Raw genomic sequence first — 72,089 nt, 5'->3', positions numbered from 1 at the left:
TGCATTGCTAGATGGTTGCTTCTTCTTCTAGAATTTGATATCCCTGTGGTGGTACACAAGGGCAACCAACATGGGCAGGGCATAACTAACGATCTGTATGATCACCTTTTCAGCTTGCCTAGTGAGGAGAAAGATTTGTTGAAAGCTGATCTAACGTCGTACGAGGTGGAGCATATATTCCGAGTACTAGAGCACAGTCTGCCCAATAGACCTATCAAGAAGGCCATGCTTCAATGACTTATTTTGAGAATCCAACCCTACCAGTTGATGGCCGGTCAACTCTATAGGTAGGGCAAGAAGGATTGCTATGACAATGTGTATGCAAGCACAAATGCATGATGTGTTGAGAAAAGCGTATGGAGGGATTGCTAGAGGGCACTTCAGTGGGAATATGATAGCTCACAAGGTGCTGCAATTCAATTATGGTGGCCCACCCTATTCCATGAGGGTGCTAAGTTCATAAAACATTGTGACAAGTGCCAAAGGACTAAAGTTTCTACCCGGAAGAATAAGATGGAGTTGACTCCTATCATTGCACAACAACCCTTTGAGAAATGGGGAGTCAACATCATTGGAGCCGTCAATCCCACATCACAATACTCACAGGCTAGATACATCATAGTAGCAAATGACTATCTTACGAAATGGGCTGAGGCACCAACCACCAGGAAGAATGAGGGTAGGACCATAGAAAAGTTCTTGTGGGAGCAAGTCATCTCATGGTTTGGTTGCTCCTATTGAACTAGTAAGCGACCAAGGCACGCACTTCATCAATGAGGTGATTGCCCACCTACTCTCAACCTTCTTAGTCATCCACAGAAAATCCTCACCCTACTTCCCTCTGGCTAATGGCCAAGAAGAATCCACGAACAAGATCTTAGTCAATGTCCTTATGAAGGTAGTTTCTACCTCACGAAGTGAGTGGAACAACAAACTTATGCTAGCATTATGGGCTTATCGGATGGCCTATAAAATGGCTATGGGACAGATGCCCTTGAGGATGACTTATGAGACTAAGGCAATTTCACCACTAGAATTCTTTGTCCCTAGTCTAAGGATCGCAGTGCAAGAGAGGTGGGAAGGGAAGGAAGCTTGGATCAACCGCCTTCTAGAATTGGAACAAGTCACTGAGACTCGACTCCTAGCCACCCATTCCCTAATTTGTGAGAAAGAAGAATGAAAGATGTGGTTTGACAAACATCAAACAATGCGACTTTGAGCAAGAAGACCTTGTATTGCTCTACTCGATAAAAGGCCACAAGAAGAAAATGAAAATTTGAGCGTTGGGACTATTCCGAGTGCACACCGGCAATGTAGAACTTGAAACCCTTGAAGGTGAGGGCAAAGGTTTCTTTAACGATAGTCGAATAAAGAAGTACTACCCTCCACACACCCACTACATGAGCCCCCTATGTTGGAAGCCCTATCAATGTCCGCATAGCCACAATCACCAAACTAAAGGGGACCTGTAATAAAGCATAAATGCCTTAGTCTAGGGTAAGCATAAAAGGTGGAGTGTAACATGTGTAGCCTCTTTTTGCCATTTTACAAACATTACTTGTTTGAGGTCTCAACCTCCCACCATCTAAGAGGGTGAATACTCTTGGCAACCATAGCTTGGGATGCATACCTTGCTGTAGCCTCTCATCATTTGATTCTCAACCAATATTAGTATACCATTTCTTGCCAAGCCACCTTGGCTATGGCTTCTTGGCATTTTATGTCTATTTCTTGTATTTTTAGTTTAAAAGCTTGCTGTGGAATTTAGCTTTATTACATTGGTATCAGAGCATGGATTTTGATCCATGGGAAGAGCCATTTTCATGGTAAATCTGGTTACAATTTAGGCACAGAGTAACTGGAGGACAAGAATTAGTTACAGGATTTGATTCTGTTAAAACCAAGACTAGTTAAGGTCATTGCTATAAACCGTGACTAAATTTGATGGTCTTGAAGAATGTCTGAAGAAACGATGGCGCATTCATGGTCGTTTTGGTGGTACGTGGTCAATTTTGGGCCATTTTGAAGGATCATGGACTTAAGTGAAGCCTAAACAGGGTTTGGAGAGGTTAAACTGTGGTTACTTTTTGGAACAAGCTTCTCTTTCCTCTTTTCAAGCTTCTTGCTAAAAACTGCCATGGAGATCTTTGTTCATTTCTCTTTGCCATGATCATCTCTCTTCAAGCCACCTACTAGAGTTTATTCTTGAGGCCCTGAGCAACAAATGGACTACCTATTTGAGGGATCTTCAGCAAGATAATGATCACGTGGAGAAGAAGAGGCTCTTGGACAGTTTGGGCCATTTTTTTTGTGCTTCTTTCTGGCTAGTTATTCAACAATCTCCTTCATCACTGAGTTTCTCCTTCATTTGATGGATCATTGGCATCACTAACATGAAGTACCTACACTCTATTGCTTGATCTTTCACTCTCCTTCAGCCTTGAAGCTTTCTTCACAACCCTAGCTATGGCAGATTTCAGGATAGCAGTGATTTTCTTGGAATTTCTTCAAAGAATCAAAGGGATTTTACTCTAACAAGTATCCTGGAGCTTCCTCAACACTCAAGAGACTGACATTGAAGCCTTCTTGGACATGAAGCTTCAAAATATGGTGGCTATGGAGTCAAAACAGGGTAGCAAGCTTCAAGAATCCAATTCTTGGATTATCTTCTTCAATTTCATGGGGCTTTTGTTGTCTACAGCCCCGAGAAGGCTCAATTGAAGGTATTCTTCAACGATTTGGTTTACATTGAAGGAATTCTTAAAGTTTGAAAGCATTCTCAGCCCTTGTACATGGCAATGCTTGAAAATTAATGGAATCCATGAATTTAATGAGAAGTTACACATATCAAAGCTCAAAGGATCTTCTCCAACAAGCTATTGTGGATTTCTATCAAGTCATTGACTTATTTTGATTGCATTGGAGCAATCTTATTGATTGGGAGTTTAAGATTACTTGGGAGCAATCATATTGGAAAAATTCTTCTTGAAGATTGGTCTTATTGATTTAAATATTGTTCTATTGATGGGGTCTTATGTTGAAGGCTGATTGATTGGATTCATCCACTACTTCCCATCATCATTAAAGAGGTGATTCTAGTACTTTCAGCTTCATATCTCTTTTATCCAGTTTTTGAACCAGTCTTATTGTTCATAAGAGAGATTAAGTGTAGTAGAAACTCTTAATTCCTATTGAAGGCATGTAGAATTCAGCCCAGGACTGATTATGATTGTTTGATGAGTTCTTTTCTGCCCATTCAAATGTTGAAGCTCAATTGATTGTAAAAACGCTACTCATTGCCTACTTGACTTGGATTTTGTTGGATGGTTGAGCATTGATGCTATAGGACTGAAATAATGATGAAAATGGTAAGTGGGAACATTATAAAAGCAGTGAGTCATTGGGTAATGCCCTATCTATAACCTTTTCAATTTAGTCATTTTCCAATACCCACTTGCATTTCATCAAAAGTTCAAAGGATTTTTCAATAATTTCAAAGCATCCTTTTTTTATTAGCCATTAGAATGTACTTTCCATGTTGGTTCCCGCGAGGAAAAGCGGATGCTAGGCAAGTCTGGAAGACAAAAGAGAGGTGGCCCTCCCTTCCCAATTAAGACCCTGAAGGGGTGCACAACCCAGCTTGAGATGGAACTTTGCACACCCCTCTTGTCTCGGAGCCCATGCTATTTTTAAATTTAGGTGCAGGTACATTTCCATTATCAAATTTTGGCCCAAGTACAGCATTGATCAGCAATAATCAAGGTTCCATAAGAGGTTGGTGAACCATTGGAAGAGGGGCAGAGCATCTTCTATTTTCAGGACACCTACATGTGTTCGACAGATAAAACAGCATGTATATACCCATCTACAAGTTTTTCTTAACCCCTATAGGTGCCCCATAGCCCTCTCTTGGTTTCTATAGTGGTTTACAAGGTTTTCCCTCACTCAGGGTATTCCTACAGGGTCAAACAAGGTTTCCATGGGGTGTTAATAGGTTGCAGAAATTCTTTGAACAAGTACACAATTTCTATTACAAAAAATTCTGTCGTGATCTGATTTGGGATTTTAATAGCTTGATTAAAATAGGGGATCCTAAGCTCCAATTCGAATCAAAAAATTTGTAATTTTGACATCAAGAGCAAAAGTTATGGCCAATTTACTAACAAGGGATCTTGTGGACTGCACCTAAACAGGTTGTCTAGAATACACTGTTTGAGTTCAATCAACCTATACACCCTATTGCAAGTTGAGATATTATTAAATCTAGTATATCACAATATGCTTTCCATAGAGCTATTAAGAATTGGGATTGGTGCCATATTTAGAAAGAAACAAGGGGTTTAGTGATAAACTGTCTACTATTACAACACTGTTTCCTAATGGCCAGGAATAAGAAGAAAGACCCTATTGCTGAGGCATTGAATGATGGTGTCAGAGACTTCCAAGAGGATAAAAATTACACAACTGAAGCCCATAATGTTAATCAAGGAAATGAAGAATTAAGTATTGGGATTGCTCATAGCACACATCAAGGACAACAGGACATACATGAAGAGCGTGCAAGGAATGATTATCTCCCACTATCAAAAGAGTTGGGACATGCCAATGAAGGCCTTTCTTAGGATTTGAAGGTTTTGAATGAAGATTTAACCCATATGAATCAAGGTTTGTTGCAAGGGATGGCACATGTACACTAAGGAATCTCTAAATTGTAGCAAAGCAATAAATTCTTATTCCAAGAGCTCATCTCAGCCATAAAGGAAATTGGAAGCAAACCACAAAGTGAACCTCAAAATATTGAAGACTCCCATGTGATTCCCTTTGTTGGTAATCCTTCCCATCTAAACAAAGAAAAGTCTCAGCCAATAATGCACACCTTTGAAAAGGGAGAGCTATCTAGAGTCAAGGGCAACCATCATCCTTCACAAATTCATGGTATTCATAACCCAAGGCCTCAATTTAGTAGTCCAAAGGATAATCATAGACATGAAGGGGAACATGAAAAAAACTTGATGGGACAGTGATTATCATGGATGCGATCCCTTCTACAATAATTTTTATCATCATCCCTCAAATGCACAAAAAGGAAATGCAGTCAATAATCAAGTTCAATTAAGGTGGAAGGCACGATCAATGAAGATCAGCCCATGACATCCCAAACCAAGAGCGTGTTTCAAATGGACAACCCTCATCTCATAGTTTTGGGAAACCTAATTTTAGAAAAAATTCATGGAATAAAGTTTCATGGAGACAACAATCTCATGGGCAGCCATTTTACAATGAAAAAGAATATAAAGAGAATATCAGTATCACTAATTTCAAAGGAGATAATGCATCACCTTTAGAATGGGAGGAGTGGATCAATAATCTTGAATTGTACTTCACCCTTTACCCTAGAAGTGAAGAGGCCAAACTTTATTTTGCGGCCCTTCATCTTGAAGGTTATGCCCATACTTGGTGGCATTACATGCAAAATATTGGGCAAAGTTTTAACTCTTGGGAGGATTTCAAGCAAGCGATGATTGATGTCTTTGTGTCTCCTTTAGAAAAATAAATACTTCAAAGAAGGTATGCGTGCGCTCAAAAGGGAATGTCCATTAGAGACTATTCCAATGCCTACTTGAATATTTCCATGTATGTTGAAGGTATTTCAGATTTTGCTAAGCTGAATTAATACATTTTTGGTCTTAACCCTGCCCTATCATCGGAGGTAGGAGATCAACAACCAGAAACATTACATGAGGCCATACAATTGGTTGAAAGATACTCTTTGAAGTACAAAAGGGATGTAGGAAATTTTCAGCAAAGAAGTATGGGCAATAATGTTCCCAATCAACCTACAAAGTATGGGAAATTTTTCAGCGAATCAAGAGATTCTTTTAGACAAGAAAATAGAGGTTATAATAGTCCAAACAATTATAACATCAAATTGCCAACATTTTCCACTATTTATGCCTCTAATCAGAGTGGAGATTTTGTACCAAAACAAGGGCAAACTTTTAGAAATATGGCTGAGCCAAGAAGTACTTTTTCAAGAGTTGAAAATCCTCCTAAACTGCCCCAAAACAATTCTAACAACAACTTCCTTCCTCATGACAAACTTCGAGAAATGCATGCAAAAGGATTATGCTTCAAGTGTGGGGAGAAGTAGTCACAAGATCATAAGTTGAAGTGTAAAGCTAAGAACTCAAAAATCAACATGGTGATCACTCAGGAAGTGGAAGTTGAAGAAGAAAAAGATCAAGAGGAAAATTTACTGCATGTTGATGCATCTCCAATGGTTGAAGAGATTCATGAAGAAGAGCATGCCACCGACAAAGAATTCTATGATCCCATGTATGGATTTCCTTTTCATCCAAGTAGTAATGATGATTCTCATGTCTCCTTGTATACCATCTCACATGATGCATGGACGGGTTGCAAAGGGAAAAATACACTTAGACTCAAAGGTTTCATTAATGGCAAGGTTGCACATATTCTAGTGGATACGGGTAGCACTCATAGCTTCGTCAACACCAAATCTTTGAATGGGCTGAAGTTGCTACCCATTGATATGGATTCCTCCTTGCGGATACAAGTTGCCAACGGTGCATATGAGTCTAGTAAAGAAGTGTGTCCATGTACCTCAATTGAGTTATCGCCCTCTTGCACAATAAAAGTGGATTTGATCACTTTGGAAATGGGGCCTATCGACATTGTCATTGGTTGTAATTGGTTGAAAAAACTTGGCAAATTTACCTTAGACTTAGAGCAGATGCTAATGAAATTTAATTGGCAAGGACAGTACATAGAGTGGAAAGGCATAGACCACAAACAAATAGAACTCATCTCCATGAAGAAATTGCGAAAAGAAATCAATGCAAAGTCATGCATCTTCACTCTTTTGCTTGCAAAAGTAGATGAAGGACAATCAACAAATCAGCTATATTTTTCTTCAAAGGAAAGGGATCCAAGATTAGAAGAGCTATTGGAGGAGTACAAGGATTTATTTCAGCCACCATCATCTTTACCTCCAAAAGAGGTTGGCCATCCTATTGACTTGTTTCCCAATACAAAACCCATCAGCAAACCTCCCTATCACTTGTCCAAGTTTGAAAGAGAAGAAGTCGAGCGTCAAGTCAAGGAATTGCTACAAATGGGTTTAATTCAACAAAGTCAATCACAGTTTGCCTCTCCCATGCTCTTAGTAAAAAAGAAGGATGGATCATTTTGTATGAGTATTGATTATCGGGATTTGAACAAGTCAACGGTCAAGAATAGGTATCATATTCCCCAAATTGATGATCTTTTGGATAAGCTTAAAGATGCAAAGATCTTCACCAAAATAGATATTTGATCAAGTTATCATCAAATCCGAATGAAGGAAGGAGATGAGTTCAAAACAACCTTTAGAATTGAAAGAGGGTTATATCACTTCTTGGTTATGCCATTTGGACTTTCCAATGCACCTGCTACTTTTCAAACCCTCATGAATAAAATATTGCAGCCCTTCTTGTTCAAAATAGTTCTTGTTTTCTTTGATGATATCCTAATCTATAGTAAATCCAAGGATGAGAATTTGAAGCATATGAGAGAGGTCTTTGATACTTTACGAAGACACACACTCTTTGCCAAGATGACGAAGTGTTCTTTCATGAAAGATGAAGTTGAATACTTAGGTCATGTTGTGGGAGAACAAGGGATTACAATGTACCCCAATAAGGTAAAATATTTCAAAGAATGGCCTACTCCTATGAATCCAACCTCTTTGAGAGGATTAATCCATGGGTTATCATCCTTCTATAGAAGGTTCATCAAGAATTATGTCCACGTGGCAGCTCCATTGACAGATAGTCTCAAAAAGGAAGCTTTCTTCTAGGACTCCATCACCAATCAAAGTTTTAATGAGTTGAAATATCTTCTAATTTCAGCACCCATCCTTGTATGTCCGGATTTCTATAAGGAGTTTATCATATGTGTGGATGCTAGTGGAACAGAAATTGGGGCTGTTTTATGTCAAGATCATGGATTCATAGCTTATGAGAGCCGGAAGCTTGATGACAAGGAGCATCAATTACATGTTTATGAGCAAGAGATGTTAGCAATATTACATGCTATCAAAAAGTGGCATCATTACATTTATGGCAGCCATTTCAAGGTCAAAAGTAATCATCGTGTGCTGAAATATTTTCTTTCACAACCAAATTTATCTCCCAAGCAACGAATATGGTTAGCTACTCTTCAAGGATATGACTTCGAAATATCTTATATGGTTGGAAAAGACAATGTGGTGGCGGATGCCTTATCAAGAATGTGGGCATGTTCCATTTCTACCATTTCAACTGTGCATAAGGATTGGATCCATGATATCCAAGAGGAGTATTTTCTTGATGAGCAAGCATCAAAGATGATGAAGGAATTTCAGCAAGGCAAAGGAGAAGAGTATCCAAATTTCAAATGGCACAATGATATTTTATGGTATCGTGGTAGAGTATTCTTGACACCACAATCTTCTTTCAGAGACTGTATCTTGCATAGACTGTATCTTGCATGAGATGCACTCTTCACCCTTAGCAGGACACCATTGGTTGTTCAAAACATTTGACAATATCCATAAGAGTTTCTATTGGAAGGGCATTTGAAGGGATATTAAAGATTATGTTATGCAATGCCTTACGTGTCAACAAAATAAAGATTCCTCTCTTCTACATGGTGCTTTACTTCAGCCACTTCCTATTCCTCAAGGTAAGTGAACTAATATTACAATAGATTTTATTATGGGCTTACCTACAACAAAGCATGGGTGGAATAGCATTTATGTGGTGGTGAACCGGTTGACTAAATTAGCTCATTTTATCCCTACCAAGGCTCAATTTATAGAAAAGCAAGTGGCTGAACAGTTCATGGAATGTGTTTTTAAACTTCATGGTATGCCATTGAAGATAGTATCTAATCGTGATACTAAGTTCATGGGAAGCTTTTGGAGGAGTTTATTCACTTCTATGGGAACAATTTTGACTCCTAGCATGGAATATCATCCCCAAATCGATGGCCAAATGGAGCATGTCAATAAATGGTTGGAAGTCTGTCTTCGTCATTTTTGCCATGATACTCAAGCTTTGTGGGATCATTGGTTACATCTTGTTGAATTCTATTATAATAATACTCATCATATGAGCATTGACATGTCACCATTTGAAGCACTTTATGGATACAAAGTGCGAATACCTTCAACCCCTTTTCATGAAGACGTGAATCCACAAGCAAGGCTGAAGTTGAGAAAATGGAAGCTCTTTTGTATCAATGCAAGGAAAACATTCAGAAGGCACAAGATTTTATGAAGTTTAATGAAAAGCAGAGAACTTTGGAGTTTGTAAAAAGGGACTGGGTATTCCTCAAAGTGCCTAATCTAGGTATGCTTCTCTCAAAGGAGGTCATAATAAGTTTGCTCATTGTTACTATGGGCCTTATCAAATCCTCAAACAAGTTGGTGAGCTTGCATACAAGCTTGATTTGTCTTCTTCAATAAGGATTCATTCTACCTTCCATGTTTCCCAAGTTAAGAGATATGTGGGTCCATCCATAAAGGTTTTAGAAGAGTTACCTCCCATGGATGAAGATGGTCTTATCATTTATAAGCCTGAAAAGGTTATTGGCAAAAGAGAAAAGGTTTTAAGGAATCGTTCACTGTTGGAGTACCTTATTAAATGGAGAGGCTTGCCCATGGAGGAGTCTACTTGGAAACCATCATCATACCTTGATTCTTTTCCATGGTTGTTGCAGGAAATAGAATAATATCTCAACAAGACACCTTGCTGTATTAAATTTCTGTCATACAAATATTTGGTCTACGGTCATCAAAATTCGATTTTTATGGCATGATTGGATACTAGGGTTTGTCCTCTACATTTCTATAGCTCATCCATGATTATTGGACATTTCTTCTTCAAGTTATGGCCATTTTTGTGCAGCAACTAGAGCCCCAAGAGGAACACCAAGGAAAAGGGAATTCTCTTACAAGAAAATCTATATTGTAACATGAACAAGCTTTTATTTCATTCTTTTGATCATCAAAACAGAGAAAACAACAATTCTTCACGCAGCACCATAGTAGATTTCTCCCACGGATTTGATATAATCAACCATAATCTTCAACATCTTCACAAAATCCATCAATAGAACAAAGAGCACAAAGGAATACACTATCTTTGAATGGAAATCAATCACATATTATCCTTCTTCAATGTCTTCATAGTTCTCTCTCTCAATCTCTTATATACAATTACATTGTTTTGATAGATTTGACTATCTCTTACTCTCTCTCTCTTTCTCTCCATCAATAGTACATCATATCCTCACTACAATGCTCTCATAATAACCCTCAATAATCCTTCTTAGGTCGTGGATGTACCTCCCAAGAGGTATGTCTAATATGAAGAGTCACGAGAGCCACTACAGTGTCTTTTCACAACTTACTACTATCACTGTCACTTAGTCTTCTCTTCAATCTTCAACAGTTGTTTCTTCCACTTGTTTTAGCTCTTTTGAACTTAGATTCATTCTTTCCAAATGTTAGAACACTTTTCCAAAGTCACACATACATTCTACAGAACACTTACAGAAGGTCTATAGAACAGTCACAGTACAACACCAGAACAGCTATAGTACAGTTACAGTATAGAGTCAGAGCAGAGACAGAGGCTCTATAGAGGGTCTATAGAAGGTAATCAAAACCTCATAACTCATACTCAAACCATTCCAAACTCTCAAATACTATTCAATAAGCTTTCAAAAGATCTCAATCTTCATCAATCATCAATTCATGCTTCATACAGAAGACAATCTGAACAAAACAGAAGCAATACAGAAGGTATATAGAACCAATCAAAACCTATCAGAACATCACAAAACCTCATATCTTCACTGAGAATAATCATGAATTTCTAAACATAATCAATATCATCCAAAACACTCTCAAATACTCCCATTAACAATCATACATCACTCTAAATCCATCAAAAATCAATCATTCAGTCCTCAAAAACAACAAAAATCGATAAAAAATTCAGTATTTTTCCACTCTCAACATATCTCCCCACTTATAAAGGAAGCGTTAATCTATCTTGTAACATCAACAACCTTTTATTTCATTCTTTTGATCATCAAAACAAAGAAAGCAGCAATTCTTCACGCAGCACCATGATAGATTTCTCCCACGGATTTGATAGAATCAACCATAATCTTCAACATCTTCACAAAATCCATCAATAGAACAAAGAACACAAAGGAATAAACCATCTTTGAATGAAAATCAATCTCATATTATCCTTCTTCATTGTCTTCATAGTTCTCTCTCTCAATCTCTCATACACAATTACACTGTTTTGATAGATTTGACTCTCTTACTCTCTCTTTCTCTCTCTCTCTCTCTCTCTCTCTCTCTCTCTATCGATAGTACATCATATCCTCACTAAAATGCTCTCATAATAACCCTCAATAATCCTTCTTAGGTCGTGGATGTACCTCCCAAGAGGTATGTCTGATATGAAGAGTCACCAGAGCCACTACAGTGTCTTTTCACAACTCACTACTGTCATTGTCACTTAGTCTTCTCTTCAGTCTTCAGCAGCTGTTTCTTCCACTTGTTTTAGCTCTTTTGAACTTAGATTCATCCTTTCCAAGGGTTAGAACACTTTCCCAAAGTCAAACATACATTCTACAGAATACTTACAGAAGGTCTACAGAACAGTCACAGTACAGCACTAGAATAGCTACAATACAGTTATAGTACAGAGACAAAGTAGAGATAGAGACTCTACAGAGGGTCTAAAGAAGGTCATCAAAACCTCATAACTCATACTCAAACCATTCCAAACTCTCAAAAACTATTCAATAAGCTTTCAAAATATCTCAATCTTCATCAATCATCAATCCATGCTTCATACAAAAGACAATCAAAACAAAACAGAAGCTATATAGAAGGTATACAGAACCTATCAGAACATCACAGAACCTCATATCTTCGCTGAGAATCATCATGAACTTCTAAACATAATCAATATCATCCACAACACTCTCAAATACTCCCATTAACAATCATACATCACTCTAAATCCATAAAAAATCAATCATTCAGTCCTCAAAAACAACAAAAATAGTCAAGCATTCAGTCTTTTTCCACTCTCAACATATCCCCACACTTAGAAAGGAAGCGTCCTCACAACCTAAGGAAAAGAAGAATATAAGTTCACCAAAAAGATTAATTTTTTCTTCTGTTAGATCTTCAATAATCTTGCTAAAATACGACCCCAACTTATCACCTATATCTGATAGAAAAAACTACTAAAGGAAAACTTCATTATTCATTAACTCCTCTGATTAATCATTTAAAAGCCATAACAAATTTTTAAAGGATATAAGAGGTTCTCTTCAGCTTTCCACCATAGGCTTTCCATCCACCAGCAATCTTTTGAAAAGAGCTCTCGAACAAGTATTCGCAATCAACACAAACTCATCACATACAATTAAGACAACACATACACAAACACTAACACAACCATCTGAATAACACCTCCAAAAAGAGATATATAATTAAAAATATTCCAAGATACATTGCAAAGGCATCAATGAAGATGATCCCTTTTAAAGGCTTGATGGTTTTGGAAGCAATCCATGGAGAAGGATTCATCTACAAATGTCTTTGGAGGATTTTGAAAAAATTGCAAGCAACACGTCCTTTCTAGCAAGACAATGTATCTACTAGGGAGACATAGGGCATGAAAATACAAGGCATCCAACTGGTGGGAGTCAATGATCACATTGACATTCATACAAATTTTTGGAATGGCCTTTTGATCATTATGGGAATGCCTATGCATGTATGCTAGATACAAGCAAAATGAGCTGTTAATCTCTTCGAAGGATCCAGAGATTGTGAATATTGGTGAGAAAAATGAATATAGTTCTAGTATGCTTGACTAGAAGTTTTCCATGGAAGTTTTCCAATCTCCTGGAATTATTGGCCAGTTGATTTGAGGTCCTGTAAGAGAATCATTTGAGCTCCATCCTCTTCTTCTTGGAATCTGCTGATCAAACCCTTTATATTCACTAACCAACTGAGGGGGTTGAGAGATAGAAGTGACAGTAGATGGAAGTAGAATAAGTAAAAGTGGATGAAGAGATGGGTAGGCAAAATCATAAAAGGAGGAATAGGTTAAAGAAGGAGTGGCTGAAAATTTTAGGGAATCACTTAGGAATGGTGTTAATTGATAAATAGGAAAGGTGGAAGGTACATGAATGGATGGAGAAGGACATAGCGGAGAAGGGGAAAATACTCTATCTTCAATAAAAGAGCAATATGTAAAGATGGGAATTTGGGGAAAAGATTGAGGTTGGAAAAGAAGGGGTAAGATGGCTATCGAATTGGTTTGATAGAGGGAAAGATATATATCATAACGGTGAGCTGTTTGTTGGTAATACAGTAGGGTAGGAACAGAATGACCTAAGATAGATCTTCTTTGATAGGCATAAAAAAAAGTGGAATCAAATGGATTATTTTTGGAAAGGTAAGCTAAGAGATCCACCATGATTTGGTTAGTACTCCGTACATAGGTAGAAGCTGTGTTCTGTCGTTGATTCAAGACCACAGAATCAATCATGGAGTGCCAGGAATTATTAGGGCAAGTAGCCACTTTTGAGGAGTAACTATGGAACATGTCATCTATTCACAACTCCAAATGGTTGACATATAAGACAGCTTGTAAAACCACGTCTCCCACATACCAGGCCATATCCACTTCATCTGGAATCAACAAGTCCCCCTGTAAATACATATATGACATCAACATGGTATCTAACAGAATCTTCAAACACCATGCGGACCACTTCCATCAGCAACTCAGGAGACCAAGCCCCACTCCAACCATCCTCGAGAAGAGGAAGATCCATCGTTGAAAGCTTCATGTAGAAGGCCAACTTCTGTAGTTGATAGCGGACAAAGAAAGAATGGTCCGGAGGAACATATTCTTGGAAATGCTCAAATGTAGACCATAGCAGATCCATCCTGGACTGCAATCTTTCCACTTTATCTTGGAATAAAGGACACAAGGTAGCCTGTCTCTGAAGAACTGCCAAGTCCTGCTGTGAGAGAGAAGAAATCAGAGGAACATTAGGGCTTGGAGGAACAGACCGTGACTTTGCCAGTTGGTCTTGCAACTACTTGATTTGGGAAGCTCGTGATTCCACTGTGTTAGAAGCAGTTTGTAAGGCTAAAAGTTTGACACCTAAGAGAGTTTGAAACTCTTGCACTTCTTTGAATATTCTCTCCTTCTCCTCTAAGATTCTAGTAACCTCTGATTGAGTCTCTGTTAACTGAAACTTTAAAGAAGATATCTCATCTCTTTGGGTTTCAATCAGTTGGGTTTGTTGCTTCATCTGCTTAAACAGATCTGCCACAGGGTATCCTTAGCAGAGGCTAACTCGGATGTTACCTTATGCAACTGGTCTTTAGACTGCATCAGTTCCTCATAAAAGGAAGCATATAGCTGTTGAACACAGGCTGCACTGACAGTTCAATGGAACTCTGAATGTCTTTACATAGGAAAGGAATGGTAATCTCCCGAGACTAAATTGTTCAATGAGGGGACTGACATGTCCAATGAGCCTTCTCTATGTACTCTGAACAGATTGTTACAGGTGAGATAAGTAGGTAGATCACTGCCAGATGTAGCAGGAATGGTCACTGAAGGAAGAACTGAAGGAGCTTTATCTGCTACCCACTTCAAGCATTTGCACTATATGACTAGGGGAGGAGGAGAATCCAGATCCTCTATATCAATTGGTTCTAACTCATTTGAAAGTGGAGGAGATACTGGATCAGATGGAGGAGGTGGAGGCACACTCTTCTGTAAACTTGAGTAGATCAAGAAGGAAGACAAGTAGGATCCATAGGTGACATTGGTAACATTGCCCCTAGTTACTTTTACGAAATGTTGATCCATCTTAGTGAGTAGGTAAGTGCTCCAATCAATAGCTACTCCTTTAAACATCATCCTTGAAGCTATAAAAAGCTCTTTGGACAAGTAATGGGATGGCGTTTTTGGAGGCATAAACCTGTCTTGGAGGAACTGACAGACCAACTTCCACACAGGATTAGTGATCATGGAAAAGGAAACTCCAGAAGTATTGATCACCTTCTTGACATCCAAAATTTCCTTGGTCTGTTTTTGTAACAGCTTCAAAATCTCATCGTTAGAGAAAAGCTGGCGAGCTGTAACAAAGGGTTCACCTTTGTAGGGAAGAGATAGAGCCTTCTCTAAGCCTCGAGGTGTCAAAGTCATGGAAGTACCCTAGACGAGGCCCGACTTCTTGCTGTAGGAGGCCAAGAACTCATTACACATGGATGGATCCTCTGGAAGAAATGGAAAGGAGGCAGCCACGAAAGTCACGAGTCTCGCCTTCGTGAGAGGCTCAAAAGTGAGTAGGGAAGAGTAATCCCTACTGACTAGTGGGACATACTAGATAGGGGGAGGAGCGTGAGGCGCCATTCAGATGGTAAACACACACACCACAACACAGACAGTCACAAAGAATGCCTGTAAAAGAACCAAAGGGCTATAAAAAAGGAATCAATCCAAAAGAAGGACATTCATACAGACACATACATAACTAACCTAAGTACCATCCCAGACAATACACATCCTGGAAAAATTTTGGCATGACCTCGACACATATGCGACCAAAAGCTTTATGCGATGCAACATTCAAGCACCCAAATCCCTGTATCAGGCAATAAAAGAAAAAAAACTACACACCGTACCCGTAATCGTAACACATAGACAAACCAGACTACCATAAAAATGGACATTAAGACTGGACCATAACTTGACCATCAGTGTCAACTAATAGACTTTTACACGTCCATCCCACGAAGCAAGTTTATTAAAAAGGGGAAAAAAGTGCAGTGAGGGGGAATTACTTTAATGAAGGGTTCATTTTAATAGATTATTAACAATGGGTGACATTTTATTAGGTTATAAATCTTAATAAGAAAACGGTGGTTCGTTCTTAAAATTTTAATTACAAATTATTAAGTTGAAACGGTGCTTTAGCGCAACCCGGACTTCGATGCCCAAACTAGGTCTCTAAATGCAAATTCCTTAATTAAAAATTAAGAGCGATGTGGAGCGTCTTTTTGCTAGTGCGTGCTCTTGTGGTGGCGGCTGGTTCATATTTATTACAAATTAAAGTGCCTCTTAAGCGCACATAGCACATGCAAAGTGAACGGCTGGTTAATTTTTATTATTATGAAATTGTGTGTTTAGTGTGAATGCGCATGGAAAATGTGGGTGAATCAATAATTCATTTTAACAATTAATTTGTGTTTAAGGGGAAAATAAAAATAAATAAAGCACATAAAATAAATACCTGGATGGGATGTGTATGCAATGGCCTGAAGGTGCATAGAAGAGTCCCCCAAAAGGAATGAATCCAGTAAAACAAAAGTAAAGACAACTGACTAAACAACAAAGACAACACCTTAGTGGATGTGTTGATTTTTTTTTAAAAAAATTATTATTGTATGATGAGTTATTATTATGCTTTTTTTGTTTTATTTATTTATTTATTTTGTTTGATATTTTAGGGGTATTATGTGTGGTGGTTGGAATTATGTGTGGTTTGCTAGATTTGTTTTGTAATAAATTGTATGTGGTTGTGTATTTCTTTTTTTTTTTCAAAATGAAGAATAATTAAAGATGGATATGGGATGAAGGAAAAAGAAAATTACAGCCAGTTAGGAAATATCCATAATTTATGGTATGAAAATAAGATGGAGATTTTTATGGTGAAGTTTTGTTTGTTGGTTTTTTTGGTTTTTTTTATTATTTTAAATAGGGGTGCCATGTATGAAAATATTTTAAAGTGAAAAATGAATGGAAAAAGATTGTGGGGAGGGGGGGGGGGATGGGTGGAATGTTTTGGAAATTTTTAGAATTTTTTCTGTATTTTTTACTAATTTTAAATGAAAGTTTTTCTTTTGTTTTAGGTAATTTTGGAATAAATTCGCAAATATGGAATTGTCTGTAATTTTGGGGATGGATATTTCTTCCTGAAAATTTTCCAAAAATCTAAGGGAATTTTTAGAATTTTTTTTGAAATTTTTTTGAGTGGAAATGAATTTATAAATTAATGGAATCATGTAAATCAAGAAAATCAGCTTAATTTGGTATGTAGGGTCAAATTAAGTCAGCTAAGTCCTCTTAGTATGGGTAAGTCAGACTAAGTCAAGTCAGGTTAGTCAAAGGGAACAAGGTTAGTCTAGGTTAATCAAAGTCAGGTAAGTAAGCTAAGTCAAGGAAAGTCAGGTTAGTCTAGGTTAGGCTAAGTTAGGTAAGTAGGCTAAGTCAAGTCTGTGGGGACTAACCTAAGGGGTTTAGTGTAACTAGGCTAAAGTTAGTTTAACTAGGGTAGGGTTAGTGTAACTAACTTAGGGTTAGATTAACCTAACTAGGGTGAGGTCAACTAAGCTAGGGTTAGTTGACTAGACTCGGGTTAGATGACCTAGCGTAGAGTTAAGTAACCTAGGCTAGTTTAACCTAGGTAGGGTTAAGTAACCTAGGGTTAGTTTAACCTAGGGAAGGTTAATGGAACTAACCTAAGGTAGGGTTAGGTGAACTAGGGGGGGGGAGGGGGGGTTAACGTAACTTAAGTAAGGTTAGTTGACTAGGGGGGTTAACCTAACTAGGGGGGTTAATGAACCTAATTAGGGTTAGTTTAACCTAATTAGGGTTAGGTTGAGCCAATTAGGGTTAGGTTTAGTTAATTATGGTTAGGTTAAGTTAATTATGGTTAGTTAATCCTAATTAGGGTTAGGTTAGGGGAACCTACCTGTGGTGACAGGGAGGAAGGAGGAGGAGGAGGGGAGGACGGAGGGAGTGGCGGCGCCGCGGGGGAGGAGGTGTTGCAGCGGCGAGAGGTGGTTGTAGCGGCGCTGGGGGGCCGACAACAGCAGCACTGGGGGGCCGGGGAGGAGAGCGCCTGGGGGAGGTGCTGTGGGCAGCGCTGGGGGGCCGAGGAGGAGAGGGAGGGGAGGAAGAAGAGAGGAGGGGAAGGGAGGGGGAGAAGGGGATGGGGGTTGGAGAGAGGAGGAAGGGAGGCGAGTACGAAGAGAGGGAAGGGAATGTGGCCCCCGTTGAGGGGAAGGAGGCTAGCGGGGGCAAAGGAGAAGAGGGAGTGGGAGGAAGGTGGAGGGAGAAGGTGAGGGAGAGGGTGAGGAAGGGTCGGGGGGAGAGAAAGAGGGGTAGGAGAGAGAAAGAAGAAAAAGAAGAAGACAGAGAGAGAGAGAGAGAGGGGGTGGTTAGAAGGGGGGGACAGGTGACCGTTGGGGGGGGGGGGGGTATATTTTAAAAAAATGAATGAATGAATAAATAAATAAATAAATAAAGGGAAAAAGAAAAGAGAGGGAAAGATGGCACGCCCTCGTCCCGGGTGCATGCGCGGGGCGGGGGTAAAAAAAATTTGTGGTGGTGGGACCCAACAGGGCAGGGACGTCGACACGCAAGTCACGGACCGGACGGGGGAGTTGCAAGATTCGGGAAAACGAAAACGCATGCGTTCACGTGCAAGGCGAGGCACGCGAGAACACGAAAAAACAAAGAAAAATTAATAACGCATAAGTCGTTCGTCGAAACAAAAATCCGTAAAAAGGAAAAATGGGCTGAGAGAGGAGGAGAAAATGAGGGAAAAGTAAGACGGGGTGTCCGGAGGAAAATGAGGGCGTTCACATGGAAAAAATGCAAAAAAACAGGCCCGAAAACACATACGGGGATTAATATCAGAAAATCCACTCACCGAAATGTAAGGTGGAAAGAAGGAAAAAGGTGCAGAAGAACATGTCCAACAAGCCTATCATGTCAAAACACAATTTTGACCGAGATAGGATGCGTTTACATGGAAAAAAATGGAAAAATGGCACACGAAAACGAGGTCGAAAATTAATAACAAAAAATTGATTCACCGGAATAGAGGGTAGAAAAAAAGAAAAATGTACATGGGAAGGGGGGCACAAGCCTGTCACATTAAGACCAGGGGAATTAGGCGGGGTTCATATGCAAAAAACACAAAAAATGCATGAAAAAATGCTCGAAAAAATTAATAACTAAAAAATCGGCAGTCGGAAAAGGGGGGAGGAAAAAGGAAAAAGTGGAGGGAAGGTAGCAAGACATGGCTGATAAGTCAAACTGGAATTCTGGTGAAAATAGGGTAGGTTCACATGGAAAATTATGAAAAATAAGCACGAAAAAGACTCGAAAACCCGCGAAAATTAATAACAGATGAACCGTACATCATAAGGACACGAAATAAAAAGGAAAAATGTCAAGAAAAAAGGGTAGGGCATGGTTGACTCATTAGATCAAAGTTCTGAAGCAAGCAAGACGCGTTCACATGAAAAATTGTCCAATTTATGCAAAATACTTCAAAAATTAATAACTTGAGAATCGTCTGTCGGAATAGGGGTTGGTAAAAAGGAAAAGTGGTCATTTCAAAGGGATGAATAGGGCTATAAATTTGGATTGGAATTTCGGGGAACATAGGGTGCGTTCACATGAAAGGACAGCAAAATCAGGGAATGAAGGAAAACTACAAGGGAACGGCCCCAACGGGGGTTTGAAAATAGATGGGTGGGTGGGGAAGGGACCCCATCAAGGGTAAAACTAGGGAAGGCATGGATGCATTATCAAGTTAAGGAAAATACAGAGGGAGATGCAATGTAGACGCGTAGGGACGTGCCCGGACACTGAAAACTTTAACGGATAGGGGCGACCAAGCAACAGGGGCCTAGTACCATACAACAGACCAACCGCTAACGTCTCCACACTTAAAACATGACCGTCACTGACCACAGAAGGCGTAGGGTTAGAAAAACTTGGCCCATGTTGTCGAGAAGTAAGGTTGACTATCGATGGCACGTCCACTATCGTTGTCGGCTGGCAGGAGGTACCAAGGTATCTTCATAGCACACATCCTTCATGGCAGGGACCATGCGGCAGCACCCAGGGAGGTAGCTGGTTGAAGGAATCACAGGAAATTCGTCGATGATGAGGGATATTATACTTAACTCACAATCACTCATATGGAATGAAAGAGCAGTCACTCACCCCATGACTAATATCACTCGAGGAAATCAAAATGAAACCCAGAGTTCACACCCGGTTTAGGAAGCGACAAAGGAATGGTGCAGAAGAAGTATGCCAGGGTGCACAATTGATGGTGCATCGGTGCGTTCAACTCATCTGGCATAGGTGCAAGAAGAAAGGCAAGGGAGCCTTGTAGGGCAGTGTATAGAACAGAATGATGTGTCATGTGTTGGCAGAAACCCAGCCTATGGGTGCATAGGGAAACAGGAACGTACCTGACTCCAAAGGTTGTAACGTCCCTCAATCCTCACCTCTCGGTAATTGATTGAAAAAACTCCAGTCACACTCAACCCACCCTCTGTCTCACGCTCTGTTGAAAGATACAGAGGGTAGCCATGTCCTGAAACCCATTGATGTAATCCTCACGGTTACTTGTGCAAAGGTTGTATGCCTTGTGCACATTTGATGGTGCAACTGTGCATCCCGCCCAGTGCCGGCATACAGTGCAAGAAGAAAGGCCAGGGAGCCTTATAGTGCAGTGCACAAGAACAAATCGTGCTTTGTGCATTGAGAGGCCCATCCCGTGCATGCAACACTCCCTTCACACATCTCACCTCTCATTTGATTTAAAGGGAAAAGTAGGTCACTCACCCCACCCTCTGTCTCACTCTCTGATAAATACAGAGGGCAACCCATACTCACATCCCCATCCTGTTAGGATGAAAGCTCACAACACTCAACGGGTTGGTGATGCAGATCATGTCGATGGGTGGTGTCATTAGGATCTTGAAGACGAGGCATACCCAAGGAGGCAACCTACAAATCCCGTACTTAAATGATTGGTAAGAAGAGTCGTCTGTTAAGAAGGCCAGGTGGACTAATATTGTAGAGACAGCGCACCAAGGGAGGCAGCTTCAAATTGCTTGCTGAAGAGGTTCTGCTAGTGAGTCAGCTATCCTGAACTTGGGGTGTTACCACCTTTTCCACAGTCAACTTCTTGCCCAGGAGTGTTTCCACCTTTTCTTGGAACGAGGCCTATTATGATAGGGAATTTCTTCCTTTTCTCCCATAACAGTTTCGTTTGTTTTTCTTTGTTTTGTTTCTTTTGGGTTTTTTTTCTCCTTGTTTTTTTCTTTTGTTTTCTTTTTTTTTTCTTTTCCTTTTTTTTCTTAATAAAGGGAATGGTAGAAATACCATATATCAGGACCAACCTCGGCACCGTTGTTGGATCATACGAGAAAAGAACAATGTCGAGTTGAGATGATTTTGCGAGGGGGTAGCAGAACGAGACCGCCTCATGAGGAGAATCATCATGGCTATCAGAAGCACGACAAGAAGGATAGTGTGACGCCCAAAAGGGAAAGGGTAGGTCGACTGTGATTGTCAAGATTCCTAGGGAGGGAAATACTTCTTTATGTGATATCCATTGGTCACGAAAGGATCATCAAAGGCATTAATGGTCTACACCTGAACAGAGCCGTTAGGATTGACGACGAGTACCTTGTACGGGGCCATCCATCGTTGTTGAAGCTTGCCAGGAAACTTGCCAAATCTCGAATCAGAGGCTAGAACAAGATCACCTTCTTTGAACTCCTTGTGCTTGATGAAACTGTCATGATAGGCCTTGCGTCGCGCTTGAGTGGTTTCCATGCACTGTAGGGCCATCCGCCAGATCTCATCCAAGCATTCCAAGTGCAGGAGACAGTGTTGCAGTGGCTCACTATCTCCCAAGCATTCTTTAACTGCCACTCACAAGGAGGGCGATTCCAGCTCAACAGGAAAGACAGCTTCTGTACCATACACTAGCTAGAAAGGGGTTTGTCCTGTAGCTGCCTTATGGGAGGTTCTATACGCCCAGAGGGCCTCTGTAAGCCGATCATCCCAGTCGTGATAATGTGCAGTAATCGTTCTTGTCAGAATGGAGCAAAGGATGCGATTGGTGACTTCAACTTGGCCATTGGCTCTGGGGTAATAGGGACTGGACTTATGATGGCAGATCTTATATAGTTCAGTCAGCACCTCCATGATTTTGTTAAGGAAATGAGTACCTCTATCACTTACCAGCTCAAGGGGACTACCAAAATGGGTGATAATATTCTCGTACATGAACAGGGTTACGCTGTTACCATCATCCCGCTTCAAAACTTTAGCTTCACAGCACTTTGTGACATAATTCGTACATACCAGAATGTATATGTTCTGTTTCGTCTGGTAGGTGGATTAATGGGACCCACAAAATCAATCCCCCACTTCTCAAATGGCTTTAGGGGAAGAATGGGTTGCAGTGGCATGGCACTTGTTTTGGTGGGTTTCCCCATTCGCTGACAAGCATCACATCTCTTACAGTAATCATATGCATCCTTGTGGAGGGTCGGCCACCAGTATCCTGCTAATAGAGCCTTCCTGGCTATCGCTTCTCCTACGAAGTGTCCACCACATGGATCGTCATGGCACGCTTTCAATACTATGCCTATTTCATTCCCTGCAACACATCTTTGCAGCACTTCATCTTTGCCTTTCCTGTACAATGCACCACCTAGCAAAGTGTAGGGGGCTGATTCTAACAGAAGCTTCTTCTTCTCACGGCTTGAGATGCCAAGAGGATACGATTGAGTTGCCAAGAGGTTGGCTATGTCTGCATACCAGGGAGTAACAGTTTCAACTAGAAACAAGGAAGCATCAGGAAGGTCTGGATCATCCTGTTCCTCTTCTTTTATTTGAGGGATCCATGATAGATGATCAGCTAAGACATGGGAACGGCTAGGCTTAGTGACTACTTCAAAGTCGAACTCTTGGAATAAAAGCAACCATCTCATCAGTCGTCCTTTAATATCTGCTTTGTTCATCAAGAAGGACAGGGCTCCATGATCCACATAGAACTTGAAATGTGTGGACAATAGATAGTGTCGAAACTTCTCCAGTGCAAACACCATTGCCAAGCACTCAAGCTAATACAGGAGCATGGGTTAATTGAAATCAGGTAGTTGTAATACAGGAGCATGGGTTAATGCATGTTTTAATAAATCAAAAGATTTTTGTTGATTGTCAGACCAGTTATAAACAATACCCTTCTTTAAAAGTTTAGTCAAAGGTAATGCAAGTAATGAGAAATTTATTACAAACTTTCTGTAAAAACTAGCAAGACCTAGAAAAGAACGTAACTCATGCACATTTTTGGGTATGGGTCAATTTAAAATTGTTTCTATCTTTTTAGGGTAAACTTTAATACATTTTGATGAAACAATATGACCTAGATATTCAATTTCTGTTTGAAAGAATTCACTCTTTTCTGGATTAGCATACAATTGATTGTCTTTTAACAACTTGAAAACTAAAGATAGATGTTTATAATGCTCATTCTCACTTTTACTAAATACTAATATATCATCAAAGAATACTAATATATCATCAAAGAATACTAGAAGGTAATCAAAACCTCATAACTCATACTCAAACCATTCCAAACTCTCAAATACTATTCAATAAGCTTTCAAAAGATCTCAATCTTCATCAATCATCAATCCATGCTTCATACAGAAGACAATCTGAACAAAACAGAAGCAATACAGAAGGTATACAGAACCAATCAAAACCTATCAGAACATCACAGAACCTCATATCTTCACTGAGAATAATCATGAATTTCTAAACATAATCAATATCATCCAAAACACTCTCAAATACTCCCATTAACAATCATACATCACTCTAAATCCATCAAAAATCAATCATTCAGTCCTCAAAAACAACAAAAATCGATAAAAAATTCAGTATTTTTCCACTCTCAACATATCTCCCCACTTATAAAGGAAGTGTTAATCTATCTTGTAACATCAACAACCTTTTATTTCATTCTTTTGATCATCAAAACAAAGAAAGCAGCAATTCTTCACGCAGCACCATGATAGATTTCTCCCACGGATTTGATAGAATCAACCATAATCTTCAACATCTTCACAAAATCCATCAATAGAACAAAGAACGCAAAGGAATAAACCATCTTTGAATGAAAATCAATCTCATATTATCCTTCTTCATTGTCTTCATAGTTCTCTCTCTCAATCTCTCATACACAATTACACTGTTTTGATAGATTTGACTCTCTTACTCTCTCTCTCTCTCTCTCTCTCTCTCTCTCTCTCTCTCCATCGATAGTACATCATATCCTCACTACAATGCTCTCATAATAACCCTCAATAATCCTTCTTAGGTCGTGGATGTACCTCCCAAGAGGTATGTCTGATATGAAGAGTCACCAGAGCCACTACAGTGTCTTTTCACAACTCACTACTGTCATTGTCACTTAGTCTTCTCTTCAGTCTTCAGCAGCTGTTTCTTCCACTTGTTTTAGCTCTTTTGAACTTAGATTCATCCTTTCCAAGGGTTAGAACACTTTCCCAAATTCATACATACATTCTATAGAATACTTACAGAAGGTCTACAGAACAGTCACAGTACAGCACTAGAATAGCTACAATACAGTTATAGTACAGAGACAAAGTAGAGATAGAGACTCTACAGAGGGTCTAAAGAAGGTCATCAAAACCTCATAACTCATACTCAAACCATTCCAAACTCTCAAAAACTATTCAATAAGCTTTCAAAATATCTCAATCTTCATCAATCATCAATCCATGCTTCATACAAAAGACAATCAAAACAAAACAAAAGCTATATAGAAGGTATACAGAACCTATCAGAACATCACAGAACCTCATATCTTCACTGAGAATCATCATGAACTTCTAAACATAATCAATATCATCCACAACACTCTCAAATACTCCCATTAACAATCATACATCACTCTAAATCCATAAAAAATCAATCATTCAGTCCTCAAAAACAACAAAAATAGTCAAACATTCAGTCTTTTTCCACTCTCAACATATCCCCACACTTAGAAAGGAAGCGTCCTCACAACCTAAGGAAAAGAAGAATATAAGTTCACCAAAAAGATTAATTTTTTCTTCTGTTAGATCTTCAATAATCTTGCTAAAATACGACCCCAACTTATCACCTATATCTGATAGAAAAAACTACTAAAGGAAAACTTCATTATTCATTAACTCCTCTGATTAATCATTTAAAAGCCATAACAAATTTTTAAAGGATATAAGAGGTTCTCTTCAGCTTTCCACCATAGGCTTTCCATCCACCAGCAATCTTTTGAAAAGAGCTCTCGAACAAGTATTCGCAATCAACACAAACTCATCACATACAATTAAGACAACACATACACAAACACTAACACAACCATCTGAATAACACCTCAAAAAAGAGATATATAATTAAAAATATTCCAAGATACATTGCAAAGGCATCAATGAAGATGATCCCTTTTAAAGGCTTGCTGGTTTTGGAAGCAATCCATGGAGAAGGATTCATCTACAAATGTCTTTGGAGGATTTTGAAAAAATTGCAAGCAACACGTCCTTTCTAGCAAGACAATGTATCTACTAGGGAGACATAGGGCATGAAAATACAAGACATCCAACTGGTGGGAGTCAATGATCACATTGACATTCATACAAATTTTTGGAATGGCCTTTTGATCATTATGGGAATGCCTATACATGTATGCTAGATACCAAGCAAAATGAGCTGTTAATCTCTTCGAAGGATCCAGAGATTGTGAATATTGGTGAGAAAAATGAATATAGTTCTAGTATGCTTGACTAGAAGTTTTCCATGGAATTTTTCCAATCTCCTGGAATTATTGGCCAGTTGATTTGAGGTCCTGTAAGAGAATCATTTGAGCTCCATCCTCTTCTTCTTGGAATCTGCTGATCAAACCCTTTATATTCACTAACCAACTGAGGGGGTTGAGAGATAGAAGTGACAGTAGATGGAAGTAGAATAAGTAAAAGTGGATGAAGAGATGGGTAGGCAAAATCATAAAAGGAGGAATATGTTAAAGAAGGAGTGGCTGAAAATTTTAGGGAATCACTTAGGAATGGTGTTAATTGATAAATAGGAAAGGTGGAAGGTACATGAATGGATGGAGAAGGACATAGCGGAGAAGGGGAAAATACTCTATCTTCAATAAAAGAGCAATATGTAAAGATGGGAATTTGGGGAAAAGATTGAGGTTGGAAAAGAAGGGGTAAGATGGCTGTCGAATTGGTTTGATAGAGGGAAAGATATATATCATAACGGTGAGCTGTTTGTTGGTAATACAGTAGGGTAGGAACAGAATGACCTAAGATAGATCTTCTTTGATAGGCATAAAAAAAAGTGGAATCAAATGGATTATTTTTGGAAAGGTAAGCTAAGAGATCCACCATGATTTGGTTAGTACTCCGTACATAGGTAGAAGCTGTGTTCTGTCGTTGATTCAAGACCACAGAATCAATCATGGAGTGCCAGGAATTATTAGGGCAAGTAGCCACTTTTGAGGAGTAACTATGGAACATGTCATCTATTCACAACTCCAAATGGTTGACATATAAGACAGCTTGTAAAACCACGTCTCCCACATACCAGGCCATATCCACTTCATCTGGAATTAACAAGTCCCCCTGTAAATACATATATGACATCAACATGGTATCTAACAGAATCTTCAAACACCATGCGGACCACTTCCGTCAGCAACTCAGGAGACCAAGCCCCACTCCAACCATCCTCGAGAAGAGGAAGATCCATCGTTGAAAGCTTCATGTAGAAGGCCAACTTCTGTAGTTGATAGCGGACAAAGAAAGAATGGTCCGGAGGAACATATTCTTGGAAATGCTCAAATGTAGACCATAGCAGATCCATCCTGGACTGCAATCTTTCCACTTTATCTTGGAATAAAGGACACAAGGTAGCCTGTCTCTGAAGAACTGCCAAGTCCTGCTGTGAGAGAGAAGAAATCAGAGGAACATTAGGGCTTGGAGGAACAGACCGTGACTTTGCCAGTTGGTCTTGCAACTGCTTGATTTGGGAAGCTCGTGATTCCACTGTGTTAGAAGCAGTTTGTAAGGCTAAAAGTTTGATACCTAAGAGAGTTTGAAACTCTTGCACTTCTTTGAATATCCTCTCCTTCTCCTCTAAGATTCTAGTAACCTCTGATTGAGTCTCTGTTAACTGAAACTTTAAAGAAGATATCTCATCTCTTTGGGTTTCAATCAGTTGGGTTTGTTGCTTCATCTGCTTAAACAGATCTGCCACAGGGTATCCTTAGCAGAGGCTAACTCGGATGTTGCCTTATGCAACTGGTCTTTAGACTGCATCAGTTCCTCATAAAAGGAAGCATATAGCTGTTGAACATAGGCTGCACTGACAGTTCAATGGAACTCTGAATGTCTTTACATAGGAAAGGAATGGTAATCTCCCGAGACTAAATTGTTCAATGAGGGGACTGACATGTCCAATGAGCCTTCTCTATGTGCTCTGAACAGATTGTTACAGGTGAGATAAGTAGGTAGATCACTGCCAGATGTAGCAGGAATGGTCACTGAAGGAAGAACTGAAGGAGCTTTATCTGCTACCCACTTCAAGCATTTGCACTATATGACTAGGGGAGGAGAGAATCCAGATCCTCTATATCAATTGGTTCTAACTCATCTGAAGGTGGAGGAGATACTGGATCAGATGGAGGAGGTGGAGGCACACTCTTCTGTAAACTTGAGTAGGTCAAGAAGGCAGACAAGTAGGATCCGTAGGTGACATTGGTAACATTGCCCCTAGTTACTTTTACGAAATGTTGATCCATCTTAGTGAGTAGGTAAGTGCTCCAATCAATAGCTACTCCTTTAAACACCATCCTTGAAGCTATAAAGAGCTCTTTGGACAAGTAATCGGATGGCGTTTTTGGAGGCATAAACCTGTCTTGGAGGAACTGACAGACCAACTTCCACACAGGATTAGTGATCATGGAAAAGGAAACTCCAGAAGTATTGATCACCTTCTTGACATCCAAAATTTCCTTGGTCTGTTTTTGTAACAGCTTCAAAATCTCATCGTTAGAGAAAAGCTGGCGAGCTGTAACAAAGGGTTCACCTTTGTAGGGAAGAGATAGAGCCTTCTCTAAGCCTCGAGGTGTCAAAGTCATGGAAGTACCCTAGACGAGGCCCGACTTCTTGCTGTAGGAGGCCAAGAGCTCATTACACATGGATGGATCCTCTGGAAGAAATGGAAAGGAGGCAGCTGCGAAAGTCACGAGTCTCGCCTTCGTGAGAGGCTCAAAAGTGAGTAGGGAAGAGTAATCCCTACTGACTAGTGGAACATACTAGATAGGGGGAGGAGCGTGAGGCGCCATTCAGATGGTAAACACACACACCACAACACAGACAGTCACAAAGAATGCCTGTAAAAGAACCAAAGGGCTATAAAAAAGGAATCAATCCAAAAGAAGGACATTCATACAGACACATACATAACTAACCTAAGTACCATCCCAGACAATACACATCCTAGAAAAATTTTGGCATGACCTCGACACATATGCGACCAAAAGCTTTATGCGATGCAACATTCAAGCACCCAAATCCCTGTATCAGGCAATAAAAGAAAAAAAACTACACACCGTACCCGTAATCGTAACACATAGACAAACCAGACTACCATAAAAATGGACATTAAGACTGGACCATAACTTGACCATCAGTGTCAACTAATAGACTTTTACACGCCCATCCCACGAAGCAAGTTTATTAAAAAGGGGAAAAAAGTGCAGTGAGGGGGAATTACTTTAATGAAGGGTTCATTTTAATAAATTATTAACAATGGGTGACATTTTATTAGGTTATAAATCTTAATAAGAAAACGGTGGTTCGTTCTTAAAATTTTAATTACAAATTATTAAGTTGAAACGGTGCTTTAGCGCAACCCGGACTTCGATGCCCAAACTAGGTCTCTAAATGCAAATTCCTTCATTAAAAATTTAGAGTGATGTGGAGCGTTTTTTTGCTAGTGCGTGCTCTTGTGGTGGCGGCTGGTTCATTTTTATTACAAATTAAAGTGCCTCTTAAGCGCACATAGCACATGCAAAGTGAACGGCTGGTTAATTTTTATTATTATGAAATTGTGTGTTTAGTGTGAATGCGCATGGAAAATGTGGGTGAATCAATAATTCATTTTAACAATTAATTTGTGTTTAAGGGGAAAATAAAAATAAATAAAGCACATAAAATAAATACCTGGATGGGATGTGTATGCAATGGCCTGAAGGTGCATAGAAGAGTCCCCCAAAATGAATGAATCCAGTAAAACAAAAGTAAAGACAACTGACTGAACAACAAAGACAACACCTTAGTGGATGTGTTGATTTTTTTTTAAAAAAATTATTATTGTATGATGAGTTATTATTATGCTTTTTTTGTTTTATTTATTTATTTTTTTTGTTTGATATTTTAGGGGTATTATGTGTGGTGGTTGGAATTATGTGTGGTTTGCTGGATTTGTTTTGTAATAAATTGTATGTGGTTGTGTATTTCTTTTTTTTTTCAAAATGAAGAATAATTAAAGATGGATATGGGATGAAGGAAAAAGAAAATTACAGCCAGTTAGGAAATATCCATAATTTATGGTATGAAAATAAGATGGTGATTTTTATGGTGAAGTTTTGTTTGTTGGTTTTTTTGGTTTTTTTAATTATTTTAAATAGGGGTGCCATGTATGAAAATATTTTAAAGTGAAAAATGAATGGAAAAAGATTGTGGGGAGGGGGGGGGATGGGTGGAATGTTTTGGAAATTTTTAGTATTTTTTCTGTATTTTTTACTAATTTTAAATGAAAGTTTTTCTTTTGTTTTAGGTAATTTTGGAATAAATTCGCAAATATGGAATTGTCTGTAATTTTGGGGATGGAAATTTCCACCTGAAAATTTTCCAAAAATCTAAGGGAATTTTTAGATTTTTTTTGAAATTTTTTTGAGTGGAAATGAATTTATAAATTAATGGAATCATGTAGATCAAGAAAATCAGCTTAATTTGGTATGTAGGGTCAAATTAAGTCAGCTAAGTCCTCTTAGTCTGGGTAAGTCAGACTAAGTCAAGTCAGGTTAGTCAAAGGGAACTAGGTTAGTCTGGGTTAATCAAAGTCAGGTAAGTAAGCTAAGTCAAGGCAAGTCAGGTTAGTCTGGGTTAGGCTAAGTTAGGTAAGTAGGCTAAGTCAAGTCTGTGGGGACTAACCTAAGGGGTTTAGTGTAACTAGGCTAAAGTTAGTTTAACTAGGGTAGGGTTAGTGTAACTAACTTAGGGTTAGATTAACCTAACTAGGGTGAGGTCAACTAAGCTAGGGTTAGTTGACTAGACTCGGGTTAGATGACCTAGCGTAGAGTTAAGTAACCTAGGCTAGTTTAACCTAGGTAGGGTTAAGTAACCTAGGGTTAGTTTAACCTAGGGAAGGTTAATGGAACTAACCTAAGGTAGGGTTAGGTGAACTAGGGGGGGGGAGGGGGGGTTAACGTAACTTAAGTAAGGTTAGTTGACTAGGGGGGTTAACCTAACTAGGGGGGTTAATGAACCTAATTAGGGTTAGTTTAACCTAATTAGGGTTAGTTTGAGCCAATTAGGGTTAGGTTTAGTTAATTATGGTTAGGTTAAGTTAATTATGGTTAGTTAATCCTAATTAGGGTTAGGTTAGGGGAACCTACCTGTGGTGACAGGGAGGAAGGAGGAGGAGGAGGGGAGGACGGAGGGAGTGGCGGCGCCGCGGGGGAGGAGGTGTTGCAGCGGCGAGAGGTGGTTGTAGCGGCGCTGGGGGGCCGACAGCAGCCGCACTGGGGGGCCGGGGAGGAGAGCGCCTGGGGGAGGTGCTGTGGGCAGCGCTGGGGGGCCGAGGAGGAGAGGGAGGGGAGGAAGAAGAGAGGAAGGGGAAGGGAGGGGGAGAAGGGGATGGGGGTTGGAGAGAGGAGGAAGGGAGGCGAGTACGAAGAGAGGGAAGGGAATGTGGCCCCCGCTGAGGGGAAGGAGGCTAGCGGGGGCAAAGGAGAAGAGGGAGTGGGAGGAAGGTGGAGGGAGAAGGTGAGAGGGTGAGGGAGAGGGTGAGGAAGGGTCGGGGGGAGAGAAAGAGGGGTAGGAGAGAGAAAGAAGAAAAAGAAGAAGAGAGAGAGAGAGAGAGAGGGGGTGGTTAGAAGGGGGGGACAGGTGACCGTTGGGGGGGGGGTATATTTTAAAAAAATGAATGAATAAATAAATAAATAAATAAATAAAGGGAAAAAGAAAAGAGAGGGAAAGATGGCACGCCCTCGTCCCGGGTGCATGCGCGGGGCGGGGGTAAAAAAAATTTGTGGTGGTGGGACCCGACAGGGCAAGGACGTCGACACGCAAGTCACGGACCGGACGGGGGAGTTGCAAGATTCGGGAAAACGAAAACGCATGCGTTCACGTGCAAGGCGAGGCACGCGAGAACACGAAAAAACAAAGAAAAATTAATAACGCATAAGTCGTTCGTCGAAACAAAAATCCGTAAAAAGGAAAAATGGGCTGAGAGAGGAGGAGAAAATGAGGGAAAAGTAAGACGGGGTGTCCGGAGGAAAATGAGGGCGTTCACATGGAAAAAATGCAAAAAAACAGGCCCGAAAACACATACGGGGATTAATATCAGAAAATCCACTCACCGAAATGCAGGGTGGAAAGAAGGAAAAAGGTGCAGAAGAACATGTCCAACAAGCCTATCATGTCAAAACACAATTTTGACCGAGATAGGATGCGTTTACATGGAAAAAAATGGAAAAATGGCACACGAAAACGAGGTCGAAAATTAATAACAAAAAATTGATTCACCGGAATAGAGGGTAGAAAAAAAGAAAAATGTACATGGGAAGGGGGGCACAAGCCCGTCACATTAAGACCAAGGTCCAGGGGAATTAGGAGGGGTTCATATGCAAAAAACACGAAAAATGCATGAAAAAATGCTCGAAAAAATTAATAACTAAAAAATCGACAGTCGGAAAAGGGGGGGAGGAAAAAGGAAAAAGTGGAGGGAAGGTAGCAAGACATGGCTGATAAGTCAAACTGGAATTCTGGTGAAAATAGGGTAGGTTCACATGGAAAATTATGAAAAATAAGCACGAAAAAGACTCGAAAACCCGCGAAAATTAATAACAGATGAACCGTACATCATAAGGACACGAAATAAAAAGGAAAAATGTCAAGAAAAAAGGGTAGGGCATGGTTGACTCATTAGATCAAAGTTCTGAAGCAAGTAAGACGCGTTCACATGAAAAACTGTCCAATTTATGCAAAATACTTCAAAAATTAATAACTTGAGAATCGTCTGTCGGAATAGGGGTTGGTAAAAAGGAAAAGTGGTCATTTCAAAGGGATGAATAGGGCTATAAATTTGGATTGGAATTTCGGGGAACATAGGGTGCGTTCACATGAAAGGACAGCAAAATCAGGGAATGAAGGAAAACTGCAAGGGAACGGCCCCAAGGGGGGTTTGAAAATAGATGGATGGGTGGAGAAGGGACCCCATCAAGGGTAAAACTAGGGAAGGCATGGATGCATTATCAAGTTAAGGAAAATATAGAGGGAGATGCAATGTAGACGCGTAGGGACGTGCCCGGACACTGAAAACTTTAACGGATAGGGGCGACCAAGCAACAGGGGCCTAGTACCATACAACAGACCAACCGCTAATGTCTCCACACTTAAAACATGACCGTCACTGACCACAGAAGGCGTAGGGTTAGAAAAACTTGGCCCATATTGTCGAGAAGTAAGGTTGACTATCGATGGCACGTCCACTATCGTTGTCGGCTGGCAGGAGGTACCAAGGTATCTTCATAGCACACATCCTTCATGGCAGGGACCATGCGGCAGCACCCAGGGAGGTAGCTGGTTGAAGGAATCACAGGAAATTCGTCGATGATGAGGGATATTATACTTAACTCACAATCACTCATATGGAATGAAAGAGCAGTCACTCACCCCATGACTAATATCACTCGAGGAAATCAAAATGAAACCCAGAGTTCACACCCGGTTTAGGAAGCGACAAAGGAATGGTGCAGAGGAAGTATGCCAGGGTGCATAATTGATGGTGCATCGGTGCGTTCAACTCATCTGGCATAGGTGCAAGAAGAAAGGCAAGGGAGCCTTGTAGGGCAGTGTATAGAACAGAATGATGTGTCATGTGTTGGCAGAAACCCAGCCTATGGGTGCATAGGGAAACGGGAACGTACCTGACTCCAAAGGTTGTAACGTCCCTCAATCCTCACCTCTCGGTAATTGATTGAAAAAACTCCAGTCACACTCAACCCACCCTCTGTCTCACGCTCTGTTGAAAGATACAGAGGGCAGCCATGTCCTGAAACCCATTGATGTAATCCTCACGGTTACTTGTGCAAAGGTTGTATGCCTTGTGCACATTTGATGGTGCAACTGTGCATCCCGCCCAGTGCCGGCATACAGTGCAAGAAGGAAGGCCAGGGAGCCTTATAGTGCAGTGCACAAGAACAAATCGTGCTTTGTGCATTGAGAGGCCCATCCCGTGCGTGCAACACTCCCTTCACACATCTCACCTCTCATTTGATTTAAAGGGAAAAGTAGGTCACTCACCCCACCCTCTGTCTCACTCTCTGATAAATACAGAGGGCAACCCATACTCACATCCCCATCATGTTAGGATGAAAGCTCACAACACTCAACGGGTTGGTGATGCAGATCATGTCGATGGGTGGTGTCATTAGGATCTTGAAGACGAGGCATACCTAGGGAGGCAACCTACAAATCCCGTACTTAAATGATTGGTAAGAAGAGTCGTCTGTTAAGAAGGCCAGGTGGACTAATATTGTAAGGACAACGCACCAAGGGAGGCAGCTTCAAATTGCTTGCTGAAGAGGTTCTGCTAGTGAGTCAGCTATCCTAAACTTGGGGTGTTACCACCTTTTCCACAGTCAACTTCTTGCCCAGGAGTGTTTCCACCTTTTCTTGGAACGAGGCCTATTATGATAGGGAATTTCTTCCTTTTCTCCCATAACAGTTTCGTTTGTTTTGTTTCTGTTGGGTTTTTTTTCTCCTTGTTTTTTTCTTTTTTTTTCTTTTTTTTTTCTTTTCCTTTTTTTTCTTAATAAAGGGAATGGTAGAAATACCATATATCAGGACCAACCTCGGCACCGTTGTTGGATCATACGAGAAAAGAACAATGTCGAGTTGAGATGATTTTGCGAGGGGGTAGCAGAACGAGACCGCCTCATGAGGAGAATCATCATGGCTATCAGAAGCACGACAAGAAGGATAGTGTGACGCCCAAAAGGGAAAGGGTAGGTCGACTGTGATTGTCAAGATCCCTAGGGAGAGAAATACTTCTTTATGCGATATCCATTGGTCATGAAAGGATCATCAAAGGCATTAATGGTCTGCACCTGAACAAAGCCGTTAGGATTGACGACCAGTACCTTGTACGGGGCCATCCATCGTTGTTGAAGCTTGCCAGGAAACTTGCCAAATCTCGAATCAGAGGCTAGAACAAGATCACCTTCTTTGAACTCCTTGTGCTTGATGAAACTGTCATGATAGGCCTTGCGTCGCGCTTGAGTGGTTTCCATGCACTGTAGGGCCATCCGCCAGATCTCATCCAAGCATTCCAAGTGCAGGAGACAGTGTTGCAGTGGCTCACTATCTCCCAAGCATTCTTTAACTGCCACTCACAAGGAGGGCGATTCCAGCTCAACAGGAAAGACAGCTTCTGTACCATACACTAGCTAGAAAGGGGTTTGTCCTGTAGCTGCCTTATGGGAGGTTCTATACGCCCAGAGGGCCTCTGTAAGCCGATCATCCCAGTCGTGATAATGTGCAGTAATCGTTCTTGTCAGAATCGAGCAAAGGATGCGATTGGTGACTTCAACTTGGCCATTGGCTCTGGGGTAATAGGGACTGGACTTATGATGGCAGATCTTATATAGTTCAGTCAGCACCTCCATGATTTTGTTAAGGAAATGAGTACCTCTATCACTTACCAGCTCAAGGGGATTGCCAAAATGGGTGATAATATTCTCGTACATGAACAGGGTTACACTGTTACCATCATCCCGCTTCAAAACTTTAGCTTCACAGCACTTTGTGACATAATTCGTACATACTAGAATGTATATGTTCTGTTTCGTCTGGTAGGTGGATCAATGGGACCCACAAAATCAATCCCCCACTTCTCAAATGGCTTTAGGGGAAGAATGGGTTGCAGTGGCATGGCACTTGTTTTGGTGGGTTTCCCCATTTGCTGACAAGCATCACATCTCTTACAGTAATCATATGCATCCTTGTGGAGGGTCGGCCACCAGTATCCTGCTAATAGAGCCTTCCTGGCTATCGCTTCTCCTGCGAAGTGTCCACCACATGGATCGTCATGGCACGCTTTCAATACTATGCCTATTTCATTCCCTGCAACACATCTTTGCAGCACTTCATCTTTGCCTTTCCTGTACAATGCACCACCTAGCAAAGTGTAGGGGGCTGATTCTAACAGAAGCTTCTTCTTCTCACGGCTTGAGATGCCAAGAGGATACGATTGAGTTGCCAAGAGGTTGGCTATGTCTGCATACCAGGGAGTAACAGTTTCAACTAGAAACAAGGAAGCATCAGGAAGGTCTGGATCATCCTGTTCCTCTTCTTTTATTTGAGGGATCCATGATAGATGATCAGCTAAGACATGGGAACGGCTAGGCTTAGTGACTACTTCAAAGTCGAACTCTTGGAATAAAAGCAACCATCTCATCAGTCGTCCTTTAATATCTGCTTTGTTCATCAAGAAGGACAGGGCTCCATGATCCACATAGTACTTGAAATGTGTGGACAATAGATAGTGTCGAAACTTCTCCAGTGCAAACACCATTGCCAAGCACTCAAGCTCTGTCACTATGTAGTTCTGTTCCCTATCAGTGACCTTTCGGCTTGCATAATATATCGGTTGATCTAATTTAGAAGGGCCCTTTTGACATAGGACAGCCCCTAGCCCTTCAACTGATGCATCTGTGTGCACATGGAACTCCTTCGCCCAATCAGGAGGCTGTAAAATAGGTGCTTGGATCGGGCATTGTTTTAGGGTATTAAAGGCCTCTTCACAGTTATTAGTCCAAAGGAAATCATCTTCTTTCCTTAGAAGCTTGTGCAAAGGGGCTGCCTTGGTTGCAAAATGTGCAATAAATCTTCAGTAATAGCCCACATGACCAAGGAATCCTCTCAATTGCTTGAGGTTCGTCGGTGCTATTAAGGCAACAATCTTCTCGATCTTTGCCGGGTCTGTTGCAATTCCTTGTGCAGAGACAATATGGCCCAAAAGAACTCTCGTGGAGATGCCAAAGACACATTTGTTGGGGTTGAGAGAAATCCCATACTCTCGACATCTGTCAAAACATTGCTCTAGGTGTCCCCAATGCTCACAGATCAAACTATAGACACAGAAGTCATCAAGATACACCTCTATGAAATCATGCAGATGATTCTGGAAGGCAGCCATCATTACTCGTTGGAAGGTGGTAGGAGCATTACAGAGCCCAAATGGCATCACTTTGTAGGCATAGGTCCCCCATTCTATGGTGAAGATTGTTTTTGATTGGTCCTCTTCTGTGATTTGGACTTGGTTATATCCGCTGAATCCATCCAAGAGGGAATAAAGCTCATGGCCTGCCACTGTGTCCAACAATTGGTCTGTAAAAGGGATGGGGAAATGATCCTTGTTTGTCTTCGAATTGAGCTTTCGAAAGTCAACACATATTCGGAGTTTCCCGTTCTTCTTGGGCACTACCACAATGGGCGAAACCCATTCACTGTTAGCCATGGGATAGATGAACTCAGCTTCAAGCAGTTTCAATAATTCGGTCTTCACCAGAGTAGAGTAATTAGGATTCATCCATCTTTTTCTTTGCCTTATAGGTTTGGCATCGGGCTCTAGATCAATGTGATGTTGACATATTGTGGGATCAATCCCCTTTAGGTCTTTATAGGACCAAGCAAATACATCTAAGTTCTCTTTTAGTAGGTCTCGCAAGACCACCAGTTCTTCTTCTGGAAGATTGAGATCCACTTTTAGGTGACATTCAGTACCCTCAGCATCCATGAACGTTACTTGTCTTTCACCTTCCACTTCCTCGCGGATAAATGTCCCACGGATTGCTTCTGAATAGAGGTCTAACTCTTTCAAGAGAGTCGTATCCTCGTTTGATGTCCCACTAGAACCAGTGTCCTCCTTCTGAACAGATGACTCATTTGTCTGTTTAAGTTGCTGGAAGGGTATCAGAGCTTTTTTTCCTTTTGTGTGAGTGGTGACCTCTTCAGGACTCAAGGCTTCATCTTCAGAGGATGCGTCCAGAAATGTCACATAGCACGGACCTACTAGAGGCCGTGACTTTGAGGGCTTGGGCTTTTGTTGCCAGGGGGCATCATCATCATCTTTTCTTTGGGCTGAACAGTCAGGGTGACAAGAGCCATTGGTGAACTTAATTTTTATGCTTTTAATCCATTGCTTATACAGATTCTGCATACTTTGTGGTCCATTGATCAATCCAAATGGAACCATGGTCGTTCCATCCAGTACCCTGAGATATTCGATCTCTAAGGTCTTTATAGAGGGACATCAACCAGATCATCCTCTATCAAAGGGGATTCTTCATCTGCACTTTCATAGCCTACTTCATTTTCTTCCTCATCATTTTCATCCTCATCCTCTAGAGGCTCTGTCTTTGCTTCTATAGAGGCTCTGTAGTAGGAGAAGAACAGATCTTCTGCTCTGTATCTGCTTTTGCTTATGTCACCAATTTTGACTCTGCTTCTACCTCTGGCTTTGGCTTTGGCTCTATTACTGTCTCTGTATCCTCTCTATCTCTGCTCTGTAGACGCTCTGTATCTGGTCTACCTCTGTACTGACTCTACTCTGTAACTGTATTGTCTTTGTACTGACTTTGCTCTGTCTCTACGACTGTCATGTAATAGGGAGAACAATACATCCATGCTTCTATTTCATTGTCAGAGGTGATTTCAAAAGTTAATTCTAGTTGAGGCAGGAGGTACTCTCCCAAGGACAAGGATTTTACATCCCGTGGCAGTTGGCTTACAGTGCCCACTGTTAGGGACTGTGCCTCTATTTTCTCAGGAAAGATTTGCTTAACAGCTTCTTTATCTCCTGATGTACCATCTATTGCCTCATTAGAGGAGTCGGTTATGACTTCAATGGATGTGGATCCATTGCCTTTTTGCAATCCATACAGCTTTAACACTGCTTTGTTGGGTCCTCTGCCTAGGGTTAGGGTTCCTTTGAACTAATCTGTCCTGGCTCTTGCTTCAAAAATCCACGGTCTTCCCAACAGCAAAGGGTATGAAGTCCCATAAGAATTTGGTTTGACCACCAAATATGTTAGCCAATAATCTCTTTCGGCAAGGGTTGTTTTTACGTATGGGAGGATGCCCAATGGTTTGACTCTGCTTTGGTCTGAGACTGTCGTCCTCTGTAACTTTGAGAGGAAACCTCCTTGGACCAAAATTAGGACCAAACTCCCTAGGCTTTGGTCCAATATTAGGTGTTGTCATTTTAGATTCCAGCAAGTTGAATCTTGCATTTTCATCTTTCTGTCTTCGTTCATGCATCTCTTTCAGAGAGCAAATATCCTCAGTATGGTTCTTCTGCAAATAGTAAGAACAGAAAGCTCCATGAATGGTTGGTTTTCAAGTACATTCAGTAGCTAAATGTCTTGCTTGATGACACTTTCCGCACCATGTATTAGAGTGCATCACATCTCTTCTAGCTCCTGCAGGAGTGGATACATTGGCGGTATTCACCTTCAGCGTCTGTAACTGCTCTCTAATCACACCCATAAGCTCTTTCTTGATACTTGCAACTGAGTTGGATAAGTAGTCCTTTAGATTTTCACCTCCTGAAGTGCTTGTGGTAGGGTTTTGGGAAGCTTCTGTAATTACTGCATACACTGGTTGGGTAGATCCAGAAGGCCCTCTTCTCTAGCTCTGATTCAAAGCTCCTGTTGAGACTTGGGGTTGTTGATTCCAGTTGGTAGGGTTCCACTGTTGTTGAGTCACCATTGGAGGGACTGTTTGAGGCCACTGTTGTTGTGGTTGAACCATCATTTGAGGCAGTGTCGTCTGCGATGACCACACTAGATTAGGTGCATTATAATGTGGCACTATTTGCATCTCGGGATAGGGGTAGGGAATTGTTCTTGGGATTGCATTTGGTGGGATAGGGGTAGGGAATTGTTTTAGCTCTTTTGAACTTAGATTCATCCTTTCCAAAGGTTAGAACACTTTCCCAAAGTCACACATACATTCTACAGAACACTTACAAAAGGTCTACAGAGCAGTCACTGTGCAACACTAGAACAACTATAGTACAGTTACAGTGTAGAGACAGAGGCTCTACAGAGGGTCATCAAAACCTCATAACTCATAATCAAACCATTCCAAACTCTCAAAAACTATTCAATAAGATTTCAAAAGATCTCAATCTTCATCAATCATCAATCCATGCTTCATACAGAAGACAATCAGAACAAAACAGAAGCTATACAGAAGGTATACAGAACTAATCAGAACCTATCAGAACATCACATAACCTCATATCTTCACTGAGAATCATCATGAACTCCTAAACATAATCAATATCATCCAAAACACTCTCAAATACTCCCATTAACAATCATACATCACTCTAAATCCATCAAAAATCAATCATTCAGTCCTCAAAAACAACAAAAATCAATCAAAAATTTTGTCTTTTTCCACTCTCAACAGCAACCTGTTTGGACAATTTCCAGTAGTATATTCAAATTTCATACCTATACTTCATTGATATACGAGATCTTCTTCAGCTTGGAATTTCATTCAGCATGGATTCATCACTTACATGCTATTCTTGTAATATTTATTCATCAATTGTCCCAATTCCATCTTTGAGGGCAAAGCTCTTTTAGGCCGAGATGGCTTGTAATAAAGCATAAATGCCTTAGTCTAGGGTAATTATAAAAGGTGGAGGTGTAACATGTGTAGTATCTTTTTGCCATTTTACAAACATTACTTGTTTGAGGTCTCAACCTCCCACCATCTAAGAGGGTGAATAATCTTTGCCACCATAGCTTGGGGTGCATACCTTACTGTAGCCTCTCATCATTTGATTCTCAACCAATATTGGTAATACCATTTCTTGCCAAGCCACCTTGACTATGGCTTCCTGGCATTTTATGTCTATTTCTTGTATTTTCAGTTTAAAAGCTTGTTGTGGAATTTAGCTTTATTGGTAGTAGCACCAGCATACCTACGCATCACAGCCACCACTCGATGCACACACGCTTTTGATGTCTTGATTGACGAAGGAGCTAAGTGCAATGTCTTGACTCATGCTCATTGGACCCTCATTAGTCAGCGACTATTACAGCCCACCAATGCTAAACTTAGCCCATTCAAGAGCAAGTCATATGCACTCATACGGAAGTGCAAGATCGTAGTCTCTATTGAGTCTAAGAGCCTATCCCTCATTTCCTACGTATTGTCAAATACAAAGGATGCAAGTCAAGAATCGTTATGAGGACGCACTTTTAACAGGCAAGCACAGTGCAACATAGATTATGATCTACATGGTATTCACCTTTCCATTGGCAATGTTCTCATCATGACAGCTTTCAGCAAGGGAAATGAAGCTCCACTCAAGTCTTCCATACCATCGATAGAGCTACCTAGGACCAAGATGAAGGAGGGGGGTTATGAGTCATCACAATCCATTCTGACTACAAAGTCACCGCCAATTAAGTCCATACCCAAAGCCACCAAGCCTAAACTTAAATGGGTGCCAAAGCACAAAAAAAAACCTACTTATAGCCAGCAAACACAACTACACAAGGCTCACAACCGTCATTCAAAACCTAAGCGACCGATGTGACACTATCGACATGGGCACATAATGAAACTGCAATGGATCCCCAAAGATCTGTTGTCAGCCTATGGATACTACGAAGGAAATACCTAAATATGGGTGCCTAAGAAAAAATATCCTAGCAACATAGTCCAACCATGACCATCACTTGCCATCTCATCTCCAAGAAGCCACACTCCCGCTAAGGCAATGAATATCCAGAAAACCCGAGTGGTCAAGAATACAAGAACCTGCGACGATTGCATTCAAAAAACCCCCACTAATCTATCGACCCAAAAAATTGCATGGTACTTGAGAATCATCTAATTCTGGAGAGCTTGGAACCCCAATGCTTGTGCAAGAAGAGGGCAATGCACCCTCTGTGCCAATGGAGCCGCCCTCAGTACCCCAAAGCAGCACTGAACATACGGATCAGATTTTGGAGCTACCCTTAGAAACACCACTATCAAGTCCCCGCCACCCCTCGAACTATGAGGGTCTAGCTCGATTCCACCCCACCCACTGGTAGGTCTTAGGCCTTCCTTCGAGCGACGCTCATTTCTATCGGTCAACAAGGACCTTGCTAAGAATACATGAGATGACTTGGTGACTTGCATCAAGCTCTTGGATAACACTTTTACCACATTCGCTAGGAGCTATGAAATACTTGACCTCAGCATGCTTGATGAAACCCTTGCCGATGAGGTTTGTTCCTTCTCCTGCACTTGGGAAGAATACAAACTTATGACCCTAACAACCCCCAAATTCTCAAAGGAATTGATTGATAATGGTGAAATCTCAAAAGTGCACGCACTCATCAAATGACTAATAACATCATACCGCAAGCCCCAAAGGCTTGTGGCAATTGTTGAGCTTGAGGAACTCACTCGTCTCGCTCTAAATCTGACTCCTCATTCCTACAAAATGGTGTAACCTATGTCTCCAATGGGAGAAATGGGGTTGCCAAATCATGACTAATTTTGAGTACACGCACGCTATCCTCCAATGCTTTTCTCTGCCCCGCTGCTCACTCTACACATCAACTGAAGCATTCACAATCGTTAGTAAGATAATACAATTAAACCGACAAAAGTGAATACCTAGCAGTCTTCAGCTACATAAATAAATTGGTTAGAAATCAATCCTAACCTTAATTTATCAAGAGTGCGCACTCTAAACTCATAAATGTTTATTAGTTAAATATGTATTTTGCAGAATCACCCGCTATGGAATCACCCATGTACACATAAAATTAACAAAATGCCCGAAAAGGATAGGCGTCCCCATTGACTTCTCACACAAATAATCCACTTTGTGTATGAGCCCCGGTAATAAAATCTTATGGAATCCACCGTAAAACCTCACGGAATCCACTGTGGCACGGAATCCACCGTGTAATATGCGTCCTGGCATTATACCCCCGGGGTGGAATAGCAATTGTCCTCAATTGCTATTAGCTCAATGTGGAGCTAACAGAGTGGGGAAAGCATTTAAGTCTCTAGCGTGCATCCATTGGGCTTCTTCAACAGGATGGTTTTTAAACTTGACCAAATATCTAGAATATCTACATCCAGTTCTAGTGTTCATAAAGTCAGTATCTATAATAGTTTCAGGCTCAAGGATTTCAGTATCATCATCTAGCAAATGTGGGTTTTCATAGACACGGTGTATAGGTAATTGGACTCTAAAGGGTTGTAATAAACTAATATGGAAGGTGTTATGAATTTTCCAATGTTGTGGTAGTTCTAGTTTAAATGCATTGTCATTGATTTTGTGTATGATCTTGAATGGTCCATAGAATCTAGGTGCTAATTTCACTACTAGGTGTTTATCTACACTTTGTAATCTACATTTTTCTATGTGTAACCAAACATAATAATCAACTTTAAAATTCATAGCTTGTCTTTTCTTATTTTCTTGTTTTGTATATGATTGCTGGGCTTTGGCAATCATATCTTTAACTTCATAAAAAATAGTAGCATGCATGTTAGCAATATCATCAACAGTTTGAATTTTGTTTGATAAAGATGCAACAAGTGTAGGCAATCGATATCCATGAATAACTTCAAATGGTGCTTTCTTTGTAGCTGTGTGTGGTGTATTGTTATATGTAAACTGAAGTAAATGTAGATGTGTATACCATGTGTGTGATTTTGAAATAGTGTAAGCACGCAAAAGATCTAAAATAGTATTGTTAGTAGCTTCTATTTGACCATTTGTTTCAGGATGAAATGTAGATGAAAAATCAATCTTTGTTCCTAAGTTAGCAAACAAAGTAATCCAAAAATTATTACAAAATCTAGAGTCATGATCAGAAATAATAACTTTTGGTAAACCATGATTAGTGAAAACAGTTTTAAAAAACAAGTGAGCAGCTTGAGATGCAGTTAAAGTTTTTTTGCATGGAATAAAATATGCTTGTTTGCTAAACCTGTGGACAATAGTCCAAATCATATCGTGGTTAGCTTTAGTGTTAGGTAAACCAGTGATAAAATCCATAGAAATCTGTTCCCATGGTCGTGATGGAATAGATAATGGCATCAGTAAACCATACTGTTTACCATGGTGTCTTTTAACTCGTTGACAAACTAAACTTTCAGATACAAAGTTAGATACATCAGTGTCCATATGTGGCCAATAAAAATCTTCAGTCAATGTATGCAAAGTAGATATAATACCTCTATGACCTTTATATGGAGGACAATGAATCTCATGCAAAACAAATGATCGAAATGGAACTGTCACACATAATCTATTTTCATAAAACATGAATCCATTATTGTAAGATAGTGAATCAATAGGAATCCAATTATTTGCAACTAATTTATTCCAATCAGCTTGAAAAGTAGGATCCTAATGATAAGTATCTTTCATAGGGATAAGGAAATCAAATGATATTACATAATTGTCGGTTTTCTACTTAAAGCGTCACTACAACATTCTCTTTTCTTGGTTGATATTGTATAAGGGGATGAAAAATTTCAATGAAAGCTACCCATTTAATGTGTCGGTCAGATATTTGGGGTTGACTAAGGAGATGTCTAATGCTTTGTTGGTCAGTTTTAATCATAAATTCAAAACCCATTAAATAATGTTTCCATTGACGTAAGGCTTGTATTGCAGCTAGCAATTCTTTATCATATGTAGAATATTTAAGTTCAGATGGTTTCAATTTACAGCTAGAGTAGGCTATGGGATGATTATCTTGCATAAGGACGGCTCCTATTCCAGATCCACTAGTATTAGTAACTACTAAAAAAAATGGTCTATTGAAATCAGGTAGTTGTAATACAGGAGCATGGGTTAATGCATGTTTTAATAAATCAAAAGATTTTTGTTGATTGTTAGACCAGTTATAAACAATACCCTTCTTTAAAAGTTTAGTCAAAGGTAATGCAAGTAATGAGAAATTTATTACAAACTTTCTGTAAAAACTAGCAAGACCTAGAAAAGAACGTAACTCATGCACATTTTTGGGTATGGGTCAATTTAAAATTGTTTCTATCTTTTTAGGGTAAACTTTAATACATTTTGATGAAACAATATGACCTAGATATTCAATTTCTGTTTGAAAGAATTCACTCTTTTCTGGATTAGCATACAATTGATTGTCTTTTAACAACTTGAAAACTAAAGATAGATGTTTATAATGCTCATTCTCACTTTTACTAAATACTAATATATCATCAAAGAATACTATAACATCAAAGAATACTAATATATCATCAAAGAATACTAGAAGGTAATCAAAACCTCATAACTCATACTCAAACCATTCCAAACTCTCAAATACTATTCAATAAGCTTTCAAAAGATCTCAATCTTCATCAATCATCAATCCATGCTTCATACAGAAGACAATCTGAACAAAACAGAAGCAATACAGAAGGTATACAGAACCAATCAAAACCTATCAGAACATCACAGAACCTCATATCTTCACTGAGAATAATCATGAATTTCTAAACATAATCAATATCATCCAAAACACTCTCAAATACTCCCATTAACAATCATACATCACTCTAAATCCATCAAAAATCAATCATTCAGTCCTCAAAAACAACAAAAATCGATAAAAAATTCAGTATTTTTCCACTCTCAACATATCTCCCCACTTATAAAGGAAGCGTTAATCTATCTTGTAACATCAACAACCTTTTATTTCATTCTTTTGATCATCAAAGCAAAGAAAGCAGCAATTCTTCACGCAGCACCATGATAGATTTCTCCCACGGATTTGATAGAATCAACCATAATCTTCAACATCTTCACAAAATCCATCAATAGAACAAAGAACACAAAGGAATAAACCATCTTTGAATGAAAATCAATCTCATATTATCCTTCTTCATTGTCTTCATAGTTCTCTCTCTCAATCTCTCATACACAATTACACTGTTTTGATAGATTTGACTCTCTTACTCTCTCTCTCTCTCTCTCTCTCTCTCTCTCTCTCTCTCTCCATCGATAGTACATCATATCCTCACTACAATTCTCTCATAATAACCCTCAATAATCCTTCTTAGGTCGTGGATGTACCTCCCAAGAGGTATGTCTGATATGAAGAGTCACCAGAGCCACTACAGTGTCTTTTCACAACTCACTACTGTCATTGTCACTTAGTCTTCTCTTCAGTCTTCAGCAGCTGTTTCTTCCACTTGTTTTAGCTCTTTTGAACTTAGATTCATCCTTTCCAAGGGTTAGAACACTTTCCCAAATTCATACATACATTCTATAGAATACTTACAGAAGGTCTACAGAACAGTCACAGTACAGCACTAGAATAGCTACAATACAGTTATAGTACAGAGACAAAGTAGAGATAGAGACTCTACAGAGGGTCTAAAGAAGGTCATCAAAACCTCATAACTCATACTCAAACCATTCCAAACTCTCAAAAACTATTCAATAAGCTTTCAAAATATCTCAATCTTCATCAATCATCAATCCATGCTTCATACAAAAGACAATCAAAACAAAACAAAAGCTATATAGAAGGTATACAGAACCTATCAGAACATCACAGAACCTCATATCTTCACTGAGAATCATCATGAACTTCTAAACATAATCAATATCATCCACAACACTCTCAAATACTCCCATTAACAATCATACATCACTCTAAATCCATAAAAAATCAATCATTCAGTCCTCAAAAACAACAAAAATAGTCAAACATTCAGTCTTTTTCCACTCTCAACATATCCCCACACTTAGAAAGGAAGCGTCCTCACAACGTAAGGAAAAGAAGAATATAAGTTCACCAAAAAGATTAATTTTTTCTTCTGTTAGATCTTCAATAATCTTGCTAAAATACGACCCCAACTTATCACCTATATCTGATAGAAAAAACTACTAAAGGAAAACTTCATTATTCATTAACTCCTCTGATTAATCATTTAAAAGCCATAACAAATTTTTAAAGGATATAAGAGGTTCTCTTCAGCTTTCCACCATAGGCTTTCCATCCACCAGCAATCTTTTGAAAAGAGCTCTCGAACAAGTATTCTCAATCAACACAAACTCATCACATACAATTAAGACAACACATACACAAACACTAACACAACCATCTGAATAACACCTCCAAAAAGAGATATATAATTAAAAATATTCCAAGATACATTGCAAAGGCATCAATGAAGATGATCCCTTTTAAAGGCTTGCTTGTTTTGGAAGCAATCCATGGAGAAGGATTCATCTACAAATGTCTTTGGAGGATTTTGAAAAAATTGCAAGCAACACGTCCTTTCTAGCAAGACAATGTATCTACTAGGGAGACATAGGGCATGAAAATACAAGACATCCAACTGGTGGGAGTCAATGATCACATTGACATTCATACAAATTTTTGGAATGGCCTTTTGATCATTATGGGAATGCCTATACATGTATGCTAGATACCAAGCAAAATGAGCTGTTAATCTCTTCGAAGGATCCAGAGATTGTGAATATTGGTGAGAAAAATGAATATAGTTCTAGTATGCTTGACTAGAAGTTTTCCATGGAAGTTTTCCAATCTCCTGGAATTATTGGCCAGTTGATTTGAGGTCCTGTAAGAGAATCATTTGAGCTCCATCCTCTTCTTCTTGGAATCTGCTGATCAAACCCTTTATATTCACTAACCAACTGAGGGGGTTGAGAGATAGAAGTGGCAGTAGATGGAAGTAGAATAAGTAAAAGTGGATGAAGAGATGGGTAGGCAAAATCATAAAAGGAGGAATAGGTTAAAGAAGGAGTGGCTGAAAATTTTAGAGAATCACTTAGGAATGGTGTTAATTGATAAATAGGAAAGGTGGAAGGTACATGAATGGATGGAGAAGGACATAGCGGAGAAGGGGAAAATACTCTATCTTCAATAAAAGAGCAATATGTAAAGATGGGAATTTGGGGAAAAGATTGAGGTTGGAAAAGAAGGGGTAAGATGGCTGTCGAATTGGTTTGATAGAGGGAAAGATATATATCATAACGGTGAGCTGTTTGTTGGTAATACAGTAGGGTAGGAATAGAATGACCTAAGATAGATCTTCTTTGATAGGCATAAAAAAAAGTGGAATCAAATGGATTATTTTTGGAAAGGTAAGCTAAGAGATCCACCATGATTTGGTTAGTACTCCGTACATAGGTAGAAGCTGTGTTCTGTCGTTGATTCAAGACCACAGAATCAATCATGGAGTGCCAGGAATTATTAGGGCAAGTAGCCACTTTTGAGGAGTAACTATGGAACATGTCATCTATTCACAACTCCAAATGGTTGACATATAAGACAGCTTGTAAAACCACGTCTCCCACATACCAGGCCATATCCACTTCATCTGGAATCAACAAGTCCCCCTGTAAATACATATATGACATCAACATGGTATCTAACAGAATCTTCAAACACCATGCGGACCACTTCCGTCAGCAACTCAGGAGACCAAGCCCCATTCCAACCATCCTCGAGAAGAGGAAGATCCATCGTTGAAAGCTTCATGTAGAAGGCCAACTTCTGTAGTTGATAGCGGACAAAGAAAGAATGGTCCGGAGGAACATATTCTTGGAAATGCTCAAATGTAGACCATAGCAGATCCATCCTGGACTGCAATCTTTCCACTTTATCTTGGAATAAAGGACACAAGGTAGCCTGTCTCTGAAGAACTGCCAAGTCCTGCTGTGAGAGAGAAGAAATCAGAGGAACATTAGGGCTTGGAGGAACAGACCGTGACTTTGCCAGTTGGTCTTGCAACTGCTTGATTTGGGAAGCTCGTGATTCCACTGTGTTAGAAGCAGTTTGTAAGGCTAAAAGTTTGACACCTAAGAGAGTTTGAAACTCTTGCACTTCTTTGAATATCCTCTCCTTCTCCTCTAAGATTCTAGTAACCTCTGATTGAGTCTCTGTTAACTGAAACTTTAAAGAAGATATCTCATCTCTTTGGGTTTCAATCAGTTGGGTTTGTTGCTTCATCTGCTTAAACAGATCTGCCACAAGGTATCCTTAGCAGAGGCTAACTCGGATGTTGCCTTATGCAACTGGTCTTTAGACTGCATCAGTTCCTCATAAAAGGAAGCATATAGCTGTTGAACACAGGCTGCACTGACAGTTCAATGGAACTCTGAATGTCTTTACATAGGAAAGGAATGGTAATCTCCCGAGACTAAATTGTTCAATGAGGGGACTGACATGTCCAATGAGCCTTCTCTATGTGCTCTGAACAGATTGTTACAGGTGAGATAAGTAGGTAGATCACTGCCAGATGTAGCAGGAATGGTCACTGAAGGAAGAACTGAAGGAGCTTTATCTGCTACCCACTTCAAGCATTTGCACTATATGACTAGGGGAGGAGGAGAATCCAGATCCTCTATATCAATTGGTTCTAACTCATCTGAAGGTGGAGGAGATACTGGATCAGATGGAGGAGGTGGAGGCACACTCTTCTGTAAACTTGAGTAGGTCAAGAAGGCAGACAAGTAGGATCCATAGGTGACATTGGTAACATTGCCCCTAGTTACTTTTACGAAATGTTGATCCATCTTAGTGAGTAGGTAAGTGCTCCAATCAATAGCTACTCCTTTAAACACCATCCTTGAAGCTATAAAGAGCTCTTTGGACAAGTAATGGGATGGCGTTTTTGTAGGCATAAACCTGTCTTGGAGGAACTGACAGACCAACTTCCACACAGGATTAGTGATCATGGAAAAGGAAACTCCAGAAGTATTGATCACCTTCTTGACATCCAAAATTTCCTTGGTCTGTTTTTGTAACAGCTTCAAAATCTCATCGTTAGAGAAAAGCTGGCGAGCTGTAACAAAGGGTTCACCTTTGTAGGGAAGAGATAGAGCCTTCTCTAAGCCTCGAGGTGTCAAAGTCATGGAAGTACCCTAGACGAGGCCCGACTTCTTGCTGTAGGGGGCCAAGAGCTCATTACACATGGATGGATCCTCTGGAAGAAATGGAAAGGAGGCAGCCACGAAAGTCACGAGTCTCGCCTTCGTGAGAGGCTCAAAAGTGAGTAGGGAAGAGTAATCCCTACTGACTAGTGGGACATACTAGATAGGGGGAGGAGCGTGAGGCGCCATTCAGATGGTAAACATGCACACCACAACACAGACAGTCACAAAGAATGCCTGTAAAAGAACCAAAGGGCTATAAAAAAGGAATCAATCCAAAAGAAGGACATTCATACAGACACATACATAACTAACCTAAGTACCATCCCAGACAATACACATCCTAGAAAAATTTTGGCATGACCTCGACACATATGCGACCAAAAGCTTTATGCGATGCAACATTCAAGCACCCAAATCCCTGTATCAGGCAATAAAAGAAAAAAAACTACACACCGTACCCGTAATCGTAACACATAGACAAACTAGACTACCATAAAAATGGACATTAAGACTGGACCATAACTTGACCATCAGTGTCAACTAATAGACTTTTACACGCCCATCCCACGAAGCAAGTTTATTAAAAAGGGGAAAAAAGTGCAGTGAGGGGGAATTACTTTAATGAAGGGTTCATTTTAATAAATTATTAACAATGGGTGACATTTTATTAGGTTATAAATCTTAATAAGAAAACGGTGGTTCGTTCTTAAAATTTTAATTACAAATTATTAAGTTGAAACGGTGCTTTAGTGCAACCCGGACTTCGATGCCCAAACTAGGTCTCTAAATGCAAATTCCTTAATTAAAAATTAAGAGTGATGTGGAGCATTTTTTTGCTAGTGCGTGCTCTTGTGGTGGCGGCTGGTTCATTTTTATTATAAATTAAAGTGCCTCTTAAGCGCACATAGCACATGCAAAGTGAACGGCTGGTTAATTTTTATTATTATGAAATTGTGTGTTTAGTGTGAATGCGCATGGAAAATGTGGGTGAATCAATAATTCATTTTAACAATTAATTTGTGTTTAAGGGGAAAATAAAAATAAATAAAGCACATAAAATAAATACCTGGATGGGATGTGTATGCAATGGCCTGAAGGTGCATAGAAGAGTCCCCCAAAAGGAATGAATCCAGTAAAACAAAAGTAAAGACAACTGACTGAACAACAAAGACAACACCTTAGTGGATGTGTTGATTTTTTTAAAAAAAAATTATTATTGTATGATGAGTTATTATTATGCTTTTTTTGTTTTATTTATTTATTTTTTTTGTTTGATATTTTAGGGGTATTATGTGTGGTGGTTGGAATTATGTGTGGTTTGCTGGATTTGTTTTGTAATAAATTGTATGTGGTTGTGTGTTTCTTTTTTTTTTTCAAAATGAAGAATAATTAAAGATGGATATGGGATGAAGGAAAAAGAAAATTACAGCCAGTTAGGAAATATCCATAATTTATGGTATGAAAATAAGATGGAGATTTTTATGGTGAAGTTTTGTTTGTTGGTTTTTTTGGTTTTTTTAATTATTTTAAATAGGGGTGCCATGTATGAAAATATTTTAAAGTGAAAAATGAATGGAAAAAGATTGTGGGGAGGGGGGGGGATGGGTGGAATGTTTTGGAAATTTTTAGTATTTTTTCTGTATTTTTTACTAATTTTAAATGAAAGTTTTTCTTTTGTTTTAGGTAATTTTGGAATAAATTCGCAAATATGGAATTGTCTGTAATTTTGGGGATGGAAATTTCCACCTGAAAATTTTCCAAAAATCTAAGGGAATTTTTAGATTTTTTTTGAAATTTTTTTGAGTGGAAATGAATTTATAAATTAATGGAATCATGTAGATCAAGAAAATCAGCTTAATTTGGTATGTAGGGTCAAATTAAGTCAGCTAAGTCCTCTTAGTCTGGGTAAGTCAGACTAAGTCAAGTCAGGTTAGTCAAAGGGAACTAGGTTAGTCTGGGTTAATCAAAGTCAGGTAAGTAAGCTAAGTCAAGGCAAGTCAGGTTAGTCTGGGTTAGGCTAAGTTAGGTAAGTAGGCTAAGTCAAGTCTGTGGGGACTAACCTAAGGGGTTTAGTGTAACTAGGCTAAAGTTAGTTTAACTAGGGTAGGGTTAGTGTAACTAACTTAGGGTTAGATTAACCTAACTAGGGTGAGGTCAACTAAGCTAGGGTTAGTTGACTAGACTCGGGTTAGATGACCTAGCGTAGAGTTAAGTAACCTAGGCTAGTTTAACCTAGGTAGGGTTAAGTAACCTAGGGTTAGTTTAACCTAGGGAAGGTTAATGGAACTAACCTAAGGTAGGGTTAGATGAACTAGGGGGGGGGGAGGGGGGGTTAACGTAACTTAAGTAAGGTTAGTTGACTAGGGGGGGTTAACCTAACTAGGGGGGTTAATGAACCTAATTAGGGTTAGTTTAACCTAATTAGGGTTAGGTTGAGCCAATTAGGGTTAGGTTTAGTTAATTATGGTTAGGTTAAGTTAATTATGGTTAGTTAATCCTAATTAGGGTTAGGTTAGGGGAACCTACCTGTGGTGACAGGGAGGAAGGAGGAGGAGGAGGGGAGGACGGAGGGAGTGGCGGCGCCGCGGGGGAGGAGGTGTTGCAGCGGCGAGAGGTGGTTGTAGCGGCGCTGGGGGGCCGACAGCAGCAGCACTGGGGGGCCGGGGAGGAGAGCGCCTGGGGGAGGTGCTGTGGGCAGCGCTGGGGGGCCGAGGAGGAGAGGGAGGGGAGGAAGAAGAGAGGAAGGGGAAGGGAGGGGGAGAAGGGGATGGGGGTTGGAGAGAGGAGGAAGGGAGGCGAGTACGAAGAGAGGGAAGGGAATGTGGCCCCCGCTGAGGGGAAGGAGGCTAGCGGGGGCAAAGGAGAAGAGGGAGTGGGAGGAAGGTGGAGGGAGAAGGTGAGAGGGTGAGGGAGAGGGTGAGGAAGGGTCGGGGGGAGAGAAAGAGGGGTAGGAGAGAGAAAGAAGAAAAAGAAGAAGAGAGAGAGAGAGAGAGAGGGGGTGGTTAGAAGGGGGGGACAGGTGACCGTTGGGGGGGGGGTATATTTTAAAAAAATGAATGAATAAATAAATAAATAAATAAATAAATAAAGGGAAAAAGAAAAGAGAGGGAAAGATGGCACGCCCTCGTCCCGGGTGCATGCGCGGGGCGGGGGTAAAAAAAATTTGTGGTGGTGGGACCCGACAGGGCAGGGACGTCGACACGCAAGTCACGTACCGGACGGGGGAGTTGCAAGATTCGGGAAAACGAAAACTCATGCGTTCACGTGCAAGGCGAGGCACGCGAGAACACGAAAAAACAAAGAAAAATTAATAACGCATAAGTCGTTCGTCGAAACAAAAATCCGTAAAAAGGAAAAATGGGCTGAGAGAGGAGGAGAAAATGAGGGAAAAGTAAGACGGGGTGTTCGGAGGAAAATGAGGGCGTTCACATGGAAAAAATGCAAAAAAACAGGCCCGAAAACACATACGGGGATTAATATCAGAAAATCCACTCACCGAAATGCAGGGTGGAAAGAAGGAAAAAGGTGCAGAAGAACATGTCCAACAAGCCTATCATGTCAAAACACAATTTTGACCGAGATAGGATGCGTTTACATGGAAAAAAATGGAAAAATGGCACATGAAAACGAGGTCGAAAATTAATAACAAAAAATTGATTCACCGGAATAGAGGGTAGAAAAAAAGAAAAATGTACATGGGAAGGGGGGCACAAGCCCGTCACATTAAGACCAAGGTCCAGGGGAATTAGGAGGGGTTCATATGCAAAAAACACGAAAAATGCATGAAAAAATGCTCGAAAAAATTAATAACTAAAAAATCGGTAGTCGAAAAAGGGGGGGAGGAAAAAGGAAAAAGTGGAGGGAAGGTAGCAAGACATGGCTGATAAGTCAAACTGGAATTCTGGTGAAAATAGGGTAGGTTCACATGGAAAATTATGAAAAATAAGCACGAAAAAGACTCGAAAACCCACGAAAATTAATAACAGATGAACCGTACATTATAAGGACACGAAATAAAAAGGAAAAATGTCAAGAAAAAAGGGTAGGGCATGGTTGACTCATTAGATCAAAGTTCTGAAGCAAGTAAGACGCGTTCACATGAAAAACTGTCCAATTTATGCAAAATACTTCAAAAATTAATAACTTGAGAATCGTCTGTCGGAATAGGGGTTGGTAAAAAGGAAAAGTGGTCATTTCAAAGGGATGAATAGGGCTATAAATTTGGATTGGAATTTCGGGGAACATAGGGTGCGTTCACATGAAAGGACAGCAAAATCAGGGAATGAAGGAAAACTGCAAGGGAACGGCCCCAAGGGGGGTTTGAAAATAGATGGGTGGGTGGAGAAGGGACCCCATCAAGGGTAAAACTAGGGAAGGCATGGATGCATTATCAAGTTAAGGAAAATACAGAGGGAGATGCAATGTAGACGCGTAGGGACGTGCCCGGACACTGAAAACTTTAACGGATAGGGGCGACCAAGCAACAGGGGCCTAGTACCATACAACAGACCAACCGCTAACGTCTCCACACTTAAAACATGACCGTCACTGACCACAGAAGGCGTAGGGTTAGAAAAACTTGGCCCATGTTGTCGAGAAGTAAGGTTGACTATCGATGGCACGTCCACTATCGTTGTCGGCTGGCAGGAGGTACCAAGGTATCTTCATAGCACACATCCTTCGTGGCAGGGACCATGCGGCAGCACCCAGGGAGGTAGCTGGTTGAAGGAATCACAGGAAATTCGTCGATGATGAGGGATATTATACTAAACTCACAATCACTCATATGGAATGAAAGAGCAGTCACTCACCCCATGACTAATATCACTCGAGGAAATCAAAATGAAACCCAGAGTTCACACCCGGTTTAGGAAGCGACAAAGGAATGGTGCAGAGGAAGTATGCCAGGGTGCATAATTGATGGTGCATCGGTGCGTTCAACTCATCTGGCATAGGTGCAAGAAGAAAGGCAAGGGAGCCTTGTAGGGCAGTGTATAGAACAGAATGATGTGTCATGTGTTGGCAGAAACCCAGCCTATGGGTGCATAGGGAAACGGGAACGTACCTGACTCCAAAGGTTGTAACGTCCCTCAATCCTCACCTCTCGGTAATTGATTGAAAAAACTCCAGTCACACTCAACCCACCCTCTGTCTCACGCTCTGTTGAAAGATACAGAGGGCAGCCATGTCCTGAAACCCATTGATGTAATCCTCACGGTTACTTGTGCAAAGGTTGTATGCCTTGTGCACATTTGATGGTGCAACTGTGCATCCCGCCCAGTGCCGGCATACAGTGCAAGAAGGAAGGCCAGGGAGCCTTATAGTGCAGTGCACAAGAACAAATCGTGCTTTGTGCATTGAGAGGCCCATCCCGTGCGTGCAACACTCCCTTCACACATCTCACCTCTCATTTGATTTAAAGGGAAAAGTAGGTCACTCACCCCACCCTCTGTCTCACTCTCTGATAAATACAGAGGGCAACCCATACTCACATCCCCATCATGTTAGGATGAAAGCTCACAACACTCAACGGGTTGGTGATGCAGATCATGTCGATGGGTGGTGTCATTAGGATCTTGAAGACGAGGCATACCTAGGGAGGCAACCTACAAATCCCGTACTTAAATGATTGGTAAGAAGAGTCGTCTGTTAAGAAGGCCAGGTGGACTAATATTGTAAGGACAACGCACCAAGGGAGGCAGCTTCAAATTGCTTGCTGAAGAGGTTCTGCTAGTGAGTCAGCTATCCTGAACTTGGGGTGTTACCACCTTTTCCACAGTCAACTTCTTGCCCAGGAGTGTTTCCACCTTTTCTTGGAACGAGGCCTATTATGATAGGGAATTTCTTCCTTTTCTCCCATAACAGTTTCGTTTGTTTTTCTTTGTTTTGTTTCTTTTGGGTTTTTTTTCTCCTTGTTTTTTTCTTTTTTTTTCTTTTTTTTTTCTTTTCCTTTTTTTTCTTAATAAAGGGAATGGTAGAAATACCATATATCAGGACCAACCTCGGCACCGTTGTTGGATCATACGAGAAAAGAACAATGTCGAGTTGAGATGATTTTGCGAGGGGGTAGCAGAACGAGACCGCCTCATGAGGAGAATCATCATGGCTATCAGAAGCACGACAAGAAGGATAGTGTGACGCCCAAAAGGGAAAGGGTAGGTCGACTGTGATTGTCAAGATCCCTAGGGAGAGAAATACTTCTTTATGCGATATCCATTGGTCATGAAAGGATCATCAAAGGCATTAATGGTCTGCACCTGAACAGAGCCGTTAGGATTGACGACCAGTACCTTGTACGGGGCCATCCATCGTTGTTGAAGCTTGCCAGGAAACTTGCCAAATCTCGAATCAGAGGCTAGAACAAGATCACCTTCTTTGAACTCCTTGTGCTTGATGAAACTGTCATGATAGGCCTTGCGTCGCGCTTGAGTGGTTTCCATGCACTGTAGGGCCATCCGCCAGATCTCATCCAAGCATTCCAAGTGCAGGAGACAGTGTTGCAGTGGCTCACTATCTCCCAAGCATTCTTTAACTGCCACTCACAAGGAGGGCAATTCCAGCTCAACAGGAAAGACAGCTTCTGTACCATACACTAGCTAGAAAGGGGTTTGTCCTGTAGCTGCCTTATGGGAGGTTCTATACGCCCAGAGGGCCTCTGTAAGCCGATCATCCCAGTCGTGATAATGTGCAGTAATCGTTCTTGTCAGAATCGAGCAAAGGATGCGATTGGTGACTTCAACTTGGCCATTGGCTCTGGGGTAATAGGGACTGGACTTATGATGGCAGATCTTATATAGTTCAGTCAGCACCTCCATGATTTTGTTAAGGAAATGAGTACCTCTATCACTTACCAGCTCAAGGGGACTGCCAAAATGGGTGATAATATTCTCGTACATGAACAGGGTTACACTGTTACCATCATCCTGCTTCAAAACTTTAGCTTCACAGCACTTTGTGACATAATTCGTACATACTAGAATGTATATGTTCTGTTTCATCTGGTAGGTGGATCAATGGGACCCAAAAAATCAATCCCCCACTTCTCAAATGGCTTTAGGGGAAGAATGGGTTGCAGTGGCATGGCACTTGTTTTGGTGGGTTTCCCCATTCGCTGACAAGCATCACATCTCTTACAGTAATCATATGCATCCTTGTGGAGGGTCGGCCACCAGTATCCTGCTAATAGAGCCTTCCTGGCTATCGCTTCTCCTGCGAAGTGTCCACCACATGGATCGTCATGGCACGCTTTCAATACTATGCCTATTTCATTCCCTGCAACACATCTTTGCAGCACTTCATCTTTGCCTTTCCTGTACAATGCACCACCTAGCAAAGTGTAGGGGGCTGATTCTAACAGAAGCTTCTTCTTCTCACGGCTTGAGATGCCAAGAGGATACGATTGAGTTGCCAAGAGGTTGGCTATGTCTGCATACCAGGGAGTAACAGTTTCAACTAGAAACAAGGAAGCATCAGGAAGGTCTGGATCATCCTGTTCCTCTTCTTTTATTTGAGGGATCCATGATAGATGATCAGCTAAGACATGGGAACGGCTAGGCTTAGTGACTACTTCAAAGTCGAACTCTTGGAATAAAAGCAACCATCTCATCAGTCGTCCTTTAATATCTGCTTTGTTCATCAAGAAGGACAGGGCTCCATGATCCACATAGTACTTGAAATGTGTGGACAATAGATAGTGTCGAAACTTCTCCAGTGCAAACACCATTGCCAAGCACTCAAGCTCTGTCACTATGTAGTTCTGTTCCCTATCAGTGACCTTTCGGCTTGCATAATATATCGGTTGATCTAATTTAGAAGGGCCCTTTTGACATAGGACAGCCCCTAGCCCTTCAACTGATGCATCTGTGTGCACATGGAACTCCTTCGCCCAATCAGGAGGCTGTAAAATAGGTGCTTGGATCGGGCATTGTTTTAGGGTATTAAAGGCCTCTTCACAGTTATTAGTCCAAAGGAAATCATCTTCTTTCCTTAGAAGCTTGTGCAAAGGGGCTGCCTTGGTTGCAAAATGTGCAATAAATCTTCAGTAATAGCCCACATGACCAAGGAATCCTCTCAATTGCTTGAGGTTCGTCGGTGCTATTAAGGCAACAATCTTCTCGATCTTTGCCGGGTCTGTTGCAATTCCTTGTGCAGAGACAATATGGCCCAAAAGAACTCTCGTGGAGATGCCAAAGACACATTTGTTGGGGTTGAGAGAAATCCCATACTCTCGACATCTGTCAAAACATTGCTCTAGGTGTCCCCAATGCTCACAGATCAAACTATAGACACAGAAGTCATCAAGATACACCTCTATGAAATCATGCAGATGATTCTGGAAGGTAGCCATCATTACTCGTTGGAAGGTGGTAGGAGCATTACAGAGCCCAAATGGCATCACTTTGTAGGCATAGGTCCCCCATTCTATGGTGAAGATTGTTTTTGATTGGTCCTCTTCTGTGATTTGGACTTGGTTATATCCGCTGAATCCATCCAAGAGGGGATAAAGCTCATGGCCTGCCACTGTGTCCAACAATTGGTCTGTAAAAGGGATGGGGAAATGATCCTTGTTTGTCTTCGAATTGAGCTTTCGAAAGTCAACACATATTCGGAGTTTCCCGTTCTTCTTGGGCACTACCACAATGGGCGAAACCCATTCACTGTTAGCCATGGGATAGATGAACTCAGCTTCAAGCAGTTTCAATAATTCGGTCTTCACCAGAGTAGAGTAATTAGGATTCATCCATCTTTTTCTTTGCCTTATAGGTTTGGCATCGGGCTCTAGATCAATGTGATGTTGACATATTGTGGGATCAATCCCCTTTAGGTCTTTATAGGACCAAGCAAATACATCTAAGTTCTCTTTTAGTAGGTCTCGCAAGACCACCAGTTCTTCTTCTGGAAGATTGAGACCCACTTTTAGGTGACATTCAGTACCCTCAGCATCCATGAACGTTACTTGTCTTTCACCTTCCACTTCCTCGCGGATAAATGTCCCACGGATTGCTTCTGAATAGAGGTCTAACTCTTTCAAGAGAGTCGTATCCTCGTTTGATGTCCCACTAGAACCAGTGTCCTCCTTCTGAACAGATGACTCATTTGTCTGTTTAAGTTGCTGGAAGGGTATCAGAGCTTTTTTTTCTTTTGTGTGAGTGGTGACCTCTTCAGGACTCAAGGCTTCATCTTCAGAGGATGCGTCCAGAAATGTCACATAGCACGGACCTACTAGAGGCCGTGACTTTGAGGGCTTGGGCTTTTGTTGCCAGGGGGCATCATCATCATCTTTTCTTTGGGCTGAACAGTCAGGGTGACAAGAGCCATTGGTGAACTTAATTTTTATGCTTTTAATCCATTGCTTATACAGATTCTGCATACTTTGTGGTCCATTGATCAATCCAAATGGAACCATGGTCGTTCCATCCAGTACCCTGAGATATTCGATCTCTAAGGTCTTTATAGAGGGACATCAACCAGATCATCCTCTATCAAAGGGGATTCTTCATCTGCACTTTCATAGCCTACTTCATTTTCTTCCTCATCATTTTCATCCTCATCCTCTAGAGGCTCTGTCTTTGCTTCTATAGAGGCTCTGTAGTAGGAGAAGAACAGATCTTCTGCTCTGTATCTGCTTTTGCTTATGTCACCAATTTTGACTCTGCTTCTACCTCTGGCTTTGGCTTTGGCTCTATTACTGTCTCTGTGACTGTCTCTGTATCCTCTCTATCTCTGCTCTGTAGACGCTCTGTATCTGGTCTACCTCTGTACTGACTCTACTCTGTAACTGTACTGTCTTTGTACTGACTTTGCTCTGTCTCTACGACTGTCATGTAATAGGGAGAACAATACATCCATGCTTCTATTTCATTGTCAGAGGTGATTTCAAAAGTTAATTCTAGTTGAGGCAGGAGGTACTCTCACAAGGACAAGGATTTTACATCCCGTGGCAGTTGGCTTACAGTGCCCACTGTTAGGGACTGTGCCTCTATTTTCTCAGGAAAGATTTGCTTAACAGCTTCTTTATCTCCTGATGTACCATCTGTTGCCTCATTAGAGGAGTCGGTTATGACTTCAATGGATGTGGATCCATTGCCTTTTTGCAATCCATACAGCTTTAACACTGCTTTGTTGGGTCCTCTGCCTAGGGTTAGGGTTCCTTTGAACTAATCTGTCCTGGCTCTTGCTTCAAAAATCCACGGTCTTCCCAACAGCAAAGGGTATGAAGTCCCATAAGAATTTGGTTTGACCACCAAATATGTTAGCCAATAATCTCTTTCGGCAAGGGTTGTTTTTACGTATGGGAGGATGCCCAATGGTTTGACTCTGCTTTGGTCTGAGACTGTCGTCCTCTGTAACTTTGAGAGGAAACCTCCTTGGACCAAAATTAGGACCAAACTCCCTAGGCTTTGGTCCAATATTAGGTGTTGTCATTTTAGATTCCAGCAAGTTGAATCTTGCATTTTCATCTTTCTGTCTTCGTTCATGCATCTCTTTCAGAGAGCAAATATCCTCAGTATAGTTCTTCTGCAAATAGTAAGAACAGAAAGCTCCATGAATGGTTGGTTTTCAAGTACATTCAGTAGCTAAATGTCTTGCTTGATGACACTTTCCGCACCATGTATTAGAGTGCATCACATCTCTTCTAGCTCCTGCAGGAGTGGATACATTGGCGGTATTCACCTTCAGCGTCTGTAACTGCTCTCTAATCACACCCATAAGCTCTTTCTTGATACTTGCAACTGAGTTGGATAAGTAGTCCTTTAGATTTTCACCTCCTGAAGTGCTTGTGGTAGGGTTTTGGGAAGCTTCTGTAATTACTGCATACACTGGTTGGGTAGATCCAGAAGGTCCTCTTCTCTAGCTCTGATTCAAAGCTCCTGTTGAGACTTGGGGTTGTTGATTCCAGTTGGTAGGGTTCCACTGTTGTTGAGTCACCATTGGAGGGACTGTTTGAGGCCACTGTTGTTGTGGTTGAACCATCATTTGAGGCAGTGTCGTCTGCGATGACCACACTAGATTAGGTGCATTATAATGTGGCACTATTTGCATCTCGGGATAGGGGTAGGGAATTGTTCTTGGGATTGCATTTGGTGGGTATACCATTCCAGGCATATGAGGAGGTAAGACTCCTCTTCCTAGAGTCATTGATAGCCTTGCTTCAACTTCGTCATACAATTTTGCACCTTCCACTACAGCTTGCAGATTGACTGGTCTTCTCAATTCCATGAACTTGCGAACTTCTAGTTATAGGCCCCTGAGAAACACTCCTTTTTGGATTTCCTCGTCCAAATGGTGGTTAGTCCATCTCTTCAGGATGGATTCTATTCACAAGACATAAGCTTCTACTCTTTCTCCAGAGGACTGACTTAAATTCATGAACTCCTCTCGCATCCGCTCTTCAAAACCTTCACGCCTGAATTTAGTGAGGAAGGCCAACTTTAGGTCATCCCATGCGCCAAAAGTTCCTGCTGTTTGTCTCTCATACCACTGAAATACCGCGCCCTTGAAAGTGGCAGGGAATATTGCTAACCAATGCTCAGGGGTTCTGGCATTGTTAGCCACACATGCTATCATAAACTCTGCTACATGAAGATCAGGGTCTTCATTGTACTCTCCCTTAAAAACTAGCAATGGAGCTACATTTGCTGGCCTATCATCAATATTTCCGGGACGAATCTAACTAGGAAGGGGACCTTGAGTCGCCATGGGGACTTCTGTAGAGAGTGCTTTTAGGGCGTCAAAGGAGGCTTCTGCTGCGAGCTCATTTTCAGCTTTGATTTTTTCCTTCTCTCTTCTCACGTACCTCTGGACTCGTTCCAACGCTTGTCTCTTTATTGTGTCATTCATCAGGGGGTTGGTTTCAACCAGTTGGTCTAGACTCAATAGGATAGTATTAGAGGGGGCTTCACTCTCTGATAGATTCTCTAGCCAACATCTCCTCTGCTTCCTTCTTTTCAACATCTCCAAATTCAACTTTTAAACCACTACAGAGGGGAAGATATTCTGTTCTGAAAGTATCAAAACTCATTTTTCTTAGGATCGTTGTTGCATCATTATAATAATGCCAGCTTCTGAGGGTTTCAATAGTGTATATTTTGAAAATCACTCTGTCTACCAACTTCTAGTGGGTTGCTAATTGAACAAACAGAAGATTATCAGTGCACCAAGCATCCCATGTATCTTGCTGTTGAGCATCCATGAACAAATTCCAACTCTTTTCCTTGTTGTCTTCGTGAACCTCTACAGACCAAGACTCCTCAAGCTTCTTCACAATCTCCCACTTGATGATGTCTAGAAACTTCTCAATGAATGCCAAATATTCCATGGATAGATATTCTCTCTGTTTCTGCTCTTTAGTTTGTTCCCAAACAATTTGCTACCAAGATGCAAGTTTCTGCTGCTTCAACAGGAAGAGGAAATAGTCTACCACATAGAGCATGCATCATGATGGTGATATGTTTCCGCCATTGTGGGATGAAATTCTTGTGGAAAGTGGCTTTTATAATGAGAAATTCCAACTCTTCAGTGGAAGAAGGAACTTTACAAACATCCATTGGATTCTTCTCTCCTTGGCAATGCCATTTCCTTCATTTTCAGCCTCTTCCGGTGCTTGTTGATGGCAAGCTTCCCCAGCTGCAAACCAAAAACATGGAGCCCCAAGAGGAACACAAAGGAAAAGGGAATTCTCTTGCAAGAAAATCTATCTTGTACCATCAACAAGCTTTTATTTCATTCTTTTGATCATTAAAACGAAGAAAACAACAATTCTTCATACAGCACCATAGTAGATTTCTCCCACGGATTTGATAGAATCAACCATAATCTTCAACATCTTCACAAAATCCATCAATAGAACAAAGAATAAAAAGGAATACACCATCTTTGAATGGACATAAATCACATATTATCCTTCTTCATAGTTCTCTCTCTCAATCTCTCATATACAATTACACTGTTTTGATAGATTTGACTATCTCTTACTCTCTCTCTCTCTCTCCATCAATAGTACATCATATCCTCACTACAATGCTCTCATAATAACCCTCAATAATCCTTCTTAGGTCATGGATGTACCTCCCAAGATGTGTGTCTGATATGAAGAGTCACCAGAGCCACTACAGTGTCTTTTCACAGCTCACTACTGTCATTGTCACTTGGTCTTCTCTTCAGTCTTCAACAGCTGCTTCTTCCACTTGTTTTAGCTCTTTTGAACTTAGATTCATCCTTTCCAAAGGTTAGAACACTTTCCCAAAGTCACACATACATTCTACAGAACACTTACAAAAGGTCTACAGAGCAGTCACTGTACAACACTAGAACAACTATAGTACAGTTACAGTGTAGAGACAGAGGCTCTACAGAGGGTCATCAAAACCTCATAACTCATAATCAAACCATTCCAAACTCTCAAAAACTATTCAATAAGATTTCAAAAGATCTCAATCTTCATCAATCATCAATCCATGCTTCATACAGAAGACAATCAGAACAAAACAGAAGCTATACAAAAGGTATACAGAACTAATCAGAACCTATCAGAACATCACATAACCTCATATCTTCACTGAGAATCATCATGAACTCCTAAACATAATCAATATCATCCAAAACACTCTCAAATACTCCCATTAACAATCATACATCACTCTAAATCCATCAAAAATCAATCATTCAGTCCTCAAAAACAACAAAAATCAATAAAAAATTTAATATTTTTCCACTCTCAACAGCAACCTGTTTGGACAATTTCCAGTAGTATATTCAAATTTCATACCTATACTTCATTGATATACGAGATCTTCTTCAGCTTGGAGTTTCATTTAGCATGGATTCATCACTTACATGCTATTCTTGTAATATTTATTCATCAATTGTCCCAATTCCATCTTTGAGGGCAAAGCTCTTTTAGGCCGAGATGGCTTGTAATAAAGCATAAATGCCTTAGTCTAGGGTAATTATAAAAGGTGGAGGTGTAACATGTGTAGTATCTTTTTGCCATTTTACAAACATTACTTGTTTGAGGTCTCAACCTCCCACCATCTAAGAGGGTGAATAATCTTTGCCACCATAGCTTGGGGTGCATACCTTACTGTAGCCTCTCATCATTTGATTCTCAACCAATATTGGTAATACCATTTCTTGCCAAGCCACCTTGACTATGGCTTCCTGGCATTTTATGTCTATTTCTTGTATTTTCAGTTTAAAAGCTTGTTGTGGAATTTAGCTTTATTGGTAGTAGCACCAGCATACCTACGCATCACAGCCACCACTCGATGCACACACGCTTTTGATGTCTTGATTGACGAAGGAGCTAAGTGCAATGTCTTGACTCATGCTCATTGGACCCTCATTAGTCAGCGACTATTACAGCCCACCAATGCTAAACTTAGCCCATTCAAGAGCAAGTCATATGCACTCATACGGAAGTGCAAGATCGTAGTCTCTATTGAGTCTAAGAGCCTATCCCTCATTTCCTACGTATTGTCAAACACAAAGGATGCAAGTCAAGAATCGTAATGAGGACGCACTTTTAACAGGCAAGCACAGTGCAACATAGATTATGATCTACATGGTATTCACCTTTCCATTGGCAATGTTCTCATCATGACAGCTTTCAGCAAGGGAAATGAAGCTCCACTCAAGTCTTCCATACCATCGATAGAGCTACCTAGGACCAAGATGAAGGAGGGGGGTTATGAGTCATCACAATCCATTCTGACTACAAAGTCACCGCCAATTAAGTCCATACCCAAAGCCACCAAGCCTAAACTTAAATGGGTGCCAAAGCACCAAAAAAAACCTACTTATAGCCAGCAAACACAACTACACAAGGCTCACAACCGTCATTCAAAACCTAAGCGACCGATGTGACACTATCGACATGGGCACATAATGAAACTGCAATGGATCCCCAAAGATCTATTGTCAGCCTATGGATACTATGAAGGAAATACCTAAATATGGGTGCCTAAGAAGAAATATCCTAGCAACATAGTCCAACCATGACCATCACTTGCCATCTCATCTCCAAGAAGCCACACTCCCGCTAAGGCAATGAATATCCAGAAAACCCGAGTGGTCAAGAATATAAGAACCTGCGACGATTACATTCAAAAAACCCCCACTAATCTATCGACCCAAAAAATTGCATGGTACTTGAGAATCATCTAATTCTGGAGAGCTTGGCACCCCAATGCTTGTGCAAGAAGAGGGCAATGCACCCTCTGTGCCAATGGAGCCGCCCTCAGTACCCCAAAGCAGCACTGAACATACGGATCAGATTTTGGAGCTACCCTTAGAAACACCACTATCAAGTCCCCGCCACCCCTCGAACTATGAGGGTCTAGCTCGATTCCACCCCACCCACTGGTAGGTCTTAGGCCTTCCTTCGAGCGACGCTCATTTCTATCGGTCAACAAGGACCTTGCTAATAATACATGAGATGACTTGGTGACTTGCATCAAGCTCTTGGATAACACTTTTACCACATTCGCTAGGAGCTATGAAATACTTGACCTCAGCATGCTTGATGAAACCCTTGCCGATGAGGTTTGTTCCTTATCCTGCACTTGGGAAGAATACAAACTTATGACCCTAACAACCCCCAAATTCTCAAAGGAATTGATTGATAATGGTGAAATCTCAAAAGTGCACGCACTCATCAAATGACTAATAACATCATACCGCAAGCCCCAAATGTTGAGATATCGAGCTCCACTCGTGATACGCCAGGGTGACCGTTGTGCATTTATGTCACCGACGTGTTAGTTGCAGATGCGGTTGGTACACCGCCCATGAATAATAGCTACATGATAGCTATCCTTATCTACTCTAGTTCGTGGCTCAGTTAGTATGCCACCTTAGTTAGTTGAGTTTGGTTTGAGACCCATATAGAGGGTTCTTCTATTTTCTTTGTACTTGAGTTCTTTTGGCTTACACAACTAAGAAGAGGAAAACTGTTTTCAGCCTCCACCCTTGTGTGTCTTCCCCCATTGTGCAAGCAAGAAAGCTTCAAGCGAGACTCCTTCCTTCTCTCCCACAATCTTGACATGGTATCAGAGCCTTGTTCGTGGTAAGGAGCTCAAGAAAGCAAGCCAAGCTCGCGGTGGTCTGGTAAGAGGAGCAGTGTTGCTTTCATTTCCTGTTTTGGGAGCAGATCTCTGCAGGTAGCACAGCCGGAAATTGCAGGAGTGCATTGTCTCAGGTTGAGACGCCCTTCGCGGTAAAGCAAGAGGGCAGTATATGCTGCGGGCGAGGGCTTTAGCCCTCGGCGACCTTGTTTTTTTGATTTGAGGCCATTTCGGGGCCTGTTTTGCAGACGGAAGTTTTCTGCACGCACTCAAGAAAAGGCTCAGTTTTATGCTGTGCGACCACTGTTCTACAGGTCGGTGAAAAGTTACTGTAGAAATTGCATCGTATGCTTGTGCGCAGAGACATTGGGAGTTTCAGAATCATCCTTGGTTCCTGTTTATGCAAAATCGTCACTAGGAAGTGACTGTTTGGTCAAATACCACTTTCGCCAGTTTTGCAGATTTGCCCTTGTGAGGCTGAAGCTGTGGTTTTTGCAGTGACAGAATTTTTTGCAGTCTTCTGTAATGGCATCTGATTCTCTTTCACAGATTGTCACTGAAAAGCTTGACAAGAACAACTTCCAGGCATGGAAGTTTAGAATGACGAATTTCCTTATGGGAAAAGGATATTGGGAATTTGTTGCAGGAAATGAAGAAGAACCAGTTCTTCCTGATGTTCCCAATCAACAACAAATGCAGGCATTTAAAACATGGCATGAGAGAGCCAGGAAAGTTATGTATTGGCTGTCTATCAGTATTTCAGACTCTATGATTGTGCATATTCAGGATGCAAGTACGCCAAAGGAGGCATGGGATACTTTGTCAAAAATGTATAGCACAAATACGCAAGCCAGGAAAATGCAGCTCAAGCAAGAGTTGCATAATGTGCAAAGAGAAAGTATGAGCATCAACGACTACCACATGAAGGTGAAGAAGATTGCAGATGCACTTGCTTCCATTGGGTCGCCAGTGGAAGATGATGATTTAGTTTCCGTGACCTTGAATGGTCTAGGAAAGGATTATGCACAGTTTCGGACATCCATTTCAGTTCATGAAAGATTTCCTGATTTTGAGGAGTTGATTGCTCTTCTAATTTCTGAGGAACAGAGAAATGGTGGTGCATCTTCTTCAGGAGGAACTTCAAAAGAAGCTGTCTTCTACTCAAATGCTGGAAGAGGTAGAGGCAGAGGTAGAGGAGGCCGATTTGGAGGCCGTGGCAGAAATCAGAATATGCAGCAAACTCAAGAAAACCAGTCCTATGGAGGAGGACGTGGTAACTCTAGAGGCAGGGGGAGCCAAAGAGGTCGTGGTGGATGGCAAAGAGGCCAAAATGCAAACAGTAATGTTGAATGCTACTACTGTGGTAAAATGGGTCATATGGCTAAAGACTGCTATAAAAAGCAGAATGACATCATGAATGGAAAACTGCAACAAGGGAATTATGCTTCTTCTAGTAGACAGGGTGATGACAGAAATGAGCATTTGTTCATGGTGCAGCACATGAACAATTCTATGACAAGTGCAGAAGAAAGCCACATGACAGGTCATGCAGAATGGATGGAGGATGCAAAGAAAATGGAAAAACCAGGATTTGTGGAGACTGGTGATGATACTGCACATCCTATTGTGCAGATTGGAAAAATTCCCTTGTCTATGCAGGGTGGGAAAAAGAAATACCTGTCCGATGTATTTCATGTCCCGAATATCACCAAGAATCTGGTTTCAGTTGGTCAAATGGTTGAACAGGGCTTGCAGGTCAGATTTAATCCTCATGGATGCTTTGTTGAGGATATGAAAAATAAAGGTCGCTTGATAGCAAAAGGAAAGAAGAAGGGCAGAATGTTTACATTGGATGCAGACATGTCTGAATTGAGTGCAGCAATGTTTGCACATGGGACTGGTGTAGTTGCAGATATTGATATCTGGCATAAACGCATTGGTCATGTTAATGTACAACCACTTAAATCAATGCAGGCCCAAAATATTGTTGCAGGATTGCCCAAATTCAAGGTTGCAGAAATGCATAAGGTATGTGAAGCCTGTCAGTTTGGAAAACATGCAAGGAAACCATTTCCTAGACATGTTCAAGAGAGTGAGAAGCCATTGGAATTAATCCACTCTGATGTGTGGACTACTAAAGCTGCATCTCTTGGAGGCTGTCATTATTTTGTCACTTTTATTGATGACTATAGCAGAAAAGTTTGGGTGTATTTTATGAAAAAGAAAAGTGAAGTTTTTGGGCATTTCAAAACCCTTAAAGCTATGGCTGAAAAAGAAACAGGTCTGCAAATAAAATGCCTGAGGTCAGATGGAGGGGGAGAGTACCTCTCAAATGAGTTTGCAAAGTTCTTGCGGGAGCATGGCATAAAGCAGCAATATTCATGCAGTTATACCCCACAACAAAATGGAATTGCAGAAAGGAAAAACAGGCATATTGGAGAGGTATCTCGTGCCATGCTCAATGAAAAAGACTTGCCAGATTTTTATTGGGCTGAAGCAGTTGCTACAGCAGTCTACATAATGAACAGGACTCCCACTACAGCAATACATGGAATGACTCCAGAGGAGAGGTATACTGGTAGGAAACCAGATATTTCTCATTTGAAAATTTTTGGTTGCATTGCCTATGTACATGTGCCAGATGAGCTGAGATCCAAGTTGGATCCAAAAGCTGAGAAGTGCATCTTTATTGGTTACTCTCTGCAGCAAAAAGGGTATAGATGCTATAACCCTTCTACTCGTAAGTTTACAGTGAGCAGAGATGTTGTTTTTGATGAGATGAGTAGTTGGTATAAACCAGTAAATGTGATTGATGATGTAGATGCACAAAATGGTAATGCTGCACAAAATTCACAGCAGCAGTCACAAAATATTAGTGGACCTGGAGCGTCCTCTAGCAGTGGTTCACATTCTTCGCCATGGACAGGCAGATTGAGATCAGGAGATTCTTCTCAAAGCAATGCAGATAGTGGTATGCAGGTATCACGAAAAGGAAAAGAGAAAGTTGATCAGCCCATGTTTGATGTGAATGCAGGTCACTCTTATGTGGATGGTGAATCCAGTGGCTCAGAGTAGAGCATTGATGATGAGTTGGGTATTCCTTCTATTGTTACACCTGGAGTAAGGAAGACCAGGGATGTTTTGAGAGCACCTGGGAGTGAACCTACTTTGCGCAGGTCTACGAGAGCTAGGTATCCTGTGGATAGGCTGAAATATGATGGATTTACAGCCATTCACTATGCATATATGGTCAAGGTGATACAGGAACCAGAACCCACTTCTTTTGAGCAAGCCATGGGAAAAGAAAAATGGGAGAAAGCCATGGATGAAGAAATGGATGCCTTGGAAGCAAATGCTACATGGGAGTTAGTACCTTTGCCTAAAGGTAAGAATGCAATTGGCTGTAAGTGGGTTTATAAGGTGAAGCACAATGCTGATGGTTCTGTGAACAGATACAAGGCAAGATTAGTAGTCAAGGGGTATGCACAAACATATGGCATTGACTATGAAGAAACATTTAGTCCGGTTGCAAGGATGGCAACCGTAAGAGCAGTCATTGCTATGGCTGCATCAAAGGGATGGTCTTTACATCAGATGGATGTAAAGAATGCCTTCTTGCATGGTGATTTGCAAGAAGAGGTCTATATGGAGCAGCCACCAGGTTATGTGCATGCTGTTCATCCTGAGTTTGTTTGCAAGTTGAAGAAAGCCTTGTATGGTTTGAAGCAAGCACCTAGAGCATGGTCTGACAAGATAGGACAATATCTTGTCACTATTGGCTTTCAGATTTCCAAGGCAGATTTCTCACTTTATGTGAGAAAAACAGAGAAAGGTATTATGCTGCTTGTCATTTATGTTGATGATTTGATTATGACAGGTGACAGTGATGAAGATATCCTTCATGTGAAAATGCTATTGAAGCAGAAGTTTGAGATGAAGGATTTGGGAGAGCTGCGTTATTTCTTGGGCATTGAGGTGATTAGATCACCAAGTGGGATACAGCTATTGCAGAGGCAGTATGGATTGGACATGCTGTCCAAATATGGGATGACAGGCTGTAAGCCTATTTCAGTTCCTTTGGAGCAAAATGTGAAGCTGAGCACAGATGCAGGTGAGCTTCTAGAAGACCCTACTATGTACAGACGCATAGTAGGAAGTTTGATTTATATGACTATTACCAGGCCAGATTTGAGCTATGCTGTTGGATTGGTAAGTCAGTTTATGCAGGCTCCAAGGAAACCACATTTGGATGCGGCTAGACGCATACTTAGGTATGTGAAGTCCACATTGCAGTGTGGACTATTTTATGAGACTGGGGTTCAGATACAGTTGCATGGATACACTGATGCTGATTGGGCTGGTAGTATTTCTGATAGACGATCTACCAGTGGATATGTATTCTCTTTTGGGAGTGCTGCAGTCACTTGGAGCAGCAAGAAACAGCCTACAGTTGCCTTGTCGAGCACAGAGGCTGAGTACAGGGGTGCAGCAATGGCTGCATGTGAGGTAGCTTGGTTGCATAAGCTACTTTATGATATGCATCAGTCTACAGATGGGCCAGTTGTCATTTATTGTGACAACATGAGTAGTATACACTTGGCAAATAACCCAGTCTATCATGCTAGAACAAAGCACATTGAGGTGCATTATCACTATGTGCGAGAGAGGGTTTTACTAGGTCTTATTGATCTAGTTTATGTCAGCACAGAGGATCAGGTAGCTGACATATTCACGAAGGCATTGGGCGCAGAGAAGTTGCGCGAGTTCAGAGACCTGCTTGGTGTGCAGGAATTGGGATTGAGCTCGAGGGGGAGTGTTGAGATATCGAGCTCCACTCGTGATACGCCAGGGTGACCGTTGTGCATTTATGTCACCGACGTGTTAGTTGCAGATGCGGTTGGTACACCGCCCATGAATAATAGCTACATGATAGCTATCCTTATCTACTCTAGTTCGTGGCTCAGTTAGTATGCCACCTTAGTTAGTTGAGTTTGGTTTGAGACCCATATAGAGGGTTCTTCTATTTTCTTTGTACTTGAGTTCTTTTGGCTTACACAACTAAGAAGAGGAAAACTGTTTTCAGCCTCCACCCTTGTGTGTCTTCCCCCATTGTGCAAGCAAGAAAGCTTCAAGCGAGACTCCTTCCTTCTCTCCCACAATCTTGACACCAAAGGTTTGTGGCAATTGTTGAGCTTGAGGAACTCACTCGTCTCGCTCTAAATCTGACTCCTCATTCCTACAAAATGGTGTAACCTATGTCTCCAATGGGAGAAATGGGGTTGCCAAATCATGACTAATTTTGAGTAGCGACGTGCCATCAAAACAACCATGTATGACCCGACGTACATAGCACCAACCTCTTTCAGGGTCTTGGCCATCACTCGACAAAAAAACCTAGACGACCATGTCTTGGCTCATCCATACATTGATTGCATCCTTATGGAAGAGGAGCTACATGTGGCTAGCCGTATCAACTCGGGAAATTTTCTAACCCATGTCCTGACTTTCATTACCCAAGTATGCATTAGTCCTCGTAATCTTGATCATCATGCCCACTTGGAATACAACTCTAATTTCTACGATTGGCTTTTGCCAAAGTAGATAGCACCATAATGTGCTCAAATGTCTAATCTTAGGAAGGATTCTTCTCATTCCCAAGGGGGGAGGGGGTAAGGTGAAGTAAGGTGAAATCTAGGAGAATCGTCATAAAATCCTAGAAATGAATAGAACTACTCAAAGGAAAAATCTATTTTTTATGCTTAAAGCATGTTATTCTTTCCATAAAAGTATGATCAATCCTTGTTTATCCTCTAGTAAGAAAATGTCACAATAATACTAATGGTGAACCATGATATATGACAGGAACCTAAAATGTTACGGAAAGATTAAGGTAGCAAGCTCCCGTTCATGGAGGAAGAGCAAGCTAAGTATGGAGTGATGGTAGAAATGAGGAGCTACCGCCAGTTCACATTCAAGCATGCCATAAACCTAAAAGATGCCATCATGGAAGACCCGCCCATAAAACAACTCGTGAACTAGTGCAGCCTATAGAAGTACATAGAGAAGGTCAACTACAGAAAATGCACAAAATTTTTGAGGAGCTTCAATGCCAAAAGTAACTGTGGAATGGTGACAATCAAGAAAGGGGAAGAAGCCCACCAAGTTTAGGTGGAATCAAGCCCCAAAGTGGTGGAGAAGGCCCTAGGTTTGACTAGTAGAATAGAGCAACGCCCAAAAACACCATATTGGGGAATATGGGAATTTCCCACAAGTTTAGGACATGTAGTAAAATCTTTGGATATATCATAACTTGAACATCACAACTCCAAATCAAGCGCTCTATAGCTGAATAGATTCCATTTTTCAGGCACTTTCCAATGATAGATCGCATCATATGGTTTTGAGAAACTTATGGGCATGTTATCCAAGTGCCACCTTTTTAGTATTCAAAAAATGGGAATTGGGAGATTCCCAAACTCACTAATATTGTGTTCAAAGAGGGATGTGTATAGCATGCTAGGGATGAGCAAGGCTATTGTATGCACAGTGGATGGGATAAGCTTAGCAAATATCCCAAATCCTGAGATCAAGCTGCATGCAAAGATAGTCCACACTCTCTTTTCCAATCAAAGGTATAATGCCCTTATGAACAAAATTCGGGTGCCGTTGTTGGAGAGCATCGTAATAGGATCCCCAGATGAAATAGATTGGAACACCTTCATGTGAAAAACTATTGAAATCTCAGCGA

The sequence above is a fragment of the Lygodium microphyllum genome, chromosome 1 (genome assembly GCF_053477565.2).
Source record: "Lygodium microphyllum isolate KBCC chromosome 1, Lygodium_microphyllum_v1.1.10, whole genome shotgun sequence".
Lineage (NCBI taxonomy): Eukaryota > Viridiplantae > Streptophyta > Polypodiopsida > Schizaeales > Lygodiaceae > Lygodium > Lygodium microphyllum.
Note: the sequence above shows the minus strand (reverse complement) of the source record.